The following is a 72,089-nucleotide window of genomic DNA, read 5'->3' on the forward strand; positions in this document are numbered from 1 at the left end:
TGGGTGAAAGATGATAGCCACTGCTGCTTTTCACTATTTGCTGCAAGTCACCTGCTGCGCTTCACTGAATAATTAAAAGCTTTATTAATTACGATGAAACGGTTAGGACCATTAGCTGTAAGGGAAATATATCACCTTTTTGATTTTATTTAGGGTGATCATCAAGCATTTAATATTGTGTTCTTGAACAAGTAAGCGGGTCAGACTTCAACAGAATAACAACTAGGAGCAGAATTTAAAGGTGGTAATGATCAAATACTGGATAATGGGGCCTCTGCAAAGCAAGCTTAATGATTTTGAGAGGATTTACTCTTAATACATAATAATGTGGGCAGTGTTACAATTACACATTTAGATTTTTTTTAAACATTTAACAGATCAGTTATAACTTGTATTTGTTGCGCTTTAAAGGTCCTGGAAGGCAGGTATTGCTCTCATTGTGTTTTTTTTCCCTCCATCTGAGGTTCCCTATTTTTAGCCTGTGTCTTTGCAACCTCACTTTATCATGATACTCAGCAGGGATTCTCTCCGAGCCAGTATTCCTCAATACTTCTCTTCTCCTCCTGCTGTTCTACCCTCCGGATATCTATTTTTTTTACCTGGCACACCCTGTATTCCTCACACCATCCTCTCACCTTCACGCCTTCAACAGAATGACTTCTCATGCTCATCATTTACGGCTGGAACTCAAACTGCACACTGAAAGCCAACCATCATGTGTTACTCACAATTTTCTAAACCATTGGGCTGGGTTTGACCAGTGTCATGATTCCAACATGACATGGGGGGCAAAAAAAGCCAAGTGTAAGCATCAAATAAACCTTAGTGATAGTTTGCTGGGTGTTGCTTGTTCAGCAGCACATGGCTGCACATATGTTCTTACTGTTACATTAAGGATGTTACAAAGACCTTGGCATGTTTCCTCAGTCACAAGCATGGCAGTTTTTCATGACAATAACATATGTTTAAGGGTTCTGAGCCCTTTTGAACACACTTATTTATAGCGAAATGCATCAGTAAAAGTTGCAAGAAGTATGTAGACCAATGTAACTTGGTATAATTATATATAATATATCCAGAACTGGTAGAAACTATTTTGCTAAACAAACTCAAATACGTGTAACAAAGTAAATGTTATTCAGAAATGTGTAGACTACAGCAGCTTTTAATTTAGTTTCATCTTAATCCTTGAATAGCTGAGACATCTTGTGTGAAGAATTAGAATACAGGTTAAAAAGAAGCACTACTAAAATATATTCTGTTTTGCTTCAGTTGAAGCAGCATCTGTTATAGTTGCATCAAAATCAAAGACTGTTCTGCCTTTTTTCTCGATGTCAGATGAGAATGTCAAAACTTCAATGAAATGCGCTACAAAGGTTAGAGTCACAGAAAGCACCTAGCCACACATGAACACACACTCACATGCATGGAAAACTTTTTTCTCTGCTATATTTAATTCATGCTGACTGAACAGACTGTCCAAATGATGCTGCACTTAGTTTATTTATGCGTACTTTGACAGAAAAATAACAACACTGGATGGGACACAGTTGCAGCCCTTTCATCTACAATCAAATGATACCAGATGTTGCTGAATGTGGTTTATGTGCCATATGTCCCATCTGCAAGTTTCTACCTTGTCCAGGATGAACTAACTCGAAATCCAACCTCAAAACAGGTTCAAGTTCAAGTCCTGACCAAAACTTCAGCATTAAAAAAAGTAAATGTCATTACGACCTCTATACGTAAACAAATTCTGAAAATATGGACGAGCTTTTTCTAACGGGCCACTCGGAGTGTTACTCATATAATGTGTTTAGGCTGTTCATTGACAACTTAGCTGATGGATGAGGTGATTATATCGCTCTTTTGCTTCACTCGAGGACAGCCCCCAGTTCCTAATTGGTAAGAGAGCAGATGACAAAGGGAGAGACGTCTCCCTGACTCTCTCTCCACTCCCCTCCGTCCTTCCCTTACCACTTCCCCATTCCCAGTCATTTAACTAATCTTGTTTTATCCCCTTGTCGACAGGCGCAGGACTCAGGCGGTAAAATGGAGTGCCGGAGAGATAACTTGCATGCAGGACCGCAGTAATTTAATGGGAACAGATGTTTCCCCTGTTAGAGTGACAGCAGATCCTTCTCCAGCTCCCTGAAGGGAAGAGTGGACACTTTACAGATGGTTGTTCTGCCTGTGGTCATCATTACTTAGGCCCAGGTTTGGACTGGCTTCCAATCCTGTTTGAAGTTTCGAAAGCAGTGATGGACAAGAAGAGCCTCTGGATAGAAAACGAGCTAAACGGCCTTTGGCTCAAACCTTGAAAAAGAAGCTGTGACGCAAAGGAGAGTGAGTAAACACAGTGTGTATATGTTTTTAAGAGTTTCCTTTTCAGTGTCCATGAACTATTTGTTGTGTGTGTGTGTGTGGGAATTCTGGTGCTCGAATGTTTGGGCACTTGAGACACAGTCTGTACGATCTCATCACTAGAGATGGCCTCCGCAGACAATAAGAGCGGCAGACACTGATCGACCCCGACACTGCGCAACAAACAGAGGTAACAACAAAAAACATAAACACTCCCACGGAGAGAGGAAGAGAGAGAGAGAAGTGCTGGAATGTATTTCTCTGCCTTTTCTCTTCATGTGTCTTCACACTCAAAAGATGAATACCTCTTTAACACGCTCAAATTGAATTCTTCCCTTTTATGTCATGCAGCAATGAGAGAACATTTCATCACTTCTTTGCTTTTTCATCATGCTTGTAATTCGAGCTGTCAGCTGTGCTCCGTAGGTCGCCGCATTCTCCTGTCTGGACTGAATTTATAGTTTTTTTCCTATACACCTAATAACCATTTTTTTATATGGAAGTATTTGAACCTTTTTTTTCTTTTCAGTTTAATTTGCTGTTCTCCACGAATGCCCAATTATTTGAATACTTGAACTACACAATGCCTTGTCAACTAAAACTGTAAGAATGAACAAATGAAAGGTGAATTGTATAGGAACTAAAATAAATGGAAATAAATGAATTAAAAGTAGTAGTGGTTTATTTGATAAACAAGTGGACTTGAACTGTAAAGCCACACGTAAAAATACACAGAAAACTCGTTAAGTGAATATCCTGTGGATCCTAGTGAAGATAACAGTTCTAAACCAAACATCCGCTCGTTATTTGAGCTTTTTGTTTTGATATTCCTGCTAGTTCATTCTGCTCTGATATTTCCTGCTGATTGCACATCCTAACAGTTCCACCGTGAGGTAATCCATTCAAGTAAACAATGATTTTGGCAATCATTCCCTGTGCTTTTATCGCAAACCCCTCAGCAGAAATCCATTTTATGATACAATCTAACCACATTGTACAAAGGGAGACTGGGGATTTTATTGGTATGTACTGTACAAGCCTCTGTTCTGCTCCGTATTTCCCATGTGTGTAGTTTGCCTTGACTTAACGGTCCAGCAACCAAGTCGTACAGGCCAATAGTTCTCGCTGGGTCTCAAAGTGTTAAGAGAGCCCTGGAGGAATGCTTCTGTCTTTCTGCCTCTTGTTGAATTGGCAAACTATATAATAATGCCCAAAAAAGGCTTATTTGCTGGTCATCCATAATAATACAGCTGTTAATTGCTGTGCATGGCTGCAAATGATCACACTGGAGCCACAATCTCATGTGAATATTACATGACTTTTGCCGTTGTTTATTCATCACAGTGGACAGTAAATGAGGCCATATTTCAGCATATGCCAGGCATGTAAATGTGCTGCTAGAGGGAGCATTTTATTCCGGAGAGCCATGAGAATGGAGAAAGAAGAGCGGAATGAAACTAGCATTAACTTCCAAGGACAACTGACGCATACAATGCCAAAAAGCAACGGCGTACTGATTGTACAGTACATTCTCGCTCCGAGCTCCCCAATAAACGAATATGCAATTTATATGCATATTAAATGCAAGATCACTCCTGGTTTTAGGAAAGAAAAGCTGTCATATTCGTAAGAGGATGTGCCAATTGGAAAGGTCACAACTGTCTATAGAGAACAAATGAGGCCGGTAATCGTTTTTCCTGCCAGGCTTCTACAGGCGCATAAAGGACCAGGTGCTTGTCTGAATCTTGACGAACCCCTCTAAGTAAAATCATTGACGCGCACCCAGCTCAATTAAGCAGCTACTATGGTGAGCAAGGAACGATCACAATCCTGTAGCAGACAGTGAAAACAGTCACACTGCGATGCCAGCGTGATCAGGATGAGTTAAACTGCTGGTTATGATTAGCAGTAATGTGACTGATGACTCTGTAAGAGTTAAGTTACCTCTTTAAATCCTGTTTCTAAACCGTCATGTCACTCCGAAAAAGCAGCAGAGAAAGCACCTCTGACTATACCCCTTTGAGAACTGTTAAAACGATTTGTACTGTATCACCTCAAGGTCGTGTGTGGCACCGGGTGAAGAGGATTACAGGCTCTAATGGACAGCGCTCGACTTTAATAAAGAGCCCTGATGAGGAGGCAGATTGGTCCCCATCGACAGATCAGCCGCTGCCATTTCCATTTCCATGGGTACCCAGATGCATCACGGTTTGAATTTCACGGCTGATTGTTGATCCCTGTGGACTGAATCTGCCTTTGATACAGTACAGGGTATGTACTGTGTGTGTGTGTGTTTCCAAAGCTGGTGTTAGAGTATGTCATTGTCAACTCACGATGATCCATTTCAGATACAGAGGTGAGTCCAGCCTGATTTGTGCCATTGAGATCATTGGATCTAGATTCACACTGCTCTGTGTCATTCAGGATCACAATGTACTGTAAATGGATTTCCGGATGTAATTCAGGCAGTCTTTCACACACATGGTTTATATGAAGAGTAATCCAAAAAGCTATTATAACTTCCTGATTAGAAAACAAATCTTCTTACACAGCTTTTTTAAGTGTAGTCTGCAGAGCTACCAGAGACTTGAATTGGACTGTGGTCGAGTCCATGATACTTAATCATTTTCTTATCAGGGCTTGCTGCCGGAGCCCAGCTAAAGAATGACTCCAAAAGAAGAAGAAGGAGGAGAAATGAAGGACGGAGGGCGCCTCGTGCTAGCATGTGTCGTCTCCTTTGAGCTCGGTGACACACCTGCTTATTGACAACGGTGCTTTATTCCACCTGAAATCCCCTCCTGATACCCACTCTGAAGGTTAATGGGGGATAAAGCATTTTGTCATAAAGCTCACAGCAGCACCTTTTCTCTCGGTCCGGCATCAGAGCCAAAAGACAGGAGAGAAAGCGACATTTATATCACAGGAGGCGGTCACTAGTGAACACTTATCATCATGGCCTATTTCGGAACAATATACCCGCTAGAGCTTTAGATGCTTCAAGTACAAGGGCACAGCTTAAGATGTGTAGTTAAAGTTTTTCATTGGTCCTGGACAGTACGCTTCTGCTGCGTGGTAAGCATTCATAAATCAAATCAGTGTAAGTATGCTGTATGAAGAACATAGAAATGTATAAGATGGTGAAATCCACTTGAAGAAATCTCTCACACAGATCTAATAAAATGAAGTGATGAAGGTCAGAGTGTTTTTGACATGCAGGTATAGGAAAACATTTCCTCACTAAAGGTCTTTGGGGCCTTGGGGAAGAGAATGTACTAACACATAGTGCCTGCCTCATTGTCCATCCATGAAATGCCCTTCACTCAAATTCACAGTGTTCTTTTTGTGTTATCTGGAGGAAAAGAAAAATATCCGGCACCAAAGAATTCAGGTGTAGTGTTTACACACCGATGCTTCTTGTGAATTTAAATTTGTATTTTGCATGGTTTGAACTGATGATTTGAACCTCAAACAATGACAACACAATAATCTTTCTTTACTGATGTGAACAGAGATGCTCTATGATGGTGGTCTATTTCAGAAATTATTATTTAGTTTTTTTCCAGCAGATTTAAGTGTTTCTTTTATGGCAGTTAACTTCAGATGGGCGAGCAATCTGATTCACTCACGATGCATTTCGGTTAATTAGAGCCGAGCATGGCGGTCTTTTTGACTTCAATATTGAAACTAAAACAATTCAATAATATAATGAGGTAAATTAGGTTGGCGATTGAGTTGTTGTTGCATGCACGCACCCACGCACCCACACACACACACACACACACACACACACACACACACACACACACACACACACACACACACACACACACACACACACACACACAACTTTATGAACCACCAAGCAATGTAAGCATTGGTAGATGTTTATGTAATTTATAGAGCAACACTGCCCCCAGCTGAAATATGGCTGAGCTGCTGGTGCTACATGGAATAAATGCTGCAAATATACAAACATGTGCATGTGTTACAGACCCAAACACCCTAGAATTATTCGCTCTGAAAATGTGAGTTTTAGCTTATAATTCACCAATAATGATTAAATGATGCAATAAATGGACTGAAAAATATGCTATGAATATTGTGTTGTTGAGCAATTATAATATATTTGTATGTAATTTCAAAATGTTAACTATTTCGTTTTCAAATTGCTCAGCCCTAACTCCTAGTTTGTAGAAGTATTATTCAGTCACACTGGAAATACTTGCTAAAGGAATATCATTTAAATCATTTGTCAATTTTGCTCTTTTTCAGGACTAGGGAGTTGTCAGTGACTGTCGAAATTTGAACAGATGATTGGTCAAAAGTAAAAATTGCTCCTAAATAGCAAAGAATTTTCCTTATGACAAGACATCAAACATGGATTGATTTGCAGAAATGTTCATATAGCTTCAATTCCCTGAATGTATATAGACAACTTTGACAACTTTCCATTATCTCCATAGCTTCCACAAGAGGTCAGCAAAAGCCTCCCAATTATACTTGATTAGTTGTTTTCATGTCTCTGTAAAGTCAATAAAAACCCCAAAGGATTATCTCATACACTGTACATGTTCTAATTATAATAAACAATACACAAAAAAAATGTTTTTCCTTGTGATACTTTACAGCCCCTGTAGACATAACATTTGCTTTGCCTGTATGGCTGCACATCCTGGGAACAGAGGAGCTTTTGCCCTTTAACAAAACTGCCCTCAAGTTCTTTTTCTTCAGAGCTCATTTGTCTTCTGAAACATTAGTCACACATGTAAATGCCACTTGCTGTGCACGAGTAAAGGTAACACAATGTGACTGTTCTCATCCGCTGTGATGCAGCAGCTGAATAAAGACATGCATGTAATTTGTGTATAATCTGTATAATTTACTAAAGAAAAAGATGGACACAAATGCATTGTATACCAAACTTACAAACAAGGCAAGCACATTTTCCCTTGAACTGTTAACATTACATTTCATGTTCTTAATATCTAAAAGTATAACCATTTTTTACTTTTTGCTCAATACAACTTTTTGCCAGAACATTGAGGAAGCATGTATATCATAACCATTAGGCTGTAGTACTTTGTGTCCATAGCCTATGCTCTAAAAGTAGTAAAACCATTAGCCATACATTATTATTTTACTCCAAAGGTAATCAATTTCATTGTGTGATGTATTCTACTGACCTAAGGAACTAACAAGATGATTTATAGAGCTCATGACAACTTAAATAAAAAATACAAAAACAAAAGCCTGTTTGTCAACAAATAAGTTTGTAACATCATGAACAAATACCATAAAGTTTGATAAGGTCAATGTGAAGTTGTAATGCAAACCCCAGAGGGACAGTCCAGGAATGTAAAGCCTATTGAACAAACGTCACATGCTAAAATGTCACCATGTATCATCAGGAAGGAGAACAAACTGAGCTTTTTTTATGCACAGGCCTGCCCTATATCGTGGAGTGATGCAGGAATGTGAGGGATGCTGAGTGTCCACCTGATCCACTCTCTGCCCAGGGGAGGGTCTCCATGCTCCGCTCCTCTCGCCGGCTGCCATAACAAGCTCCGCACAGACAGGAGGGGGAAGCGCATCCTCGGAGAGATCTGCTGGAAATATGACCATCAGGGGAACCTAAACGCGTTATTCGTCTCCGGTCACATGATTCGACAACTTGATGTTTTTGTGCTGTCATCCTAAGGACATAGCAGGAGAGGCAAGCAGGGAAGACACCAGCCGACATCAGGAGCCGCTGCGCCGTGTGAGGCGAGGTCACCGCAGAGTACTACGGTAAGAGGGGGAAAAAAACAGCTCTTTAAACCAGCCGGGCTACTTTCCATTTGCGTGTTTTTGCGCAAACACCGACTGTTTTCTGTGTGTCTTTTATCTCGTTTTCTTAAACCTCTCCCCGGTGCTCAGTGTAGCTGCGGTGTATTAGCCTCCGTGCATTTATCTTAATTAGTCCACACTGCATTACGCTACAAGCAGAAAATGCTGTGGCTGCTATAGCATTCCTCAACACACAACATGCACTACAGTAAATATGGGTTAGTGGAGCAAATCCACACGCCCTGTGACCACAGGATGCCCCATGAGAACATTTTCGCCTGTACAAATGTTTTTTTTTACATTAATTGTGGTGTCATCTGAAAAATGTGTTATTTTGGATCGAAATTGCGAGCAGATTTTATAGGGAAGGGGCGCACTCGATATGCAGCATCTTCACTGGTCTAGACAGAAAACGCTAGGGGGCGAGTACACGTAGTACACATGTAGACAGGCCTACGCTGCATACTAAACATTCACACTGGACACTGTATTTTACATACTATAGTTTGTTTTCTTGTATAGATATGATAATGTGCCAGTTTATTTTATTTTGAAGCAAGGGCATATCCAGGTCAAATGTCTGATTTCAAAATAAAATACACATCCTTATCTCAGACAAGCTCAGTCTCTCTCAATTCTACATTTCTTTGTGGCACTATGACAATGACTGGCCAATACATCTGGAACACAACATTAATGGGACAATAAGATGTCATAATTGTTGCAGTATAGGAAACTGGTGGAAATGCCATGTGTTCACATGATATGAATTATAAATGTCCCTCACTCACCATAACCTCATTCACAACAACTTCCATTCCATCCCTAATTAAATGGCCTCAAAACGCTGATGTTAATTTGAGAATTTCTTCAGTTTTCTCATCTGTGGTCTGAATATTGGGACACATGGCCCACATCTCTTTCTCCTTGGGAATACATGAGCTATAGTTAGACACATGCTAATTTGAGGTTTCATTTCTTGATGCTGCCTTTTTAAATATCCTAAAATGAGAATAACCCTGTGTTGAAATCATCCACAATGGTGTCATTGAGCATAGCCGTGAACATGAATGAAAACAGGACATTGATATAACAACATCCTGTGTAGACAGACATGAGTCATTGCCGAGTCAACATGATGCATTTCTTTTACATAATATGTGGTTCATCTGCTTGAGGGTAATTCAGTGGTTGCCATAGATGCTCTATCAGATGACAGTCATAAAACCGTATTCAATGCTTCACTGGTGTCCTCTTGTATGAGGTGAGTGTTGAACACCTGGTCCAAAAGAAGAATGGTTAAAGATTTATGTGTGATTTAAATGATGCCCTCTCAACTGCAGTATCTTGATTTTCAGTCCTGGAAAGTCCTTTTTCCATCCTTGTTTTTCTGTACTCATAGGTTTTATTACGCATCTCCACATTCATAATCAGTTTAGTATGCAATGGAAATGTGATTGGTTTGTTGTATACAGTAGATTATTTCACAGATTAAGTAGTTTTTGTAAATGTTTTGCTTATTGCTGAACTATTTTAACTGGAGATGACTTGTAAAATGTGGGAAGTCAAGTAACTTTATACAGACTGATTCATGTTTTAACCCTTCTTAATCATGCCTGGCATATTCAGCCATGTGGGCTAATAAAAGGTTAATTAACCATATAAATGTTCCATTAGGTGTCGTGTTAATTATCCTTCATAATCTGCTAAACTGAACTGTCTGACTTTTGTCTAAGTGGCCTTCTTTCTCTGCTGTTGACACCCTTGTAACAGTTTGTCATTGAAACAAGTGGAATGGCCTTGTAGATGCTGATTATTATTAACTGTATGGACTCTCTGCATATGTAGAGTAGAGTGCTTCACATAACCTTGTGAAGCACCTCAGTACATTTTTTGATTAGACTGCACTCTTGATTATGATGAAGTGTGTTCTGCTGTGTTATGTTTGCAACTTGATGTAAACCAGGGATACTCTTCAAATGTACATCCATACATTTTATGAGAAACAACACGCTCCACTGCATCATCACAACCCTATTTAAAAAGGTGCATTATGCCCCCCACTCAAGACTTGATTATCATCTTATTAATACAGCATCTGTTTAGAGGCTAGTGTTTTATAAATTAACCTTGACTTGTGGTGTGACTTGCTGTGGGAAGAGGAAGTACTCATGTTGTCACTCCGTCTGATCATGAGGTGTGAAAGAGTCAGAGAATAAAGCTGCTGGGTCCAATTTAAGCCTTAAAAATAGTTTAAAATATCACAAATAACATTGTATTTATACCATATAGTCAAGTAAAACATAATCATCAGACTGGACTGCTGTAACACAGTTTGATTAACAGTTCTTGCATCTTCTATTCACTTATGCTGGACTCTAGTGAAAGGAGCACACGTGTCCCTCTTGGCTGAGCTGCAGCAGAACGAATGGTGGAGCTGTAATTGTGATAATCATTATCTCGTGTCCCTGGATTCACCTACGCTGTGTCCCAGAAGTGTCATTTTCAGATTCCTCAAACTTGAGGCTGGAGATTACTCTACTCATCATCTAATATGAATGCATCAAAATAATATTCTTTAGCTATTTCCCCCGGTGATAGCCACTTATTTCTAAGCGTGGGGGTTCGATGCTCAGGCTCTGATGTGCTCATTCATTTTAGGGGAACATTTCATCTCAAACAAATCTCCATAAACATCTCCAGGTGATTACTAACAGACCATTCTTTTGTTTTGATTTGATGAAATCCTTTGATTAAATATTCAAATAAGGCATTATCTAGTGTTAACTGTTGGTGAATTAAAGAGATAGCTATACACCCAAATGGCCACCTAAATGTTTATTTTGGATCTTTTTCTCTAGTGTTGTGAAATTGGCAGATTTCATGAACATTAAGACATGTCTTTTAATGGTTTATTTCCGAAAAGACACGATTGTTTCATAGTTTTGTATTGTATGTCTTTATTGTCTACTGTAAAAAGCAGCATTAGTTCTTGTTCTCCAGGCACGTTTTCAGTAGGCAACCTCAAAAATTGAATTTACTAATGATACTCAGTCGCCACAATCTGAATTTGTGTACATGTGTGAAATCAAATTTAGCAGCCTGACTGACAAACCGCAGTCTCTGCTTGCTCTCCATGTTGAGCATCATACAATGAAGGTTCCTGCATGCATCTGAGCTCTCTGCAAACCCTCAGTAGTTTCCCTCATTTTATATAAAACTGTGGATTCATCATCTCAGGAAAATCATGTGCGCCTCCGGGCAGAAGCCATCAATATTGAATTATGTGTCAGGAAGGCAGTATTTGAATAGCATGAATAGCTATTCATTACACTCATTCATTATTAAAGTTGTTTGAATAGCGTCATCAGATATAGGATTTTTAAATATTTTGACCAAGCAAATAACGATTTAAAATAATAATCTCAAAAGAGTACAATAGTTATATCTAATCCATTATTAGATATTATATAGAGACAACTTTACCCTGCAGCAGCGCTTAGCTACAGTACTTAGTGTTGTCTGTTTTGGTATTAATTAATGATTGAACCACAGAGTGCTGGGTGATGACTGCACTCCCATAAAACTTTAATGGCCTGCATGTTTCCCCTCTTAGTCAATGGGCAGAGTGGCACAGAAAGGAAGCTCTTGTGCTTGCAGTAATCGTAAGCCGCGAGAATGTCTCCTTATTCTTTTGACTGCATGTGTGATGCAGAAAGGGAACAATAATCCGTCTGAAAAGATGAAGATGGCTTTATAAAGTCTCCCAAATGACTTGTGCAAGTGAAATGCAGTATGAATAACTTAGCATATTATATACATTTTTTATACCCATTATCATTTAGCCGAGGCTTCTTAACATTAATGATTCTATATTACCATAGCAAAAGGCCTAGCCTAATTATTTTAAGCATGATGTAACTTGAGTGTAGCACATAACCTACAGTATTGTATCTATTATTAAAATTGTCTTACCGCTGCTCGATAACTAAACTTTTCTAAAAACCATCTGAATATAAACTAGGGAGTTCAACTTGGGAGCGGAAATGTGTTCAAATTCAGAGGACAGACCCATTTCTGCCTGGTTACTCTGTGATTCATTTTTGATTGACAGATTTAGTGATGAGATTTATGTTTTTAGGTCAGGTCAAAGGTCGCATTAGCTGTTTCCTGACAGTTTTTCCTTCGTATATGTTTTAAGCATGACCTTGTTGTATCCTATGTACATGTATTCACTAGATCCACATATAGAATCAATTCACTGGAGATTTCTCTGCTGGATGAATCAGAGAAATTGGTGCCATACCATCCCTGTTTTGAGACATGTTACCTTGAAGAAAACCTTCATTAATTTCATGTCAGTGTGAATTACTAACACAGGGAGAGCTACATGGCCTCTGAAAACCGTTATATAACATCTTCTGTGGTTAAGGAGGAGCCAGGAAAAAGTACTGATGGACTTTCTATAATAGATTAATAACATTATGGAAGATGAACAAACAAAAAAGTCAGTGTTACTTTACTGGATTAGTTTGGATCTTTCTGTTCTGTATCTTAAAGGTCACCTATTATGCAATGTCTTTATACATAAATATGTGTCCCCTCAGTGTAAAGAGATTCTGAAAGTTTCAGGAAAAAAGATTCGCTCACTTTTTGTAATAAACATTTTTTATATAAAAACCTGTCTGAAAATGAGCTGATCAGATTTTGGCCACTTTCTGATGTCATAACGGTTTTTTGGCTTGTGTAACCATTAGCCAATCACCAACCAAGGTAACACCCCCCACCTTATCTCCTGAATCTCCTCCTAGAGCACCATTGTGTGTTTTTTAACCAAATATCTCTCAGAGGGGCGTGGGGAGTGGCTCCTTATTTTCATCTAAAGTAACAGACAGAGAATCTGCACTTTTGAAACAGAGGGGTTTATGGGATGCTACAATGCATGATCTGTTTGGTATTTTGAGCCAAACACTTCAGAGACATGTTTTGTATATATCTGAGACCTATAATATATTGATGAAAAACAGTATGATAGGGGACCTTTAAGTCGTTGTAAAGCAGTGAAACCAAAATGTGCTTCTTTTGGTTTTTAGTGTTTACCATTGAATGACTTGATGGTTGAATTGTCCATTCAAATGTAAAGATAACATAGAGATGTAACATTTCTCCAAAAGGTTTCTTATTACACACACACACACACACACACACACACACACACACACACACACACACACACACACACACACACACACACACACACACACACACACACACACACACACACACACACACAAACAAGAAAATTATAAGAAAATCGTCCATCCATTAAGTGTAATGATTATCAGTGTTCAGGTTTCTTTTTCCACACTGCTAAAACACCATTATTCAGACACATTTTTTTTGAAAATATATGTTATTAATACAATCAATCTCATGCCAGATACAATGACAACTGAACTTTGATAAAAGCTGAGAATTTCCCATTTCAAAGGATACCAAACAAAGTTTATGAAAACATTGATGTAGGTCCATAAATCAAGCCTTAATGAAGATGCACCAGTGTTTGTGAGAGCTTATTTTTGGAAATGGGGGACTAAATTCCTGAGCTCATCAGTAACAGCTGTCACTCACACTATCGACATATGATAAAAAGATTTTGCTAGATTTTGCACACACCTTGATTGTATTTGTCACCTATTCTCACAATCTGGCTGTGTTTCTAACAATGACGTTTAAGAGCTTCTAAAGTCTCATTTATAAGAGATCTATTGACCAGGTTTAGTCCTCAGGATAAAGTTGGTGCTTTTAATGTCGAACAGGTTTACGTTCAAATGCCAAACACTTTGCAACATTTGGAAAAGTTGAGCAGAGCTACTACAGCACTTGTAAAACATTGTTCATTCATTCTCCTCACCCAGACTGAGACTGAGTGGGCCGTCTTGCTGGGTTTAGTGACTAATTCACCTCTTCTCCTCTGCTTTCAGCCTCTCTGCGTCACAGCGGCCAAGTGTTAACAATATGGCTTTGTGTCTCACACCTGTGGGCAGAGGGACTCGGAGAGTAGGAGTGAGGGGCAAGAGGGGCACGCTTTTTTTCTCAGACTCGAGCACTGCAATAGAATAACATCACTGTACAGTCAAATTCATGTAGAGATTTGCCACTGCGTGTAGCTTTAATTGGACTAAATTGTCTGTGAACATCACTCTCTTAATCAATGTGATTATATTTGAAGGTTATATTGTTAGAAGCAAGTTGTATATGTGTGAAAACTCCTCATGTGTACCACGGACACTGTTTGGGAAGACTAATTTGGGGATCATTAGATTTGCATGGTTGGAGATAAATAGCTTGTTGTTATTTTTGCTTTGCGACAGTGGTTTCAGGGAATTGCAACAAAGGGTGCTGAAGTAAACAGTACACTAACATTAGCCATTTACATCCTCACCCATTTGATTAAATGCAGTACCTAGTCATTCTCTCAGACATACTGTGCACAGATGCAAACTCCCACTCATTTCCCATCTGTTTGTTGTGTAATCATGCGTCTTAGGGGTATTTTTTCCCTGGCCTCAAATAGTGTTTCAAAGAAGGCCTGCCTCTTTTATTTCTTGAGAATATAAAATAAAGAAGACATTTGGGTTAGGTTAACATTTCTAACTATTGTCTTTTGCTTTTATTTCCCAGGTTCCCCTGTGATTTGATCCCAATCTAAAGCTCTCACAAGGGCCCCAGGCTCCACCACTGACCTCACTGAGTCATCTTTCATCCGGTACTATCATCAATATCTCGGAGAGGATGTGAGTAGGAGAAGGACTGAGGGTAGGAGACCTCAATAAGTCCGACCAAGACAGGAAGTGGGATCACATGGCTGCTATGGACTGACGGGTCAACTGATACCAGATCACACTGGCTTTGCTTGGAAGTGTAAGTCTTTTATTAATCCATCTGACCGACGAACAGGTCAATTACGCTTCAGGGAATCAATTGTAATTCTATCCATTAATGGGAAATAATCTAATAATTACAGTGTCTCCTTTCTAGATTGATTCTTTTGACCTTAACAATGCAGCAGAAGGTGATCGGAGACATGTAAACAAGATTGAGATAACGATACAGTAGCAGTCCTAGTATAGGGTATAAGGTTTTGTGAGGATTTGTAGCGAAATTAGGTTTTTTTTATGTGTATTTTGAAAGGAAATCATGTTGCGAAGCCTCAGAGTGAACTGCATTTAAAGATATATCAGCGATGTACCGCTTCATCCTTTTTACTGCCTCTGTGTACCAAGTATGTCTTCCATTGTGGCTGTTATCTCCCAACCCAGAATCCATCTCCTCTCCCCTCTCCTCTCCCCTCTCCTCTCGTCTCATCTCCTCTCTCATCTTTCCACTCCTTCATGCTGCCACACTACCCTGACATGTGTTTGTGCTCTCGTCCCATCGTTTCCTTGGCACTTGACAATGGCTGTTTCTGGTTTTCCTTTCTTTGTTGCCCTGCCTTTGTTTCCACTCTCCCTGGAAACTAAAAAAAAATCTTATTGTGTACAAGACATGCCATCTATTCTTCGCTAAGCACACAATATGGGTCTGTCTTTGGGCCTGTATTGATTTGTGAAGAAACTAAAACATTAGATGTCATCATAAGATATCAATTGTATATATTTGTGTATTAGTTCCCCTGTGAACAGAACATTATTAACCTTTTTATAATGCAAAATACCTTCCTGCAATACTAATGACACCTATATTTTTTTAGCAGGGTTTTTATGCCTCATTACACATTTGTAGTCAAGCAAACCTCAAAATATCGCTCTGATAGTTCCAGATTAGAAACCATAGTTCAATAGCCATCACATCTGGCAAATATCCATGAATGTCCTTTCTACAATGTGGAACACATTGAATTATTTAGAAATCATATATTTTTCAAGGGAATGGAGGTTTCAATTGCTGTAAGCTTTTAGCAGGGTCAGATCAGTGAAGCTCCTTTTTGTTTACATATCGTGCAGCGTTTTCCATAGCCTACAGTACTGTGGTGCATTCCAATTAATATAAATGTAATGTTAGAGTGTCGTGTGGTGATGCAGTAGTGCATCATTTAGTAAAGTGGATAAACAATGTTGGTCTGTCTGTCGGTCGATTCACCACTTTAATCCAGACTGAAACATTGAACTATGTTATGCATTACCATGACCTATTTTACTGACATGAATGTAGACCGAGGGATTCATTATAATACATTTGGTGTCTATCATCAAGTCAATATTTTAATGTATCCAAAATCTGATTATGATCAGATATTTGCTAAATAAAAGCCTTATTTTTAACTTGCTATTTCAAGCAGTCTATAATGCTAAGCCAATAGGAAATACTGTTAACTGTACATTTTACCAGCTACAAATGATTGTCATTGTGACAATATTAGCATGCTGGCTGAAGTTAGCATTTAGCTGTGCCTGAATTTAGCCTCTGGAGGAGGCACCAGTCTTGCTTTATTGCACTTTGCTGAGCATCCTGTTAAACTGTGTATAAAAGTTATTGCACGTAAAACTATTTTCCAAACGTTCACAACAAACTGTATTCATATATTTTAGATGACATTAAGCGGTTGACTTTGCTTATTGCTCGATCTGGTTTTATAGACCTTTTGCATACTCATAACTGTTCAATATAAAACCCATTTTGATTTCACTAGATAGCTTTCCAGGGTGTACCCAGCCTCCCAGTGCATGATGGGATAAACTACATGCATTATGACCCTAAGGTATGGATAATGGATAGATTGTAAATGTAAAAGCAGATTAAAGCAGGTAGGGATTATCTGTAGGGTTGAGTTAGATTTAAATGTAATGATATGTCAACAGAGCAAATGCATTTATATGTGTAACATAAACTAAATTGAAATTCTTAGTGAGATTAATAAAGTTTACATCATTATTATAATTAAAAGTAACCAACTGATTTAGTGCTGGTGTCTTTTAATGGTGCCCAGTAGTAATGTAAAACATGCATGATTGGTAGTGTTTGCAATTTTTTATGATTTGTAGATTGTAAGACTGCCATTAAAAATATCCATAATAATTTACAGCTGTTTCCCATTGGTACCTCATTGCAGCGCCACAGTAAACTTGTAAACATTGCATTTTACATGTTTAATCCAAATGCTTTTAGCAAAACAATCGTAAAGGATAATTGCAGGGAAAACTTTCATTTCAATTCCTGGCTGCAAAGCTCAAATAGATTCCCCACAAACACATGGCTGGAGGTCAGCATAAAATCATATTGTTATGCTTTAGGTATTTATAATCTGCTTAAGTGTTCTCAGAAACATATTTCTGAATTCAACTGATTTTCATGGAATTGGAAAATAAAACTCTGTTTATATCGGTAAGGTTACATTTCTAAATACAGTCATTTTAAAACTGAATGGGGAAAAACTGTTGAAACTGGTTGGAAATATATAACGCATCGCCTTCCCCAGCAGTTTGCTTTGAATTAATGATAAACTTGAGTGAACCCGCTGCAGGCAAAAGGAGAATTCATATTTCTGTGGTTGGTGTTTTTTATTTTTGATGGTTTGGGAGCCAAGGTGAGGACGATGTGGAAGTGAAGCAGAACAGATTCACTAGGGCACATTTTAGGGTGCCTCGAAATGTGAGAGACGTATAGTATATATTAACTATTTATCATTTTTCACTTGGGTTTTTTTAAGTTTATCTAGCTGTCTCACATTTAATGCACTGTCATGCTTATCTTCATGTTATCTCTGTTCACAAAATCAAAGCGGATCAATGTTGAATGATTCATATTAAGTTTCAGCCGCCCTGTGATGCATTTTAAATGTTAGCATTGCATCATGCATGGATTCCTTCTGCTCTCCCAACTCAACTGAAGCAGTATAATTTAATAGCCTGCAAACATGTATGTCAAGCAGGTGCAGGAGGTTGAAGGTATCACCTTGCTGTTAGTCTTTCATTAAACAGACAGAGGCAGGGATCTGGAATAAATGATGAAATAGCTGGTGGGGATGGCGAGGCCAATTATACCAAAGCGTGTTTTTCCTCGTTTAAAATGGGTCTCTTCAGCAAATCCCCTTTTCAAATGAGGGTCACATGATGTCATATGCTAATTAAGATATATAAATAGTGCATTGTAAATGGCATTAGTCAATGTCATAATGAGTCATGACAAGTTCTTTAAAGATAAATGCAGATTGAAACAGGAATATGAAGAAATGTACATCATTAATTCTCAGAGAAAGTTTAAGTAATGTCCTGTCAGTCGCCATGACTTTATTGAATTCTCATTAAAGTCTTGTTTACATGATAAATATCAGGCCCTTTAAGGCTAAACTGAAGATATAAAAATTGTGTTTGTAATCAAGGACTACATTTTCGAAGCCTTGAATGAAGGAGAACGATGAGCATCTTTGTAGGACCTATAATCACCATGTTTTACTAAATGCTTTAATGAGCAACACAAAAACCCTTGTTCCTTTTGGTCTGAAAAAGAGTGAGATATGTATGTTATCATTTGGCCAAATCTTTTTTATAAAGTGACTCACACAGTGCATCCTATAGATAAACTAATAAATGACCGCTCATAAGACACCTTATATTTCTTCCTCTTCTTAGTGTTCTCTCAATGTGTGTCATCAATCCCCTCTGTTGGCCAGAGGGCCACACTGCAACACATAATGATTCATCACATAGGACTCAATTCTATTCAATTTTTCTTTTAACTGGAAAATATTTGATCTAGATTTGACTCATAATTTCTTCATTTAATGGAGTCATTTAAAGTGACAGTGCATTTAACATGTCTTTATATGCCCCTTCTGTTCTTTCATTTCCTGGCTTGGCTTTTTGCTGTATATACTGAAGCTGCCAGGAGATGACAGATATGCTGCGACCTGCGCACTGACCCGTACACCCAGCATGCCTTGCTGCATAGAGCTGTAGGATGGCTCTGTGTGAGTGAATGTGACTTGCCCAGTGGGGTAGAGTGGGGAACAGGTGCCAACACTGTCAGCTTGTTAACACTGGCTTCTCCAGCAGAGTGCGGCACATATGCAACACATAGCCTTTGGCTGTGGGACGTATGTGCAGGCATGCACACATCTCTGAAGTGAGAAATGGCGGTGTGTGTGTCTGTTATTTGCATGCAGCGATGATTCTGGGACATTAAATGGGTGTTAGGGGAATTTGATATGTTTGTCCAGTGATTATTATTAAAGAAATACAGATCTGACTGCACTGAGAAGATTAAATACGTGAAATATAGCAGTTTTGTGCAGATGGTACATGTGTAATCTTGTCAGCATCCTGTGTGCTGTACTGTTTATAACAGCAGAGAGACTGTATAATGTGCAAAACACAAAGCCCCTAATTTGTTGTCCAATTATACTTTTATAAGTTTTGGCATACATTTGTTTTTGAGCACATTGTTAGAGCGTTATCATGTGGCTCCGTTTTCTACATAAGCCTGGGAAGATACAGTTATGTGAAGCCCCCCTAGGGTTATGTGGAAGAAATTCTCTCAAACATCACAAATTAGGCCCCTAGATGACCCATTTCTAGAATAACTAAATTGACACAATGAATTATTCCATGCTGTCTTGTGGCCTCTATAACGAGAAGGGGACTTGGTACAGAGGATAAATTAGGACACTGAGTTCTTGCTTCTCTCCTTTATTCCATCAAAGCCATTTAGGCAGATTTGCCCCGTTTGCCCAATTTATTCTATGATTTCTTACCCTCTCATTATAACAATGGGGGAGAAAAGAGGAAAATGGATGTGAGTTTGAAGAAATTGGCTTCTACAACTTGGAGATAATAAGACGCAAGGATAACGTGTCAAAATCTATTTAATTCCGGTGTAGTTGTGAGTAACTTGATATATACTTTTCATTTTGGAAAGACACTCGCAGAGCTCTTCCCAAAATAAATCTCAAATAGCTCCCAGCCATGAAGCAAAAAGGGAAAAGTGAGAATGTGGTTTAGAATATAATGATGGTTCAGGGACAAAGAGGGAGAGTGACTGAGGTATAAAAAGAGAAGCTGCAGTAGAAGAGGAAACAAGGAAGATCACACCTAAATGGTGTCCTCCACATTTCAAATCATTGATGAACAGTGTCTTATTGTGACCATGCAGGATGCTTTCCCAGGCTGAACGGTGCTGTACATCAAAGACAACGCTGCAAAATGAGATGGCTTCTAACAAATACTACATTGAGCTCAACTCAAGTGTCAAATCCACAGTCTACAGGGGATATGGTTACTGTCACCTGAGGGTTAAAGCCTCCTCTCCGGTTTGATGTCTGAATATTAGGCTATTTGATATGCTGCAGCTCTTTCAAGTCAGCCTGGCAGGACCAGACTGCCAGCAGATTTCCCACAAGGACTGTAACTGCTCAGCAGAGAGACAGACATCACTCTCCAGCCGCATCAAAGCCAGCAGCTCTCCTCTCTGCCCTCTGCATCTTACTCACAGCTGCAGAGGCTTTTCGTAGAGATGTGGCGCCTTCTAGTGGGAGGTGGAAAGAATTACAATGTTGAATCTGATTTTATGTTTCAAGTGACTGTGGTTCTTTTCCATCCACAGTGACAATGGTGTTGTTTCTGATTGGGATCTCTATTGCTGTGAATAATTCATCTCATGAGAATCAAACTGCAGGTAACTGTAGAAATGCGTTTGTCTTTTTCTTTGCATTCATACAACACATGGAAAGGATCAGATATTAAAGAGAGACTTCAGTATTTACTTTAAGAAGAATACATAACATTTTTATTCTGCATACATATACAAAGCTAATTTATTAGCATTAATATGGCTAATTTAAATACACATGAAAACTGCTGATGCCGCCTTACTTGGTCTAGTATGACCAGTTCCTTATGGTACGGTAATACATTTTGGCAAACTTTACACGATTATTGGAGTGCAATTCAAATTAAAAAGTCAGTTTGCTGACTCTTTGCTACTCATTCTGCTGTGACACTACATTTTACTTTATAACATTATCCTTTCACATGTGGTTACAGTGGTCACCATTCAGTACAATTACAAAATTGTACAAAGTAATAGTTTCCATTCTGGGAAATCCACTGATTTGCTTTCTTGCAAAGACTGAGATGAATTTTTTTTATAAATAGATAACCGCAAGTTACAGTAGCTTAGCACGGAGATTGGAAACAGGGGACACGGTTAGCCTTACTGCGTAGGGAGAACATCTACTTCTCAGCACCTCTAGATCTCACAAAAATAAAAATGCTTCAAATTGAATGTACAGATAGCAAGAAAAAAACAGTATATGCACTTCCCATCATACTTATCCTTTGCATATCAACAAGTTTACATTGTCTTTCATTAAAAGTATACTGACGACTTAGTGTTCTATCCAGAAAACCCCACCCACCAGGGGGCTCATGTGCTGCCCTCGACACTCATCATATCCCTGCTTCTTATCATCGTTGTCCTGCTGACTATCTACTGTCTCAGGTGAGTAAAGAAACATTCAGAACTGGCTATTTTAGTTTGGAGTTAGTCTGTGCCTTCTCTCCTCTCTCTCTCTGTCTCTGTCCCTTTAAGCGTGTGTATGTGTGTGAGAGTGTGTCGGGTTAAAACTTCAGGACGGGGGTGGTTGGGGAACATGCGGTGAGCATTGGCTTATGGGTAAACAGCTGCTTCTCAAGTAAGCCAGCAAACAACAACAGCTAGGTCAGGTCGGGTCAGACTCATTCACTGATCAGCCGGCTCAGAGCTCTTTTCCTGACGGAGACATGAGGAGGAACAGCTTTGCCTCTCTCACGTGGTTGATATTGGTTTTAGTATTTGTTGTTTGCTTATTTTATGTCCTCACCAGCTATGTTCTAGTAATTGGGGTTCACTTGTTTTTGCTTTCCTAATAGAGATGTCTGCCCTTTATCTTCTCTGAGGCTTTTTCTTTCCCTGCTTCTCTCTGTGTGATTACTACAGGTTCAAAAACCACAGGAAAGCTCTCGTTACCTCGGTGGACAAAAAAATACCAAATGGCTTCTTGGAGGAACAAGGTAACATTGTGTTGTACTCAATATAACCACCAAGTGCTTTAAAATATAATACAGCCTTTTACTTTTTATTTCTTTTTAGTTTTAAGTGTAGCTTTACATTCTTTATGGACTCGGAAAGTTTTACGATCTGAAGTCCAAGGAAGCTGGAAAGGTCTTGGAAGGCCCTTGGCTTTCCCAGCACGTAGGGAGTCATATAAACTTTCACTTCAAGTAGAAAGTTCATAAATTAGGGGAAAGGCCAAATTCTGAGTTAAGACAGTTCCTTGCAGCAGCAGCAGCGGCACCATGTTTATGACCGGAGAAATCATTTCTGTCATGTACCCACAAAAGTAGGAAATCTTAATGGCCATCAGGCTTGTTTTTGCAGGTGCTATGAGAGCTTGTAATGTTCTCTGTTGGGAAACATTAGCTGTATGACTGCCATATATTCCCTAAAACACAGGAGAGCAGACAGTGGTCCTCCTTCCCAGATCCCCCTCGCCCTCCAAGAGGTACTTCCCCATCCCTCTGGACTCGCTGGAGGAGGAGTACCGGATACGCTCGGCAGACGACGGCAAGCTCTTCAGAGAGGAGTTCAATGTGAGTTTGTGTGGTCTGACTAAGATCTTTGTCCTGCAAGCACAGAACAAATACAGAAAAATAGTAATAAAATGTTATGTTGGTAGGCTGTCGACCCCCGGCTTTATTTTGATCTCATGAGTATTGGGGGGGGGTTCTTTCTTTATAGTCGCTGCCATGTTACTACCACCACGGGTCTTTTGAGGAGGCGAGCCGAGAGCACAACAGAGAGAAAAACAGATACCCAAACATTTTACCATGTGAGTGTCAGGATGTATTCTGCAGCACAAAATATTAATGTAACCTTTAGACTGCAGTTTTATTGATCTCTAAATCGTAGGGTGATGTGGGCTGAATGAAAAATAAGCCCATTATTTACAGGATCTTTTTTCTTCTCTCTTCCACAGATGATCATTCAAGAGTGCTGTTGAGTCATCTTGATGGACATCTGTGTTCAGACTACATAAATGCATCCTACATAGATGTGAGTCTTAGTAGCAATTAAGCGTGTAATATGGAAGATTCTTGACACATTTTCATTAATACCATGTCCATTCACACAGGGTTTTAAAGAGAAGAACAGATTCATTGCAGCTCAAGGTACATTTTTCAGTTTGCTTGAGTTTTTAATGAATGTTGAGCATGCAAGCATTCGAGTTGTAACCATTTGCACCTTATTTGAATACTTTTCTTGACGTTGCTTCAGGCCCAAAGCTTGAGACGCTGGCCGACTTCTGGCGGATGATATGGGAGCAGAAAACAGCAACTATAGTAATGCTGACGAATCTGAAAGAAAGGAAAGAGGTCTGTCTAAAAGTATTCTTCCTCGGCAATGCACTTTTCTAATTTTAAATAGGGTGTGTATAGATTTAACCTATACAATCGATATGGCTTCAATTCACCATTAATGAAACCCTTTTGTATTCACATGACCCAAAGTCATGGGCATCATTTATTTGACCCCTTTTCCAACTGAGGATCCATACAAAGTGTCACCCAGCAGATTACTTAGCATCGCATTAAATTTAGCCTCAAAGGGATGATCAATTGAGAGCTCAACTGCGGGTTTGATAGGGCAGAATGGAGGCAATGGGGATCAATGACGGAATAATTGTTGATAAGATCCTAAGAGGCTCCATGATAATTAGTCTGAGATTGTAGTTAATGAGTTGAAACGTCAGTGTGAAGATCGTATTGACTGACAGAGTCGCACAAAGTCCTTGTGATTGCCTTTGGATTGGATTGGGAAAAATACGTCAAATACACATTTCTGTACGCACACCAATAAGATACACAACATACGCTGATCTCCAACCATTTGAGTTAAGTAAGTTACAATGAAAATACCGTTTTTTTTTCTTTTTTATGGTGTGTATTTTTCTTATAGTTATTAAAGACTAACCTCTTTCTTGTTCTTATTATGTTACCAGGACAAATGTTATCAGTATTGGCCAGAGAAAGGCTGCTGGATGTACGGGAACATCAGAGTGGCGATGGAGGACGTCACTGTACTGGTGGACTACACCATTAGAAAGTTCTGTGTTCAATATGTAAGTCAAATGTGTGGATCTACATATCAGTATGTATATCATTTTGAAAAAGCTAATTTTTAACATGAAATCCCCTTTTTGTATTATTGTTAAACAGAACACTGTGTCTCAGTTAGCAGTATGGACTCCAGCTGATTTCACAGCACGTCAGCAAAAAAGTGATTATACTGTGCAGCAGAAATAATGACACAATAACACAATAAAAACAACCAAAGGTTAAGCTAAATTATGCCTTTATTTAGACATACACATGCTATTAAAATAATAGTGTGCTTTTTCAATATTGTTCTTAATATACTCCTTAATTGCTATAAAAAAACCTATCATCATAATAGCTAGATTCTTATTAAAAATTAAACATGAAACAAAGCTACATTGAGATGGTGTAGTTCCCCATGGAGACATTTTAGTAAACTATTATGAGATGCAAAATATAATAAATACATGGAAAATGGAAACAAATTAAAGGATATTAAAGGATGTATGTTATGGGCCCAGCATGAAAGTGTAGGTGTATTTAACATACAGTAAACACTACAAATGTCTCATCTTTAGAGGTTCATACAGCACTCTCAGTGTCTGTAGTTGTCTCCGTGTGTTTTTGATGCTGCCATCTCAGCCAAGCCTTCAGATTGCAAAATTCACTTTGTTCCCTTTCCATTTGAAGCCGGAGAAGTGCAGATATCCTCTCTGACTCTGTGAAAACTGTGACTGTGGTATCGCGCTGCAGCACGAGCTGGCACACTGAGAGCTTTTACATCCTCTGAACACAGAGCATGAATTTGTGTTCTCTTGAGAGACCATTCATGAGTAGGAGAGCGAGGCAGAAGCACACCAGTACACATGTTTAATAATTGTATTCCGTCACAAGTAGCGAAATGACAAAAAGAGACGAATGATTCAGTACATTTGAGGGTAATTTTCCAGTAGGTAGCATAGTATATTTGACTGATGTGTGTCTGCACAGTGAACATGCTTCATGCTCAGGTTTGTTTCTGCGCTTCGCAGCAGGGCAGCGACGGCCCCCGAGCTCCGCGCCTCGTCACCCAGCTCCACTTCACCAGCTGGCCAGACTTCGGGGTGCCGTTCTCGCCCATCGGCATGCTGAAATTCCTCAAGAAGGTCAAGACTGTCAATCCAACGTATGCTGGACCCATTGTTGTGCACTGCAGGTAAAATGTGTTGTAAAACAAAAGCCAGAAAACAATATATGACAATAATCAATCAGCTAAGGTTTTTATCGAGCACATTTTATACAGCAGGCGTGGACCCCATGTGCTTAAAAGAAAAAATAGAAATAGGTGCAGATCATCTCTGACAAAAACATATATAATATAAAGAAATATGAGTCAACAAGGTATTACAATAAAAACATAGACAAAGTTAAGAAGGAATTTTCACATTATTATAATCGGAATGAATACTGACTCTAAAATAAGGATCTTACCAATAGCCCTACACTTTAAACTTAACTAAAACTTGATGAAATAAAAGTTTCTTAATCCGCTTTTAAGTTTAAGTTGACAGCAGAACTTTTTTCCTGTAATAGAAAGTTCAAGTTGTACCATAAGGAGTGAATTTAGATGATTTATTCTCTCTATAGGAAAGAGACCTTTGCTTCAAATGTTCTAAGCGACGAACAACAATGTAATTAAATAAAGTAAGAGAAGTTAATAAAAAGAGCTGCTTCGTTTCATTATAAGAGACAAGAAAATACTTTGCGAATTATGAATTTCTCTATTTGCAAGAAAATCTATTCGTAAAACTGAAATTTGGTATGTGAAAAAATCAAGTTCTTAAAACCTTCAACACAGACCTGTTGGGATATTTCTTGTCTTTTTAGGTACAGTATAAAACACTAAAGATATACTTCTTTTTTATTTGTATCATGTTAGGTTTGGTAATGTTAGAGCTGAATTTAACTGTAGATCGAGGTTATAAAAACTGAATAGAAGCATAAATAAATATATACTGAAGAGTGCATATGTTATGTTTGCCCGGCCAATCAGTGCAAAGCCTCACAAAAGAAATCAGCAGCTCAGAGAGCAACTGCAGCAACAGGTGCTGGGGGAGAGGGCCTGTTGTTCTTGAATGGGGCCCATTGAGGAGCCCCTCGCCCGCTGTGGACGGCAGCTCTGCTCCCCGCGGAGCCGTCTGCTCAAACGACCTCAGTAAATCTATTAGGAGTGTGCTTCAGAGGTGAAGCACTTTTACACATGCTCATGCTCCAGGCTGTCCACAATTGACGTCTATGTTAAGAGAACAGGGATAGCTTGGCAATATATTAGAAGAAAGCAGAAGCATTTTTATATTTCTATATAGTTATGTTGTGTTGTCAGTAGTTATATACAGAATAGTTTGATCATAATGTTGATATCGAAGTTCTAAATTCACCGTCAAATTTTTCTATTTAGTTTTTTCCATTGTTTTATTTCTTTTCGAACCAGTTATTTATTTATAGTTAATCTTTTTCAAAATACATGTCGTTATCTTAATTTGTTGTTTAGTTTGTTATTCCTGGTGTTAAGCCTTTTCCAAAAGTTTGCTTTCCTACTTCCTAACACTCACAGCAAAGTTAGTTTTATTAAAGAAAAGATGACTTGACAAAAAAAAGATCAACTTGATTTGTTCAATTAATCACTTTATATAAATTGAGGATTTTAGTTTCAGGAATTTACATTTTAAGTACGGTTATAATGTCATACAATTTGATTTTTGCCTTCATTCAAAAACCCTAATAGAAGCTTAAAATAAAAGTAGAAATACATTTGTTTCAACCATTTGGCACATGTAATGTTCCTCTGTTGCTAAGGTTCTATGTGTGCTACACAGAAACAATATTGTTTCAAGTTCTTATCCGACACATTTTCCTTCATAGCTTCACTTTTGTCTGACCTTGTGCCTTCCCCTTGTTTGTGTTTCCTCAGTGCCGGGGTGGGGAGGACTGGGACGTTCATTGTCATTGACAGTATGATCGACATGATGCACATGGAACAGAGGCTGGATGTCTTCGGCTCTGTGAGCAGAATACGAGAGCAGCGCTGTCAGCTCATCCAGACAGATGTAAGTGTTGACCCTCTCCGGCCTGTGGTACCCGGACTGACAGCTCCACGCTCTCTCTAGTGTTGGAGGCACAAACAAGAGAGGACACAGAAAAGCAACCTCCTCTATGATACATGAAAATAGTAAAAAATAGTTTGGCAAACTGAAGCTACTTCTTCCACCTTTTTCCTTGACTTCCTCTGTGTTCCCCCTCAGATGCAGTACTCCTTTATCTACCAGGCTCTGCTGGAGTACTACCTGTATGGAGACACGGAGCTGGATGTGTGCTCTCTGGAGGGCCATCTGCAGAGGCTTCACAACACCAGGGCTCCCCACGACAGGCTGGGCCTGGAGGAGGAGTTCAGGGTAGGATGACAGAGGCTCACTCTCAGACATTTCAGTCAGTAATGAATCGTCCCCATCACCCTGCGCCCTGCATGTGAAAACTTGCCCAGGGTGCCCCCCTTAGCGGTACTAACATAGATAACAATGCTTTGTATCAACTAATACTTTATAAGAATCCCCATATCTGCCACACAGGATTTAATATAACGTGGTGAAATATTCAAATTTTTGTTCTCACAGTTCCGTACACTCTTACTGAAATGATTTTCTTCTTCTTCTTCTTCTTCTTCTTCTTCTTCTTCTTCTTCTTCTTCTTCTTCTTCTTCTTCTTCTTCTTCTTCTTTTTTCTTCATCTCTAAAAATACAAAATGTTTTTGTCCAGCTTCTGTGTTTTTAAAACTGTCCGAGTCATCATATTCATAAGCGTTGAGCTGCCCTGCACTGATGAAGAACAAACCTTTCATCATGTCAATCTGCTCCTGCTTTCTCCTGACAGAAACTGACCAACGTCCGCATAATGAAGGAGAACATGAGAACTGGAAACCTTCCCGCCAACATGAAGAAGAACCGTGTGCTTCAGATCATTCCTTGTAAGGACTGCTCTGATAATAATCCATAATACATCACATCCCAGTAACATCAAAGTGCCACACTGCTGGTTATTTTTATAGATATACACAGATATCCGGCTAATCAGGATGACTATGATCAATGGCATTTAACTACAGCTTGTATCTTGACTGAAAAATGAGAGTAGAGTGGGAAAGGGAAATTGTGGTTACAACTTCTTTTACAGTGAAATCTGATATCAGCTCTGGCACATTTGGCTTTAATAACACAGCAACATTTGAACTTAGCTCTGTTATTTTTTCCATCAGCCTTTTCAAACTTTTATTTTATTAAGAATCACTTGTGGAAAGTTTTTATTTTTCCTTTTTTTCTTGTGCAGATGATTTCAACCGAGTAATGCTGTCAGTGAAGAGAGGACAGGAGTTCACCGACTACATCAATGCCTCCTTTATTGATGTAAGCACTCCCTCTCAACCTCCTGTATAGATTTCCCATAGAAGTATATATAAAGCTCATTGTTGCCTTTAAAAACAATGCAAAATATTATGTTTGCTGCACTCTCAAGTGTTGTTTACCGGATGATCTGCCCTCCAGGGCTACAGGCAGAAGGACTATTTTATCGCAACCCAGGGCCCACTGTCTCACACAGTGGAGGACTTCTGGAGGATGGTGTGGGAGTGGAGGTGTCATTCAATCGTTATGCTCACCGAACTCAAAGAGAGGGAGCAGGTACAGTACGCTGCTCCTGCAAAAGTACAGGCTGGAAAGTGGAGTTGCACATTTAGAAAATCTCTTATTTCATTGCATTATTCTACCTATTTCTTATTCCTGACAGCCTGTGTATGTATTTAATAGTTTTATATTGCTCTTGTGGTGCACACTGAAAACACAGAAAAAAAGAATAGGACATTAATCAGTCAAATGAAGCCTGATTGTATTTCCATCTGACCTTCTCCACCAGGAAAAGTGTTTCCAGTATTGGCCATCAGAGGGCAGTGTAACATTTGGAGATTATACTGTGGAGCTGACTGCAGACACACAATGTGAAACCTTCACTCTCAAAGACATGGTGCTCACCTACAGACCAGTGCGTAACGTTTTATTCTAACATTTAAAAGCTGAATTTCAATTCCCCTATATGCCTCCCCGTCTACTTTATTCTATCAGTTTAAAATGCATGAAATGTCATTATATCTAGCATCTTTAGCTGCATTAAAATAACAGAGAAAGCACTCTATCTCACCAGGAAAAGAAGTCGCAACACGTCCGACACTTCCACTTCCATGGATGGCCTGAGATCGGAATACCGGCTGAAGGAAGAGGGATGATTGACATTATTGCCGCTGTACAGAGGCAGCAGCAGCAGTCTGGAAACCGTCCCATAATTGTGCACTGCAGGTGCGGAAATTCAGTTCTGATCATTTTGCAGCATGTGTATCTGTAGATGAACATTTTTACAGACATGGTATAAATGTTTCTGTCCGCCCGTGCTTTTTATTTCAACCCTTTTTCTTTTATCACCTGAATCTTTTAGAGGGATATTGGAAGGAATTACATTTGTACAGATACATTTTTCTCTCAAACGCCTGTTACGATAAATTGTACAGTTTGCCTCAGTAGACCTGGTGTTCTATGCCTAAACCACTTATGTGATCCCTTATAAAGACTTAGCTGTGAAAGCTTTGATCAGAACCTAGCTTCAGGTGAAGTGATTCTAAAGCAGCACACCCCTGTGGGATTGATCCAATCCACTGATTCACAGTCAATTAAAACCTCTCAAAGTGAAATCTCCTCTGACTCCCACTATGATTAATCTGATAAGATGAGCTAACGACAGGAAATGGTGTCATCACTCTCTTCTATTCCTTCATCACCACTTGTCTAAGAAGGGCTTTTTAAAGCTTTTTCTCTGCCCCTGGGAAACGGGGCTAACCCGATGCAATCCCCAAAGTCTCTCTACACTTCGCTTCCGAATCACACATCACTCTCACACTCGCTCCCCGTCTCTCTGTGTCTTCCTCTCTCCATCCCACCATCCTTGTAAACATTGACTCAGTCAAACACTGAGCTTTCAAACTGATTAGTGTTAGCGTTTGGATTAGCCTTTCTTTAAGTGGGGATGATTATTAGGACTATAACACAAAGGTCACCTTTTCTCTTGCAAACTTTTTAATTCAAATGGGAAAAAAAGCTTCTGCTGCAAGGATTACAAGAGATTCATTGCAGCAGTCTTTTTAAGAAATGTAGAAGTAGTGAGAATGTAAAATATTCTTCTTCTGAGCTTTATTTTTCTAAATTATCTGTAGTTCTTCTGCAGCAAGGCAACCCATTTTCAAGGCCGTCCAGTGTTTGCAGAATGTGATGTGGTTGCTAATGTTTTTGTCCTTCATGTTTCAGCGCTGGAGCGGGTCGGACCGGTACCTTCATTGCCCTCAGTAACATTCTGGAGAGGGTGAAGGCTGAGGGCCTGCTGGACGTTTTCCAGACCGTCAAGAGTTTACGCATGAAGAGACCACACATGGTCCAGACTGTGGTGAGTAAAAGAGATCCTATCAAACCCACTGTGCAGAATCCGTCAGCTTATTCACATTTGTGTTGTTTGGAACTATTTCTGCATGTTTACGCAAAGTGACACTATTTTATTCTGCTTTTTCTTCCAGGAGCAATATGACTACTGCTACAGAGTGGTTCAGGATTTTGTTGACATTTTCTCAGACTACGCCAATTTTAAATAATACCTGTGAAATTAATGTAGGCATTTCCCCTCCCTGAATGTTGTTTTCTAAAGCAAGCTCTTTTTACACTTTGCACTTGATTACAGATCTAAACAATAATTGTAACATACTGTAATATAATGGAAAACATCTGTACTCCAGGAGAGTATGCCTCTGTCAGGAATGCTTGATCGTCAGGCTTCCAGTGTAAAATATGGTAATTATGGTGGTTTATGGTACGGTTGGGTTCTTCGATATGTATGTTCTGCTTCAGTTTTATGTTGCATATGTTGCAACAGTGTGAGGGTCAATAAAGGAAACATTCAAAGATTGTATTTCACTTAATCTGAAGATATTGTATACTGTATATATTGTATGTATTGCTAACTACCTAATTGCATCTCATCTGTTGTGGAAAACATGCATTTTATTTTATTTCTGCTTAATTTGTCGCTGGCCACAATGCCTATTTTTAACATTAGTGTTGTTTGATTGCTATGAGGGGAATACATTGTGTGTTTGATAAGTATGGTAAATATAATTACTGCTTTTGCTAAAATAATGTCTTGTGTGACATGTGTGAATAATATTTATAATCTACTTTGAGCTCAAACAAAAACACAAGACTCAAGATACATTTCATTCTGTTAGACGCTGCACATTTTCTCACTTCTGTCTATGAATAACTAAACAGCTGCTGCCTGTTGCAATTTTATTCAACTTCACCAACTTTCTTGGGTTGCCCGTGGCAATATTACTTAGTGGATCGGTGCCTGACGCTGCAAAATGCAATTAGCCCACATTGGAACAGGCAGAAAAAAATGGATTACAACATCCCAACGTATCTTTCTACGTACGTAATGTTTTACAGCCAATCATGACATCCTTTTTATACACATTTACATTTCCACTTTACATTAAGCCATATTGATTAGAGAGACATTTCTAATCATGCAAAACTTGTCACCAAGTGACGCAATTTTAATACAAACAAGCCAGATGCTTTTTGTTTTATTAGACACACTTTTAAAAATGCATTGTTTTCAAATAATGGTTTACTGTATGAATCATGACTTTCTTTATTTGTACAAACACTTCTCAGAATATTATAAGGAAAATCAAATGTACCATAGCTTAAGTTAAAGTGTGAAAGATATGAAGAAAAACAGTACATTTGAGTTGTATTGAATTAAGAGATGTAGTTGAACCTTGTCTGGACAAGTATAATGAAAGAGCCAGTGTAGAGCTATAATAGGAAGTATGCATGCACAGGCATTATGAAATGTTTTGAGTGGTAGTACGTTTGGTATTTAAGGAAACCCCAACATTGCTGCTAAATCAGAAGCATATATTTTTGCAAGGCTTCTGCTTACTTCTTTATAAAACAGTAAGCTTGGTTTGGGTGAACAACTTTCTACTGTTTATACATGAAACACTAATCATTTTTGTTTATTTACTGTACATAATGTATCGTTGTGATTATTATTCATCACCAATGTTAACTGCATTGTTAACTTCATTGTATTAAATGTCCATGCTGAAAGAACAAGAAATAGGGGCAATGACAGTGAGGCCTTGCAGCTGATGAAACATAAATGCATGGGCATCTTGTTTCAGTGATGTTTCTGCCTTTTTGAATCTGTATGGATACTATTTGTTTGATAAAAGCTGATTCCAATAAATTATAGATGGAGAGAAATGCCAGATTTCATCCTAATGTTGTCTTTTCATCTGCCCCATACACAGATGCGTTCGATACAAACACAATGATGTTTCTGATATATATTTCATGCTTTCTGAACCATCATGGTGACGCCAGCATATTGGAGCACTTAGCCAGGTCCATTAGCAGTATTTTGTGTTCCATTAGTCGGTAAATGTGTCACACCTGCGGAGAGGGGGATTATAATCCTGACGGCGTCTCCTACAACACCTATAAAAATCCCCCTCTGGCTAATGCGCCACATGCAAACAAAGCCAATACAGAGGTGAGTCAATCCACAATGAAGTGTGTTCAATGTTTATCAAGTTAGACTCGCTCCTCTTGGTAATTACTGTCTGAAGTACTCTTTGCTAATGTTGGTCATTGCTTTGTAACCCCCGGTCTGAGAGAAGCGGCTGTGACATTATTGTTTTTATTACTAATGTGTGTCCCTCTGCAGCTGTAATGGAAGCGAGCAGCAGAGTGATGGTGCAGGTGTTGATGTTGGCGTTGGTGGTGCAGGTCACCCTGTCCCAGCACTGGTCCTATGGGTGGCTACCAGGTGGAAAGAGGAGTGTGGGAGAGCTGGAGGCGACCATCAGGGTGAGTGGTTTTTAATGTGGATGAGTCTAACAGTTTTAGCAAATGTGGTGTCTTGAAGGGAAAATCTCTAAAATGTTTCAGTTTAGCTTCTTTTTTGTAAATGTTCTTTTGGATTCAGATTTCTAACCCACCTTGGTTTCATTGTGTTCAGATGATGGGTACAGGAGGAGTGGTGTCTCTTCCCGATGAGGCGAGTGCCCAGACCCAAGAGAGGCTTCGACCATACAATGTAGTAAGTGCTTATTATACATAATTTATTACCAATGTCTACTTCAATTGTACAATATTAATGTACAGTACACCACTGTGGGCCATTGTGTTCCCAAGCAGCAATGACAATATACAAACTGCTCCAAAGACTGTTTTTATTTCCCCCTTTTTGCTTGAGTGAAAATGTGAATGCCTAATTTTATGTTATTGAATGATGGCAGATGTGATACGTATTTCCTTGTTTGCTATCCTGTGTACAAATGAAGATTGAAGCATTTGTTGGATTAAATATTTAAGCAGCAGATGAAACCGTTAACTGTGATTTAATTTCAACCTCTTCAGATGAATGACGATTACAGTCATTTTGACCGAAAGAGAAAGTTCCCTAATAATTGAAGAGCTACAAAAAAAAAGAGAGAAGAGAAACACGGACTGTATTTGCATCTTCATCAACACCGGTGAAGGATCGCAGGAGACTGACTTTAAAAAAAACATATTGCACAGATCAATTGAAATCTATGTCTGTAAGATTTACATTTAAAATTGTAATAAAGATTTTGGACTCTGGATGAAATGATCAAATCTTTTTTATTTAGTTACATTGTAATCTAACCCTGTATATCTGGTCATAAGAACTGAAATGATGCTATTGAAATATAAAATGCAATTAAAAAAAGAGCTTTTTAATAGATTAAATTGCCTTTGTAAAGCAGGCACGACCGACAAGCATGACAAACTTGTGACACAACAATCTTAGCATGACAACAGCTGGTGATTAAGGCCAATTTATTAGAAATCAATGACTTAATTGAATTTGTTACAGTTTTGCTAATTCCATTTTCTGCCACACCAGTCATGTGCATATGTGATGTGGAAAATTACACCAGATGATTTTTTGTGTTGTTACCTGAATGTTGATTAGCCCCCCCTACATGAAAGACAAAACATGTTCGGCTTGTGATGTCCACAACAGCTTTCTGTAATTTAGGAAAACTGCAGCCATCCAAAACAGAAAGGGAATAAAACTTTTTTTCCCCCTCCCTCCACTCCGTAAAAGAAATTGGTGTTCATTATAAAAATTGGAATTTCATATCAGGAAAGGAAAGGAATCAGCAGGGGGCATATGTTTTAAAGAGAACTCATTTTCTGGCAAAGCCCCACAGACAGAGCACCATACTAATCGCCTGGTGCATAAGGGGCCAGGATTCATGAACTGTGCTGACACCGTGGAGGCCCCGCATTGTTCGAGCGTGGTTGTAATGCACGCCAATGAACCCAAACCCGCTGGCACAACTGGGAAAAGGTGAACATTATAAAAGCACATAGAATTAAAAAGAAATTAAACCACATTCCATTGCACTTCCAGAACAATGCTTGTTCATTTGTGATACTTCACATCGTTGACTTAATATTCATGGTTGTAATTTGCATAACACAATCATTTCCTTTGATGAGGAAAGACTTTTTTTTTAAAAGTACTATATTTCTACTTGACAAAGTTACAGAAGAACATCTTGTCTTGGTTATTTTCTTCTGAAAGTGAAAAGGAATAGATGTACTGTATTCCTTATCTTAGTGGGGTTTTCAATAATATTGCATCATCCTCATAAAGGATAATTGTGCTTTTATAACATTTCCTAAAATATGGTTTTAATTCAATTTGGTATACTAGAGTGTGAGAATAATTAATGTTTACAGATAGAGCATTACAGTCCATGAATTCCCTTTAAATAATCCCTAAGTGTTTGCTATGAAAGCCAACTTTCTCCCTCCCAGTGTCCTCATCAAGGACCTTCCTAATTGCACGTATATCAGGACAACAAAACCTGCTGGTATCTATGTTTCCAAATTTGATTTAACCTCACTTTCTCCTTCCCGGACCCCCTGGTGGATATTCACTTTGTTTACCTCAAATTAAACTTCATATTGTTTACAGCCTCCAGGTCCCTGAACATTTTATAGCATTTTAGAATTATTTCTTTATTTATTTTCTGTAATGATTGTAGAGTTGGGATTCATTTGAATGTTTCCCTCATCTGCATGAAAATTATATAATTAACTTTTGATTAACCAGCTCAGTTGAGTTGGTTCCCCCATGCACACTGGTGAATAGTACCCACCGCATTTTAATGACTGTTTTCCAATTGAGTGGCGACCTTTTCATCAAAGAGCCACAACTGGGGCTAAACAACGGTAGAAAATAATCACGGTGAAGACAATGGTAGAGGCCGACTAGGCTAGGATGTCATCCTTAAATATAACAAAATAGATGAAAGCAACCTTAGTGCACGTAGTGGCTGTGGCGAGAAGCCAAGTGCTCGTGCTGCTGGATGCCCCATTGTTAAATCTGTGGAGGTCACGTCCACTGGCATATAGAGAGGGAAAGCACAGGAAGCTGAGAATGGCCCATTGTTACGTGTCCTTGCTCAGAGGGAATTCCATTATGAAGGGCAATACATATTTGATACTTTGATTTTTATGCTATTCATTTGTTTGAAAAACAGAACATATTTGGATAATGACTTCAGGAAAAAGGGGGTCTCAGAGCACCTCCATCCAAGGCCACAGCGCTGCGTTAACACACCTGCCAATCAAACGAAGCGAGCAGATGTGCATCCTCGCACAGCCCACCATCAAATAAGCATTCTATCATATGCATAATATAGTTTTCATTTCATCACGATTATGCTCCGTGAGCCATGTGTGTGTTTCTGATGGGTCATAGGAAACTTTTATTGAAGCAGAGTGTATAATAAAGTCATTTTCCAGGTGCTTGTTGTGGCTCTTATTATGAACAGAATGATAATTTCCCCTGGAGGAATCTGGCCCTGCATATCAATTGAAGTTTAGTGTGGGTCTTACTATGTTCCCGCAGGCTAGAGTAGAAGGCAAAGTCATCTTCAGAGAGAGTCTAAATGTCAGGGAGGTCTTCAAACACTTTTTCTCGCAGAGCCTTACTGAAAAGACTCTTTGGAAGCGCTATGTCTTGGAATTGATATGGTGGAGGTGAGCTAAAGAGGGACGCAGAAGGCTTAATGTAAAGCGGTTGACATGAAATTTAATTGGAACAAATATGTAAAACAAACTAAGTAGAGGGTCAGGGAAGAAATCAAAATAGGACTGCGCTTCTGCTTTCTGATGTAAAGTGTTTTCTCTCAGCGCTGCTCAGTAACTGCTGTGTCGTATCCTCTCGTCTCCACATGGTGACACTCTTGAGCTGCGTGGTTTGAATCTGCTTCTGGCTGTCGAGTCTATCAGCAATTCCTTCACTTAAGTTTGCAAAAACTGTTATTCCTCTAAATCTAACAAAGACTTAAATCAATCATCTTTAACTCTGGGAAACAAAATGTTAATTTTCCTGCACGCTGACTGATGGAGTTTGTGTTTATAACAAAAAGTATTTTGTACAATTTTGCAGCAGAACTGCACAGGCCTGAAACCAAGCTCATTGTGAAATGTGAAACAATTCTGATTAAAACATTTGATGTGTAGAAATTCATGAATTTCTTAAGTGTTTTTAGTTTTGTATTTGCAAGGCATTGATTTGTATTATTCCATTATTTTTGGTGAGTGAAGTTAAAGTCAGCTATACAGTAGCATGTACAGTCTTGGCTGGCAGGGAACCTTCCTGTTGTGATCCGACTTCTCTCCTTTGATCAAAGAACAGTGTTAAAGCACTGGGAGAAGGAGGAGGTATGAAATATGAATGAATACAGCTGTGTTTTGATGGATATGTCTCAAAGTATCCCAGTAAGAGACTGCTAAAGGCCAGGAAATCTGTTTGTGTTGTGGAAATAGGCTCTTCCTCGCCTTTTCTTTACCAGCTTCATCTTGGGTAGCTTTTCACTTCATATTTTAGAGATCCTTTGTTAGGAGAGAGATCAACCCCTTATCCATGCATTTGTAGGAAACTGTTCTAAGAGGCCCTAGTTCATAATATATATCATTAATGACACCATTTCCTTTGTTTGGTCTTGAAACCACCTTTTGATCGAAAGCGCCAGCCATGAGAGGAGGATATTTATTATTTTTCTGGGGTAGACCCAAAGTTCTCACAGATGGAGCGAGATCTTCTATGAGGTGATGGAGGCTTTGTCACTAGTTATGTCTGTGATTCCATTTCCTTTTCTAAAACCCCATCGGGGAGCTGTGACTCATTTTGAAGTTGGAAGTTGATACTGTGGTGTAAAACTAACGTTCCCATCTGAATTAAGAAACTATCAGAGCTCGCACAAATCTCAGATTTTCAGAGTTAGATGAACTCATCTCTCACATTACACTCCTTTAATAAACAAAGATAATAAAAAGATACGCTCATAAAAACACAATTATTATGAGAGATTGTAAAATGGAAATTGGTGCCTATATATGTCTTTTACACCCCATCACAGCTCCTCTGTCTTATTAACTATCATTTAAAGACCCTCTGCAGTCATATATTAACTAAGATTCAGCGTTTGGACCTGTGGCAGGACAATGTCTCTTGACTACGGAAGGTTCAAAACTTCCTGCCCAGGCTTTATTAGCCTCACTAATAGCTGGGTTTCCCAAATGCCACGGTCCACCTCTGCTGGGAGTAAGGGCTCAGATCCTGTCAGAGAGGGGTCGCACTAACCAACTGTAATCTTTAGGGTACTCCACTCCCGCTGACCCACATCTAACACCGGTTCCATCCCCCCCGCTTACCCCCAACCGCTATCCTTTCCCTCCCCAATCTGGCCTACCCATCCCACTTCAGTTATGCCACCCTTGGCTCTCCCTCCCACGTCTTACCACCCTTGTGTGATAGTTTCCCCCCACCCAACCCGCCCCGTGCCTGTTCCAGCCTCGTCCGGCTGGCCACAGCGAGGAGCATGCCTTATCCTGTGGTAACGGCAATTAGCAGTGTAAAGCAAGCTGTGGAGAAGACTGGATCCCTGTCCACGTTTCAACCCCAGATCACGAGTCTCCTGCACAACTTCAAGGCAAACCATGCAATTAGCTACAATAATGATAATGTGTTGTAGGGGAACAAAGAGAGGGTAAAACAGACTACTGGTGTGAGGGAGAGTGGGGTGCTAATAGTAGGGGGGTTATTTGAATGCTCTGGTGCAGATAGACCAAATCAGTCTGATTATCAAACGTATGATGAATTACATTTTTCCTCTAATTATCCTTGCCTTTTATGTGTAAACCAACTGAGTGAATTTTGCATTCTAGACATCTACGTTCACTGGTCTTTGGGCATCACACTGGGGTTGCACCTTTCATTTCCGCTAAGAAACATACAAGGAGTTACTCATGTGGCTAAGCCGATGGGAAGAGGGGGAGAAATGTACTGACAATATTCTCAGTTGACTTAATTAGATACTTTTAAAAATATTTGGCAGCGGTACAGGAATGGAAAAAATGAGGGGAAATATGCGGTTTGATGTTTGACTATCGCAGATGTGTTGACACAGAGTCCAAACATGCTGGAAACAAACCACAACACCCAGACCACAAATAGGAGCATTTCAAGTCAAGGCTGTGAGTAGATACAGTCGAGCAGCAGACTCACTGCCTTGGTCTGAACACAGAGTGCAGCGCCTATTCTCTCCGCTGTGAGCAGAGACCATTCCTACAGTCTCACATACAGAGGTTTATAGAGGATATTTTGCTGGGTGTTGTGCAAAACGAACCGTGTCCCCTGAGCAGCAGCAACTTCACCTTGGCGGAGTAATGCTGTGATATTCTGTTTATTCTTCACTCACTTCATTTTACTCAGAGGAAATCCTCTGGAGATGGCTTATCTTGGAGCTGGAACAGGTGCACTCTAATTTACTCCTATTGCTTGGGGAGCCCAGGGGCCCCTGTAGAGAAGAAAGTAGCGATGTAGCACACTCCACTGTAAAGCACAAACAGCCAGAGAAAGAGCATTTAATCGAAAGAGAAGAAAACTGTGAGCTTTGAGTGCAGCCGTATCATTTGGATGCAGAAAATTCTTCTCTCCTTTTTGTTTTTTTAGTTTTCCTGAGGAAAAAGGACCCGTCATTTCATTTAACTTTCATTTGTTCAACACTGTTAACTTTGCCTGAAACTGTCATGCTACACTTGGCAAAGCAGCAGATGACGTGGGGGACCTGTTGTATTACCTCCTGCATAATAAAACGTTTCCTCACAGTCACTCCTGAAATATCTACAGCATTTACGGCTAAAAAATGTTTTATGGTATCTCTGATATGTGCCACTTAAGTTAAAGTGTACGTAAGTGCGTATGCTATTGCCTATTTGTTTTAGTAATGCTGCACATTTCCAGCCAGGAAAAAGTTTGTTTCATCTTTCACCCGCATCCCTGCATTCACTGAGAAACAGCTAAGCTTTCAACTTTGAATTTACTCTCCAATTCCTTTTCTTTAGAGAACTATGGTTTTGAAGAGTGGAGCTGGTATGTTATTTGTTCGGTATATTATAAGTCTGAATTCAGTCAGTATTTTTGTTTTGTGTTGTTCGTCTCTTGGGAATTATGCAATCAAAGCAGATGCCTCAAGCAGTCTAGAAAGCGCCCCATGTGAATAAGAGAAAATCTTGTACACAGCATTTTTTGTATGTGTGTATGAGGAAGGGGGGCATGACAACAAAGCAAATATATGGCATTGTTCTCCGTATACTATAGCCCTATGCTGCACCTTTTTTAAAGAGAATATAACCATCACACCTGTATTCATTTTTCAAAAATGTCAGACCATTTGACTCTATTCAAATGGCAATCCTACACCCCTGATGAAGTGCATAACTACACCATGTGCACCACTTTAAGTGATGCAATGGAGGTCCAACAGTCAATGCGCCACATCTTTATTATGGAAGATAAGGTTTGAAGGCTGTGTTGCTGGTAGAATTTCACAATGTATAAACAAACAGACATTTCTCACTCAGAAAAAACTGAAAAAACAAACAACCACCAGAGAGACAAAGGCTTTGGCAGGAAGAGGAGTAAACACAAAGAGGAGTGAGCAATACAAGGACAACAAGAGAAATATCATATACACTTTTAATGAGTGTGCCTGCCCCAAGCTTCTGTTTTTAATCACCTTTCCGTGTGACATAATTTGCTGCAAGATTGTATATGCTTGAGGGACTTTCAGTTCTTGTCAACTCAAGAGCATTTGAACCAATCAATACCTGTCTATCCTGTGGCACACTCATAGTTGGCCATTAGGAAAGAGCTGCTTAAAGTAAGCTCAGCCAATACCATTAGCCCTAGCCTAAGGGCAGTTCCATGCCTTAGTCAGGGTAGGCACCTGCCCCCGTCACCCCCACCNCCTCCACCCCTCCCCCTACCATTAAGAACCTCCCCTGAGACATCATTTGGACACATCGGCCAAAGAGCACTTCTTTATTCCCTCTCTTTTCTTTCCCCGGCTCCACCAAAAATCAATACATCTCCCCTTTTTCTTATTTTCACAATTTTGCCTCAATATTATTCTCTTCTCTGCCAGAAACCAATGGACTTTCCTTTTTTTTTGTCTTTTCATCTACAATTTCCTATGACTTATGTTTCCACACCTCATGTTTTGGAGGGGAAAAATTGGAAAATAATTAAATTATCTTGTCATGGTGATATCAAGCAGAGGTCCCACAGAGCGCTGGGCGTTTTAAAAACAGTGTGGTCATTCTGCATTTAGTTGCTCCCATTTTAACCTCATAGATTTCTACATTATTTTTCCATTACACAATTTTGTTGTGCACAGAGTAGCTTTGCAAACTCAGCAAATGTTGTAGTTGTACTTAAACCTACTTATTTGTTTTTGACACTCAATAAGGGAGACATCAGCGCTCAAATATCTCCACAGTAATGAGTAAGCTTCCTCTGTGTCAGGGTTTTCTGCTCCGACCATGTCATAATACCAAACCCTAGAGAACAGAGCCGCATACACAGTAATGCTTCCTGACTGTGTCTAACGTTATTGCAATGCAATGACTCCACGCTGCACAAAGTTTCAGAACAAGTGATACAATATAACGTCCTTTGAAGTCAGTCATTCAGTTATTGCCCTCCCACCCCTCAATTTCCAGTTGAAACAGCAAAAGTGTGGTACTGCCCTAAACCTAGGCCTTTGCTGTTTACGATAATAACTCTGAAGGGTGATAGCTGGTTCCGCAGCACTGGCGATTTCTGTGGCCGCCTATATCGATTGGGGGGCCCTAATGAGCAGCAGCGGAGCTGTGGCTAATGGTGTTGTGTCTGGTGTCCATAGTAAACGCCCACGTTGAGATTATCATTCCCAGGGGGGACTGAGAAAGGTTTTGCCAGCCCAAGCCCTCAGGGTGCGAGCGACACACTTCAGGGGTCAAGGTAAACCATCAAATGAACAGCCAGGCCTTTATTTCCCTTGCGTTAAGGACTATACCGTCCTACAGTAAAGATTAAATATCCATACCATCCTGTGTGATGCAAAGACAGAACGCCAGACATATTTTGATATTTAAATTATTTAAGTGCATATACCCGAGGGTGCTTTATGAGAGAAACTCAACACCCTGTTGCAACCTTACTTTATCACTTCAGTTCTTTGTCTAATTTCTCTACAGTAGTTCTAAAAAGCTATTACCGGGGCATTGATGGAGTCTTCACCAAACTGCCTAACTGTTATTAAGAGACCTCAAATGAGACCTGGCGTGACAGACTGATAATGGCTTATATGACTTCAGAGATCACCCTGGCACAAACACTGCAGCCCCTTCACATACCCCTGGCAGTCATTGTCCTTTGCTATGCACGGCCATTCTGGCAGACTTGAGTGACATCCAACAAGTTCAGCAGATTCAGAATGTAAGTGCACACCAGACAGTAGTGTCTTCAAATAAGGAACTGCAAAAGTCTCATTGTAATGAAGGGAGTTGTTGCTCCCTTCATAAACCCGACTAGGAAATGCAACCTGCTGTCAGCTCACACGTGGGACGGGAAACTCTTTAAACTACGTGGATAATTAAGTTTCGATAAAACCGCAGCAAAAAAGCATCTTTATTACCGCAACCACCGCTCTGTTTCAACAGGCGATTCCTCCATGGATTATGCTTGATGGTATTCAGCTCAGAGTGTGCACGGAGCATTAGTAGGGCACAATAATGAAGTCAACCCAACGCACAGCACCTCTCGGAGTCATGCCCTGTTTGGAGTCACACTTCCATGTCCTGGCAAATGCTGAGCATGTAAAACAGAACTGTCAATTATTCAACATGAACGGGAGGATGTATGGAGTGACATGGGGGGTGGACAGGGGCCGACTAAGCCTCGGGCAGATAGGGGGTACTACTTTGATGTGAGTGTGTGGGCCTGCAGAGTTGAGCAAGGTGCACTGGGTAATCTGCTAAAACACCCCCACCACTCCTTCGTTTTTCTTACCCCTCCCTCCCAATGCAGAGTCTCTCTGCACCTTTTATGTCCTGCTTCGTGTTCCCCTCTGACCCACAATCCCTCCCTCGCTTCATCTCTGCTTCACACATACATAAACAAACCCACACACAAACACACACACACACTAACACGCATAAATGCACATGTGTGTGCATACAATGACATGAAAGCAGGCTTCCTTTGTCTGTTAACCAAACAAGAGAAGGCAGCACTTGTTACAGATAATAAAGTTGTGAATAGCTGATTTTAGAGAAGTAGTGTTGTCACAGGAATGGCATTACTCATTTATACAATGAATACTAAAAGTTCCTCTCTCTTGAGTCTGCTCTCGTAGTCATACAATAGCACGCTTAATTACATTAAGTTCTGAGAAGAGGGAAGTTAATGGATGACATTTTGCTACACCATGAGTGCTCCTTCCAATAACAATAGAAACCCAAATAAGACCTAATTAATATGCATAGCAGAGCCAATGAACTTAATTGTCAAGTTGCTTTTATCAACCTGTCAAAGGATTGACAATTAAAACAGCCTCTGTTAAAACTTTAATGAGAAGCAAGTAGGAGAGAGGGATGATGAGGGAACAAAAAGACACAGCCTTCATCCGTCATGAAAGACGATACAAGACAACTACCCATTATTATTTCCTATCAGGATAAAACTATGCAAATCATATTATGCATTTTTAAATAATAAGTCAATGAGTAATATTTAATTTAGTACCTATACTCTTAGAATGAATATTTAACGCTGTTTTTAAGTTGATGAATTCATTAGATAATTTAGCGTGTAGCTACAACAGCAGGTTTTTTTTTTTCACTCAGAGTGCCCTTTACTTTCTGTGTTGAAATCCAGAACAAGTGTGTGTCGGTTTTCAAGTTCAACAAGTAAACTTCCTCAAGTCTTCCCTCCATGAGCGCAGAGCGCCTCATCATTTTCCGTGTAGCCTGAGCAGAGGCGAGGTCCAGAGCTGGACCTGAACCGGGGGAAAGGCAGCATATTGACTTGAGTTTTTATCCCAACATTGACACCAGCATGTCTATGTTCCAGAGGGGAGTTAAAACTGCTGACTCAATCCCAGTGCGCTGGTTGTTGTTCTCCCTTACAGATGTGACCGTTAATAGGCCTGCATCCATAATCATTAGTGTGTCTCAGTGCACAGGTACCCGATGGGCCCCGTGCGTCTGCCATTTGGTCTCGGTTCACTGTGCTTGCCTGCAGATGTGAGCGAGACACACACCTGCTCAGGGGCTCTCAAACAGACCGGCGCCATCCGTCACAGCTCACGCTACACTCGCTCTGTCGGAACAAGGCCTTGGTTCCGGTCCAATGGCCCTCAGACTGTAGGTCAGCGGCCGTCTCTCGTGATGAACCCACCTTACCATGAATCATATTCTCTCGTCCCTTTATACCCACTCCACTCCAACCAACCCCGACCCTCATTGCCCCTGTTCATGGTTCGCTCTTTCTTCACACAAGCACTCGAGCGCACTGAAGTAGCTCAGGTGAGCCAGGTAAAGACAGCACCTTAAAGAGAGACATAAACTAATGATCATGTTTTCCCACATCATACACTCCCTCTGCCCATAAGCCACAGTGCACTCAATAGAAAAAGAAAAAAAATGAAGAAAAAAAAACTTTCGTGTGGGTCTTTCACGGGCATCAGGCCACGCTTCACACTACATTTGTTGATGTGTGCATGCATGTGCACGTCTCATGCCAGCCCGCCTCCCATCAAGTCCTAATGAGGCCAGCTGGCTCTGTGCTCGGACCAAACCAAACTGGAGAGACGGCACAGTCCTGGCTCTCTCCGCCTTGTACACCCCAACCTCCCCAAAGCCTCCCACCCACCCTCCCTCTCCTCCAGATATCTTGGAGAACCATGGACGGCTGAGCACACGGCAGATTTGGAAATGGCCAGTTTGTTTGTTAAAGTCTACTATGTCTCCCCGATCCCTTGGCCAGGCCCAGAATTAGACAGTCCACGACCGCAGCCCCCAACCTGCCTCCTTGCTTACCACTACAGTGTTTCCTGAATCTACAAGAGCGGTGGTGATGTTGAGGTCTGCTGTTGAACAGCGGAAAGGAGGAGATATACCCCGAGGCGCAGTCAAGGGAATATTGTTCCTGACTATGGAAACAGGAACACAGCCGATGTTACATATACCTACAGTAACTACAATAAAAACTCAGACAGATAAAACAGATTCTAGACAACATGTCATAATGTAATTTTTTCAAAAAAGCCAGAAAAGCCGACAACACACATCCGTTGCCTTATTTCAACTTGAGTGTTCCTTATCTCTGGGCTGCTGTCTTTTGAATGTTTCATTATCAGGAAGATAATTTTTATTAGGCTACAGCAGTTAATTTCACTGCAGACTAATTAGAGGGATTTCACATTATTAACAAGCATTATTGTTGATAAGGGCCAGAGAGGTCTGCAGAGAGACTCGTATTGTCCAGGCTGTTACTTGGCATGTGATTATGTCCATGTGGGTGAGTAATTCCAGATCCCTAGCAATATCTCCTTGACAACTAACAATAATATACCTCCTCTTAGTAAGACGTGAAATAATGAACAACATTTGTACACACATATTGCTCACACATGCATAATGTGCCCACACGTGCTTAAGCATGTGTGCATCAACATCAATTTGTATACAAATTCACATAAACAAAATGCAAACATACTCCTTGTCACCTCCATCCAATCAACACCCAAATCTTGTTCACTGCAGTGTGTAGACGGCAGACTGCATGTAAGTTTTTTGCCCAGGAAGAGAGACTGGACCGGGGGGAGCACCTTAACAGGTAGCCCTGGGGTGCTTGCCAGAGTTCGGGCAGCCAGGGGGAGAGAGTGGCTCTGGGAAGCCGTACCACCACTATCCTCTCTGTCCACTGATTATGAAGCAGGTCCCAGACGGGTGCCTTTAGGAACCCCCCAGGCTACTCACAGCCTCCCTCTCCTCTGTTACAGGATCTGTCGCTGGGGGATTCGACTGAAGTGTGAAGAGGGTGTATGTGGGAGACGTGCGGAGAATTCTCAATATGTACGTGCTTATTTCATTTGTTGTCTCTCTGTTAAGTTTAGTTCTTGTTACAGGTTTGAGGAAAGAAATATTGCAGTGTTCATTGTCGTTTTGGGATTGATTTCAGATCATTCCGATTTGACTTGTGTATCCCCTTGATAACTCTGCACGTCTCAGTTGTTGAAATAGTCAAACAAGAAACCAAATATGTCCAGTTTTGTGTGAGCTACAAGAGCTGAGAGGAAAAGGTCTCAACACTTGGGCTCCTCTATAACCCTGTCTTGAGTTATGATGCCGTCCCAAGTTTGCAAAAGCCCTCTGGCTTCAACTATCTCTGACATGTTGTTCGTGTGTGTGTGTTTATGTGTGTAAAACTCCTCGCAAAGTCCAAAAAAGGAATGAAAAAATCATAACTAATGAGCCCATTTAGCGCCCAGCACCTGACTTTGGCCCGTGATCTCCGGGAGACATTAGAGGCAATTTGCCATCGACTTCAGGGCTCGTGTCCCAAACGTTATCAATGAGCTTGTCAGGTAGAGACCTAACCTCCCTTTGTTTCCTCCTCCACCCCCCTCTCTGCTCCAGTCCCCCAGCCTGCTCCCCGGGCCCCTGAAGAGGAACCAGCGGCATGATGTCACACACCTGTTTGGCTGGAGGCTGCGGCCCGGCGATGCTCGCAGCCGTGGGTGTCGCGTTGGCACCCCTCGCTCCCCCCTTGTCGCTGCCTGCTACGCCCCGTGGATGTGTCAAAATGGCAGATGATGGTTGGGGTGTGTGCAGCTGCTTGGGAAGAGGAGTGCCAAGGGCGCTCATTTCCTGCGGTGAGTTTTAATTTGCTCTACCCGCGTCTTCTGAAGAACCCTAACCCCCCCCAACACACACACACACACACACACACAAATTCATCTACTCCTATAAACACAGATTTACCTACCAAACCCACACCTACAATAAACACACTCATACTGTATACAAATCTGCCACCACACCACCCAAGGGGGAAGAAACCCAACATGCCCAAATAGAGGTGAGTGCAGGGGAGGGGGGATCTGGATAGTGCCAGACTTTAGTTTTGGAAGCACACTTTTCTTCAAACTTGAAAAAAACTCCAAACTAACTCACATGTTCTAACTGGTGCATGTACAAATCACTTCTCAGAGGCGTTCAGCTGGGTAAAAAGAGACAAGTCTTAAAACCTGCTGATAGAATATGGGGCTAGCAGTGCTACGTTGTGTGAGGGGTCTATGTCTCTTGACATCTGCTATGCAGTTGTCACTGGTAACTTAAATCCCCATTGATCAGACAGCTAGAGTGAATTTGTGTTGCTGTTTTTTTTCTAAATCCCACTTTGCGAACAAACCCATTTTCACACGGGGCACACGCATATACCTGACAGTTACACCCAAACAAGCCTTGCTGTTTACTCGAGAACAAACACATAGACGCCAACCAGCAAATCTATTCTCAATACACACATCACCCCAGACGTAAAGAGATTCAATTTTCGCCTACCGGGAGTGTTTCCATTTTTTTACGCAACAATTTTTTTTTCTTTCTCTCCTGTGTCAAGACAGCTGCCTTTGATGTTAGCATCTAATATACAGGGCTAAAAAACTATAGTTTGCTGTGAGCTGACAGATAAAACAGCGCAAGACGCCATTACCCTGCAAAGCGGAATAATGAGGAGACCTGAACACACAGAAGACAGGAGCCCAGTTGAATTACCGTGGTCTCTCATCCAAGGTGGGAGCTTTTTGACAGCTTTCCAGGCAGCACAACACATTACCATACTGACGCTGCTCTGTAGTGCCAAAGAAAAGCTTTGATGAAAACATAACTGGGAAACTGGGAAATCTTTATATGTGTGTGAGAGCGTTTGTGTGTGTGAATGCGTGTGTGTACCTCTGTATGTGTTTGCGTGCGCACGTGCATGGTGCGTACGTGCGCGTTTGTGCAGGCACGCGTGTGTCGGTGTCTTCACTGAGTGTGTCTGTACATGTCTGTGAGTGCTTGTGTGTGTGTAACAACAAAGACAGGACAACAATAGGAAACCAAGCAGTGTCAAGCTGCAACTTTATGTTCTCTAATTACTAAGTGGATACTGTATTCTTGAGTGTGCTCCTATTGGCTGAGATACAAGGGTTTATTTTTTGATATAAATTCATGTTGATGATTCAGTCGAATTATCAAAGTATCAAACCCAACTGACAATATGTCTAAAAGAAATTCTTCAAGTGGAGAGCAATGTTGCCAAATGTATTCCGCCATTTCATTAATGTGGTTAGCTAGTTAGTTATCCATATTCTAACAGAGTAGGCTTGATGTTAGATCTTTGGCAAGGACACCCTGTACTGAGTTTTGGCACGGTACTGTGCCGCAGTATGCTGCTGACTCTGGGTCTTAACGACAGGCTAAACGAAGCGGGCGTTACGGCCCCCTGGATAGGTCATTACTCGTCCGTGGCCAAGAGCTAAACTGGAGCAGGGCTTTTTAAAGAGGGGAGCAGGTGTGTTTCACCATAGGGGCTGGAGCCGGCCCAAGACCAAACAGCCTTAACGGTCTTTATCTCCTTCATAATGAGGCCACGCTCTCCACACACCCGAACTCTGCCCACATGGCTGATGCTGGAGGTATGGAGACCCAACCCTCCCCCCGGTTAAATGGTGACACTTTCAAAATGACCCATGCCCCAAGCAATGGAGGAACAGAGGCATGTCATGAATGTCTATAGACAGAATTTATAAGGGCAGTATGTCATTAAATGTCTGTTTCTTAAGAATTCCACCCAATTAATTATCAAAAAAGTTGGTTTTTAAATTGAATAAAATACCTTAGAGTATACAAACAAAGTCTTCACCTACTCTCATTTAAAGGTAAAATGTTTAAATAACTCTGTGGACTTGATCAGGGTTCCTGGGCGAGTGTGTATGTGTGTGATTTAGTGTGTGTTCATATGTGTGACTGGCTGCCTACGTGAGTGTGTCTGAGTGGTATTGTCCCTCTCCTCTTTCACCTGTCTGAGTAGGTTCTCTAGTACGGTCCCTGTGCTCCCTACAGTCTTCTCAGCCCTGTCAACCGAGTTGAACTTGATCAACATCAAACAGCATTGCATTCAAAAGTATTAGTGTTCTCTGTTGATGGGCCCTCTTGCTATCACAAATCAGTCCCTGAGCTACTTCATTATTTATCTCTAATTCATCAGTGTTGTCTCCTCGCACACGGGCAGTAATGCACACACATTCCCTGATTGTGAACACACACACAGGACACACATTGCACATCAGCACATTAATCTCTGCTTACCTTGAACAGAGCTTTTGTTTTTCTGATACTCCATGTCATCACCGTTTAGCTAACAAAATCAAATGTTCTTTTTATTTTTTCCTCCTACCTTTTCCCTAGGTCAGTGTAAAGCGAAAATATTCCCGGGGAGTGATTAGGCTCATGCTTGTACTTTCAAAATGCTGATTATTGTGCGGACCCCGACAGGCCTGTGTTTTTCTCTGAGCATTCTGGGGATGTGAGTCCGAAAGTGGCCCCATGGTGCCGTGACCCCTGACCTAGCGTGGGCGATCCCACCAGATGTGGAGTGTGTGCTGGGACAGTGGCGAGGGGCAGCTCGGTCTCACGCGGGGAGGCCCTGTCTCCCCAAACTGCCACAGAGAGCATGGCCAGAGGGGTTCTGTCAGCACCGTTATCAATCATACTCCCTCCCTGTCTCTCTCTCTCTTTTTCTCCCACTTTTTCTTTCTCTCACTCTCTCTTTCACACTGTTTCCTTTTTGTCTCTCACTTTATGGCATTCTCTGCTTTTGTTTTCTCTACACTTTTTATTTTTCTCTCCCTCAGATATCCTCTTTTTCACTTCCAGCTCTTTCATTTTCAGTGGCACACTCTACTCACCTTCAGCTTATACGTATATACACACTTTAACCTTCCTAATGTGACTGTTTTTCTTTCCTCAAATCTCTAACTTGTTTCACACACTTCAGTGAAAGAGCATACTTTGAGTATAAAATGTTGTTTTTACTTGTCCTTTAGATTGACAGAGCAGATGCTGCTAGAAGGATGCGATACCTGGGTCCAACTCCAAAAGGAATACATAGACCGTGATTTATCATACCCAGGGAATCTGATTAAAGTGCAAAGGAAATAGAGACATGGAGAAGAGAGCAAATAAAAAGGACAAAAACCAGCCTCAGCAAAAAGAAATAGAGAGGACACCCAGAGGAAACATCCTCAAAGATCAAGTTTGAAAATAACTTGTTTTATTTATTTTTGTGTGAGTGATGCAGTGTAATGAGAGCTGGAATCAGGGGTCATAGTTTGAGAAATATATGCCAGTTGTCCCTGCCATCCGGTGTGAGGTGTTTTCTGACACATGGCGCTTTGAAGGCCCCAGTCCCTCCTATCCCTGAGATCCTTTACATCTGCAATCAGGGCAAATGGGTTACAGCCAGCACAACAGACAACAACTAAATAAACAACATACCTGGGGTGGATCCCCTCCAATTCCGGACTGCCAGTCTGGCTTTGGTGCATTTTTAAAACATCACTAGGTAATTGAACTCGAACGTTCACACTGAGACATTTGCATGGAGTAAAGGGGGGTTGGTGTAAGCAATGGAGCAGCTGGTACGCACCAGTACGACTCCGGCTCAACCAGTCCTTCTGACTTCATATGTAGCACTTAATTGGTTCCCAAGGCAAGAATGAAATATTTAGCTCGCACGTCCTTTAAAATGCGATTGATTTTGATCTGACAGCTGTGCCTGTCCCGCGCGAGGGAGTGAGAGAGAGAGAGTGAGAGAGAGAGAGAGGAGAGGGTGAGGGCTGTCTGGGCTCGTTGCCTGAGAATTGTGCGACAACACCCACTCAACCGCACACAAACACCAGTATATGGCCACCGAATGTAAAGGATCACTCATGGATGCCATATGCTTTCAACTAAAGCCTCCTTTTAAACCCCCCTATTTAACCTCTAAGATAGAACGAGCTTCGAGCTTTGGACGATCATGAGTCAAAGCTGTTTTATCTGTACCAGTTCAAAGCACAAATGCAAAGTGGTGTGCAAGTCTCCACCGCACATTAGACACAAATGTAATTTCATTTCATGTGAAAGTTTAAATTATCAGGTAATTATATAGCATGAAAAAAAAGAAATGGAAATGTACATTTTAAATAACACTTATTAACTCCAGTGGAGTTGATCACACTAACAGTAGCACATACCGTGTCTATGTAGGTGCAGATTTTACTCAAAAGTATTGCTTGAACCAAAGTGAGGCAGATATCCAATCAAATTGGATTAATGTCACTAATTATATGACAGAAATGAGCAGTGAAGGCAATGGTGTGGTCACGGCATAACATGATAGAAATGCATTAAATGGAAACCTGCACGGGATCCATGGCTGGGAACCTCCCCCCTGTCAAATTGACTAAGCTGCAAATTACGTACAAACGGATATATCCTTTATATAACAGCAGTGATTTTCTCCACTTTATCCTACCTGTCAAGCTCAGAACATCACAGGCTAATTCTTTATTAAGTGAAAGGGCATCGGGGACCAGATGATCCAATTTAAGTACATTGGGCAGAATAGAAGACTAATTAAAACCCATATTTTTACATTATTAATTTTGGAACTTCACTTTTAATGAATGTGAAAAGACAGGCCTTCCATTTATACACACATACTCTTTGGGCTGCTCAACAAGGGAATAAGAGTTACGGGTACTGCAGAGGCTAGGAAGAATTTGTAAGCATCCATGACAGACTTAATATCAAAGTTTAGACAAAGGTGCGTATATATAACTTCTGCATCGTAAACACAGCGGTTAATTGAGTGAATAGCTTGAGAGCATTTAGTTTATTTGAGGCTTCTGTGAGGCTTGAGACAAAAAGTAATCAGGACGTCTGTTGCCAGGGGTGCAACCTTGTCATTTAGCGCTCATTCTTCCTTTAGTACCTGGAGAAAGAAAGAAAGAAAGAAAGGAAGAAATAGAGAGGCACCTACATGCCGTTTAATGATGTGCCCCATTTCCAGTCACCTCGCCTCAAAAGCAGTCCGTTTTATAAGCAACGTCACCGGTTAATTGTCCAACATGTCCTCTAATCAGACCATTAAGAACATGACCCAGTTTTAATTATCTTTGTGAAGAGCAATAAAAGCTGCCTTGGACTTAGAGTTTCTGTATTGCCTTTATTAGGAAACTATATTAAATGTCAAAAGCATCTTGTCTGGAAAACAAAAGGGATGGCAAATAATTTATTTGCAATGCATAATGCTTAGTTGAAGCATAACTGAAGGAGTTGCTACTGTGTGGAAAGAAATTGATGGAAAATGGGGAAGGTGGGTCTTGTATTTACCCTTCGTAAAAACGATTCTCTCTATGCACTTTTCATTCCCCACAGGCTGACGCTTCCTCACATCCACAAATAGGCACGAGTCAAAGGGCAGCGAGTTTGTAAAATTGAGTCAAATATACAAAACAGCAATATTTAATGGCTTTCTTTTTCACACTAAGTGACCCCTGCATGGAAACCGATCCTTTTTTTTTTCCTCCGGTTTCAGGAAACTCTTGGAAGGCAAAAGCAACATCCTGAGTTGGTGAGGAGACAGGAGAGGTGCTGACATGCCGACAGGCAGGGGATCCTGGGAAAAGCCACAGACAGGAAGAGCCTGACTGACTTTGACCCCCGAGGTCAAGGCTGGGGGCTCGGCAACTGAAAGATGTTTCCAAGCCACACTCAGACCATCATAGAGTTTTACAGGAAATGCTCAGAAATACTGTATGCTGTGAAATGTGGGAGATCTTTTTATTGCTTGCTCTTTTGTTTTACTCTCTGTGACATAAAATGCATTTTCGCCCTGAGCTATATTTGACTTATTTGTTTGAGGGTTACTGTATGTAATTGAGTTGAGCTCAAGTCCATTTCTCATCTCTATAATGTGAAAAACAGTATTTGTTCAGTCCATGGATGTGCCGTGACTAATAGAATTATAGATGATGGGAAATGTGGAGGTTTGTGCAACAGAGTTTTGACTGGGACAAAAGCACAGTGTTACACCGCTGCTCCAGTTTCTGACATGTGTTTTGAATAGAGTGAAGTTTCTTCACTTTTTTAGGCTTTGTGCGGTTGGTCTCCAAAGGCCCTTTACAGATAAACCAAATTAGGTGAGAGATTGTCCTTTCCCCGGTCTCACAGAAGGACCCATAAATCAAGGCATCCATCGTTTGTCACACCTCTGTCTCTCAGCTCGTGGCTCTGGCCCACCGCGTTACAACTCTGAGTTTTTTACAGCACAAATGTATCCATCAACCCCACCGAGTGGCCGCCATCCGCCAAGCCTCCTCAGCGATCGATGGGTGCGATGTACCCTCCCTCCCAGGCCTGTGTGCAGCTCTCTCTGCGTGGGAAGGGGTAAGAGGAACCTCATTTTAGCTGGTTTTAGCCTCGGGCCACTACTGTGATTTTACCCCATGCTCCTGGCCTGACGTCATTAAAGATGCATGATGATGGATACCATGAAGTCAACCTCTCCGAGGGGGTTTTTAAGGTGGAAAAAAAACCTTGCTTGTTTTTCAGATCACACTAAGAATAAATCAAGACTGTTTAAATGTAGAGGTTGCAACTGGATGCATGTGACTAATCTTTCAATGCACATCAGAGGAGAGAGTAGGCAGGTATTTAGTGTTGAGGAGGCATGTTTTGACCAGTTGGTGGTGCTCCTGTCACAGTGAATTCACGAGCCTGGCTCTCTGTGATTCAGATAAATACACTCATGGCTGTTTCCAAACTGGGCTGGAGAAACAGAAGACAATGATGCAAATTTAGATTTCATATCAAGACATGCATGAGAAATTGTTTATTTTTCTCCTCTTTTGCAACAAAAACTTGTATTTGCTGTTACTAATTTTAGATTCTTTCACTCCCGCTTTTCATAATGTGATCCCCATTTTCTCCTCCCATTACATGTATATGTTTATAAGATGATAGAGGATATTCATGAGGACTTTCTACTCCATAGTCTGAAGAGTTAGTAAAAAAACGAATCCATATTCATATGTATGTTCAGTTATTTAAATCCTGGAATTTCAGTGTGGTGTTAAAAAGTTATTATTATATCTCCTTTTTTCCATAGATAGCAGGAATTTCCACCTTGAATTTGCTACTTGAGGTGTGTGAGTGTCTAAGTTAAATGCATCCAATGTGGTGAAAGTGTGTGTGTCACTGAGTGTGTAGTGTCTTGTGAAGAATCAGTGCGTCTCCAAAGGGAATGACAGGGGAGACATTTGACAGCTGCGCTCCTCAGGTTCAAAGGTCGTGTCAAGTCCTGGATGAGCCCAAGGTAAAATGCTTCTCAGGGCCCGTACCGGTCAATGGGTATCGTTTGCCTCAATGGCAAACAGGGCTGGCGGTAATGGGACCTCAGTCATATGTCAGCGCCTGGAAGAAAAGTCAAATACCATGAGGCCACATTTATAGCCTCCCAAAACAAAAGGGAAAGTGAAAAGATTGAACTTTTAAACTCCCCAATTTAAAGCTTAAAGGTGTCATATGCATGGTAAACTCTCTAGGTAGCATCCATTATAAGTCAACACCTCTCTCTTTTTCACTCACCCTTTTTCTCTCAATCTCTTCTCCCACTTTCTCCTTCACTTTCCCCATCCCACCCTCCCCTCTCAGTGTTTCAGCTCTGACTGCAGTTTCTAGCATCTGCCTTAACCGGCGCGGTCCGTGCCGTCCCGGCTGGGGAGTAGAATCCAGCCCCTTACTGGAAGACCCTGAAATAAGGCCTTTATCAGCCAACCCCACACAGTATCAGGGGGCCCCCTGCTCCTCCAGCAGCCTCTGATGTGAAGGAGAGATGGACAGAGCTCTGTGGTCCTCTGGTCGAGCACCAGAACAGGATTCAGCCCATTGTACCATTCAAATTAAGCAGGCATCAAAAGGGAAGAGGAAGCTGTTGTTGATGTATTGTCTCGTGTTATTTTAACCGGCTTAACTCAAGCCTCTTCATGGTGGAGTGTTGTGGTGCTGGATGCCGATGATGATAAGTGGTGGATTCCCTGTTAAGACTGCTAAGCTGCTGTGCTGGCTGAACGGGGGGCTCTGGCTCCATCGGCTGTCGTGGATGATTTTGGCTGTGGTTGAAATATTTCAATAGGTTACCATGGATTTATCCACTCAAAACCGCTGACTTGGCTGTCCATGTACAGCCTCTTCATGGCACCAGAGGGACCTCTGTTTATTTCATAATGCTGACATTTTTTGAGGAGATTTGATGAAAAATTAAAGTTCAACACAACAACACACAACAAGAAACTTTTTAGTTAATACACTGTTTACAAACTGGAAACTTTAATTCATGCTCCATAATCTTCTTCTTCCCCTCTTTCTTTTTACTGAATTAAATCAAAAACTATTTATGCTTTAAAGTGTCTGTATCATTTACAGTGTTATAAAACAAACAACCAGTTTTCTGGGCCTTCAAATTCGAGACAAACACAGGCCTCTTTTTAATAATGATTCCAATAACATGCAAATAGGTTCCATAAACATACATGTGAGAGGAAATATGTTTTCTATAGAGCTAAATTGCAGCATTTTATTTACTGGCCTAGTAAATAATCACCCTGTAAAGACAGTTCAGTCAGCTCTGAGTACTTGTGAATAGCGCTCTCCATTCTCCGCTGAAAGCTGTCTATTTAATTTCTCTACTCTGTCCTCAGAGCAGTAGCTATTAAGTGCCTTCATATGTCAAGCCAGTGACACCTCCTCCATTCTCTTCAGCTTGTTTAAGCGTGCCCCTGTATTGTTGCCCGCCGTGCTTGACGTGTTAATAGCTTAATAACGTAATCTGGCAAATAATGACACCTCATCACAAAGACCGAGGCCAAATGTTTACAAGAGAAGCCGTAATGTATGATGACAGTAATCTGAATAAAAATGAATTTACTGGCATCGTCTCATTTGCAGTAAATTTTCACTTCTTCCTTGCACAACTGATGCTCCGCGGACACCTTCCTTTGCTCTCTAGCTGTCTCATTACCCTGCCTTTCAAGTGGTGGGAGAAAGGGAAAGACGGAGAGAAAAGAGATGGAAAAGGGGTGAGAGTGTTAGATGGAGAGAAAGAGGGGGGAGAGAAAGCAGTAAAGGAAGAGGGACAGAGAGGGCAAGGAGGAGATAGGCACTGATAGAGCTTGTTATTTTCAAAGCCATTTTCCCTCTCTATTGTTTGCTGTGGAACAGGAATAAGGAAGAAAGAAAGAAGTTCACACCGATTTCAAAAAGTCTCACTTCCTTTTTGACAGATGTGGTGTCAGCTTTGCTGTTTAATTAAAAGGAAATGGAGGTGATGATTGCAACACAGACGTGATCTGATATGATAATGTATTTACAATCATCAAGATGATCGTCATTAAGGATGTGTCAAGGACGAATTCATTGTGGGATTTGGGGTCCTGAGCTGTCAAGTGTATTTTTCTGAGGCAGTTGTGAGATTGTCAGGAGGATGCTGTGAATATGACAGTCACAATTAATAATTTGCTAAAAGAATGTGATTGAGTTTTATACACTGTTTTGTCATGGCCATTTGCAAAGCCCAGAACATCCAGCAGCGTGAGCTAGATAGAAAAAAAAAAAGGCGAAGGCAACTCTGGAACAAGAGACAAAAATACCCTTGATACACATGCTATATGGGATTCTATTATTAAATGACTTTGAATTATTTTATGCATGCTAACTTAATTTTTTTATAAGAGGTACATATGGAAGGTTCATCAAAACAAATTGTTCGATTTTGACAATTACTACAACAATCACACCCTTCTTTCGCTGCACCTGTTTGAAAATGAATAATTTGAAGTCATTTTAATTGCTTATGTGACGGCTAATCATCAAGGCATTAATTTATTTATCGAGCTTCATTTGAACTTCCTCCTTAGTGATAACATATCCAGCCTTACTCTCTAGAGTAACAAGATACTGATTAAACTGTAGCAACCTCCTTCAGTATTATGCAGATGCAGAGGAGTGAGCCCTGGAGTGGCTGCAATAATAACATGCATGATCCGCACTAAGTCGAGATGAACCACGTATTGGTCATAGGAATGAAAATAGGAAAAAATTACTTGTTGATCTGAATCATGTTATTTGAATGTAGAACTCTTACTGCCAAGAGACTGCTCTCTTGTTTAATTGTGAGCATCTTCAGAATAAAGAGTTGAAATGCTCATTCATCATGGTGCTGTTTCCATTAGGTGATCCAGAACACAACATTTCTAAACACTGGAGAATACCCTAAATCAAAAGACAAACTTGACAGTGTTGAGTTATGTGACGAAACACAGAAAGTGAGGAACATCTGCCCCGAACTCTCAGAGAAGCGGAGCATTAGCCTGAATGTTTCTAGCTGCTGGTGGCTCATCTGCAGTTGGTGGTGTGCCGGGATTGGTGCGATGGCTATAGGGAAATCAGCCACTGTTCTCTCTCTCTGGGTCCCAAGCATGGCCATTAACTGACTGCCAGCAGCTCTGGGAAGAGGAACAACAGATGCCAGCAACTGAAAAGCCTCCAGCTCTTCAGCTAAACCAATCCCAACTGAGTCGGGACGGGCCTCTGTAGATTTTTGGACATACAGCGAACAAATGTGGACATGAAAGGGGGAAGAGGAGGGCTGTTCTGGAGGTAAAGATTTGTTAACCCTCTTGAACTTGACAAGAGACGGGACCGAGGCACAGATTAGCCTCCTCAAAGCTGGCTTTTGCAAAAGGTTGCTGTGTGAATATGTGAATGGGGGGGTGTAGTGTGTGAGTGTGTGTGTGTGTGTGTGTGTGTGTGTGTGTGTGTGTGTGTGTGTGTGTGTGTGTGTGTGTGTGTGTGTGTGTGTGTGTGCGTGTGTGTGTGTGCACATATGTTTGTGTTTGTATGCGCCTGTGCATTTGTGTTTAAACAAGTTTGCCTGTTTGCACATTCTATATGCAGACACGTGCAGTCGTAATGATACATTAAATGGTCTGTAATTACAGCGATGAAACCATTTAATTATGTTGTAATTACATTTTACTTCTCTGCCATTGTCATATCTGTTCTACAGCTAAAGATTTATTTTCATCTGATGTCAGTAGATATCACGGTATCCATTTGGCAGAGTATAGAAAAGCTACACCAACCATTCACTTTCATTTCGTCTCAAAAGAAGGAAAAGACATTAAGCCTAAAAAAAAGTCCCCACATGTTTAAATGATTCAAATACTTGTCTTCTGACTGGAAATTCGTAATGAGGCTAAACTTTTAAGGTGCTAATGCTACCTCCGGGTGCAGAGGTCATGTGCTTGAGCATTACATTATACTTAAGCAAAGACACATGAGAGAAGTCAAATGATTTTGACCGCATCAAGCTGTGGAGCAACTAGGAAATGACGGGACGTTGAAGTAGGAAGTGGAGGTGGAGAAAGGGGTGGGGGAGCAAGAAAGCACAAAGCCTGGGTAAACACAGCTAGGTCTGCATCTGGAACCAACTAAAAAGATGCTTAATAATGCAGAGCCGTGCAGGCGGGCCCTGTGCAGCTGTTGTGTGCGCAGGACCATGAAAGACTCTCCATCTGACAGCTGGCTCCATCTAGCTGGCTCCATCACCCTCTCCCTCTCTTTCTCTCGCGCTCGTGCTTCCCTCTCTCCTCTGTGGTCCAGAGTGGCAAGGAGACAGCAGATTAGGGATTAGCCAATCTCTGCCATCCTCATCTGTCCCATCTGCCTGCCAGCCAGCCAGGCCCCTGATCCCAGGGAGAGATGAGACATTACTGGGAACAGGGGGAGACAACAGAGGAGACAAAACACGACTGACTAGGGTAAGCGGGAAGAACTGGGACAAGGCAAACTACAGAGGATGAACCCGGAGCGGGAGCCGGGCCGAGGGGAACGACGGGTTGGTGTCAGGAACATTTAGGCAAAGACAGGACAGCAGGACTTGACTGGGAGAGACAGAGACACACTACTGTACAGTATAGGGAATTAAAGATTAGAGACCTCACCATTTCTATGAACTTCAGGCTACTTTAAGAATTCCAGTCAATGCCATGATACATGCCATGATTCTGTAATCTCATGAAACATTCAAAGAGCCTGCCACTCTGAATATTCAACAACTTTCCAATGTTCCGCTGTATCTTAATCCCTGACTTTCTTGCTACAGGCAGCACATGAATGTACATTATTTTCTGTGCAGAAATTTCACCTGAACAAAGCTGGCATCCCTTTAAAGTTGCTAAAAATAAAACCCTTGTATTTTGTCTTGCTATCAAAGAGACCACTTGTCTTTTTAATAATCTGCCAGCTCACATTTGGCAGAGACCAGAAAGCACACTCAGAGAAATAATTGCTGTTATCTGTTAGAGTCAATAAAACCTCGACAATTGCACTATTTGAGATAAGAGTGTGCGCCTTGCCATGTGTTCCCCTAAATGAAGTCCCGCTAAATGATTTAGATGTACACTCACTAAGTATCTGCTTATACATTATGAGTGTAATAAGCTTCAGGCAATTGCAGGCTATTGGAAGCATCCGTCATTGAAGTAAATCACAAGGAAACAAACTCTACACACATGAGGAATCTGGTCCTGTGCCAAATTAATTCAGAAATCAACGCTCATTTCCGCAGTCTTCCACATATCTGTCTTTTCCAACAAGATCGTGCATTGTGAGTGTATTCACTATAAATGTTCAAATGTTAAGTGAACAATAACAGGTAGCAGCAGCATTATAGCTCTGTTTCATATTATAATAACGGTTCAAACTTAAGGGACCAAGTTCTGCTCAGTAACAGGGGAATACCAAAAAAAGTTTTTCCTTTTCCTCTCGTAAGGCACCCGGTAGCTTAACAGGCCCTCAGCTGCAGTACCTGGCTCCCTCTGTGCACACCTTTAAATCACACCCAGGATAGTTGCCTTGTCAAAGCTCTCTCAGTGAGCCAGGCATCTGAGAAACATTAAAACACTTCCTCATGCAAGCCCGAGCCTCCCACAGGGCAGCGAACGGGAGCCTTTCTCTCAGGCCCAGTATCCGGGGAGGATACTGCTCAGTACCGCTTGGAAAGTCCCAGCTCGGACAGCGGTGGTTAATATTTTAATAGCCTACGGCTGAGGCAGTTATCATCCAAGTATATTCTTGTTGGTGGATTTAAAAAACCCACTCTCACTCCCTCTCTCTCCTTTTCTCACAGTTAAGAACCCGATTTGAGTTTTTAATTATTCTTTTTTGAATTCCCCAACCAGCTCTCCTCTGTTCTTTTTCATTTGTGCTGTGCAGTTTTTCCAAGAGTCGTACCCAGGGAATCCCTGACAGTGTCCTACTTAACTTTTCACTTTCTTTCCTGTGATTTGTTCTTTTTTTTTCAGGGTTGAGGGACTATTACTGATCAATCCAAGGCTTCTCTCCAAACACCTGCGTTTATATTGATCAGTCATTCGCTTTCCCTTCTTTTGAACAGAACAGAGGAATTGTCAGCACAGGTAACAGTGATCAAATCCCCCTATGAAGCCACTGCTCTGTAGTGAGAAATCCTTTACTCGGGAACAATGTTTGCCCGCAAGTGCTTCACTGTGGAGTTAAATGGACACCAAAACATTTTCACCATTGAACTTGGTAGAAATGTTGCAACAACTTTTGTTGTTTCCACTTATCAGCATTTTAAGTTCCAAAAGTGTACCATGGTGCACCTTTTTAATTTCAAACAACTTAAAAACAGAGGGGGGCAATCGCGTAAAATTTGATTAGAGTGCAATAAAAGACACAACAGAGACATGTTTGTGCGTTACTGCTTACTGTACATGTGTGTATTTCCATATGTATGCAGATGAACATTTGTGTCCATGCAAATGCGGGTCTACAGGTCCTTTCTCTCTCTCTCTCTCTGTGTGCGTGTGCGTGTGTGTGTGTGGGTGTGTGTGTGTGTGTGTGTGTGTGTGTGTGTGTGTGTGTGTGTGTGTGTGTGTGTGTGTGTGTGTGTGTGTGTGTGTGTGTGTGTGTGTGAGAGTGAGAGTGAGAGTGAGAGTGAGAGTGTGTGTGTGTGTGTGTGTGTGTGTGTGTGTGTGTGTGTGTGTGTGTGTGTGTGTGTGTGTGTGTGTGTGTGTGTGTGTGTGTGTGTGTGTGTGTGTGTGTGTGTGTGTGTGTGTGTGTGTGTGCGTGTGCGTGTGTGTGTGTGGGTGTGTGTGTGTGTGGCTGCTCTGAGCCCGCCGTGAGCACAGCCTGCAGGGAAGGGGCCGGGGTTACGGCATCAGCTGCAAGCAGGAATGAGAATGGCTGAGAGTCAGACAGACACTGCCGTGGGTTATTATGTTTGAGTCAGACCAAGCACTCCTGGGAGCACCGAAAATATTGCTGTTACAGTTGTAACATTATCACAACAGAATAAATAAGAGCGGACCCGGGACACCCAAGGAAAGATTTAAAAACGAATATATGCAGGAGCAAAAACAGAGCTGGAATAATTAATTAAATAAATCTCATCACAGCACTCCTCTGCACACTTAATTGAAGTGCGCTAAACGTGGCGAGTGCTTTCAAAATTGAGAGGATGGGTCAATCCGAACCTCTGCACCTCTATAATGAAAGAGAAAAAGGAAGATAATAGCACACATAACCTCAAGCAATTAAAGGGCTCCAGTATGTGGTGAACAAGCTTTGCCCTCTTGGACACTGTTGACCCACGGTGCCCAACAAGGCCCCATGGGAAATAAGCACTTATTAAAAATGGAAGAACAGCCACAATCCCACTGAGGCTGTAATATGCTATGGAGTAATTTAATTCTACTTACATGTATCACTTCAGCTGCCGTGCCGAGTACGAAGCAATTCAGCATTTCATTTGACAAAATATGACCTGTCAAGAGACTGAATAATAACACAGCTATATCAGATGTGAGGACATGCGATTCGGTTCCAGAAAAAGGTCCTGCCATTCACAAAGATAGTATCTCAACATAATTGTCATTTCCTCGCTATCTTGAAACACGCTGCATCTTACAAAGAAAAGCAATACATAAAGAAGCCTCATCTACTTAAGGGATTATTTTGAAAGTCTCTCTTTACCCTCCAACAGACTGATGAAACACACTTCCATGCTTGATTTGATCATCCTTCATAAAGGAGAAAAAAAAAAAAACATACAGCAGAAATCACAAGTCCTGGCATGGGTTTGGGAATATTGGTTGTACCCTTCTCAAGAGTGAGGAAAATCCCTTGGTATGGTTGCTCTTTCTTTGTGCTGTGTAGCTTCATCGCAAATAAACATACTGTCTGTTATTGTTTTCCCACAAGAACCTCAGAGTTAAAAAAGTATGTTTTTTTTCTTTTACTCTTCAAAAATGAAATACAGGTCAGTGTCCTATATAAGTTTGCTGCAGTTTGGAAAACATTTCTGCAGCTTATTTAAAGTGTGAGTTGTTGCTACATTTTGAAATTATCCACAAAAGTGTTCCTTTGATTCTCCTTATACAAATCCTGGTATTGAAAAAATTCTAATTGCCCGATGTAAATAATGTTCATTGTTATGGATATAGGTTTAAGTATGAATTGTGGTGGGGGAAAAAATCTCTAATGCGACCATGAATAAAACAACTGCTGTAGGGGAACAATTTGGGACGTCTGATTTTCTCTGTGGGTGTTGAGATGAATAAAAAAGGCCCTTCTTGAGCATGCATGTGTGGTTGTCTTTGGGAGAGCGGCCATGCCTTGTGGACAGATAAAGGAGTGATAGGACACCGGGGGATAGGGCAAGGACACGTGGCAGCCCGCCCCTGGTCATTGGTGACAAGAGCAGGGGGACGTTAAACACACACACTGGGCTGACTCCACACTTTGATTTAGCGCTTTTGCCTAATGTTACAAAGGGGGGTTACAGAGGCCCACTGGAGATGGGATCAGCAGATCTCACCGACTGTCGTCATAAAGAAGCCTGCGGAGGGCTCAAACCTCGGCTCACATCTGATGCGCGAGCCAAGCCAGTGTGTGTAGGTGTGTGTGTGTGTGTGTGTGTGTGTGTGTGTGTGTGTGTGTGTGTGTGTGTGTGTGTGTGTGTGAGAGAGAGAGAGAAAAAAAGAGCAAGTGAAAGAGGGGTGGTCCGTAGACCATAGAGAACAATACACAAAGGGCATTTAATGATTCCATATTGATGCTCTGTAAATGGCTTAATTTGTCTGAAGACACACAGCAAAGGCAGTGCTGTGGTGAAAACTGTATTGACTCAAAACACATGATTTAATACATATTAATATTAGATGGAAAACTCATTAATGGATGCATCACACAAATCATAATATTGTGTCACAAATAGATTCAGGGCTTTTAAGAATTTATGGAATATTGGATTATTTTTCCTAAACAGAACATTGCTACAGATCCAACTTCCCTCTATAAAAGTCTCATTCTGTAGATGCAGGTAAATAATCTCCCCTTTTTTCCAGCTAGTTACTCTCACTGTGGGCTGGGAGCTGATCTCTGCTCCAGACACTTTCAAGTCTACTTAATGTAGCCTACACGGGCTTCACAGGCTGTTTCATGCTCTTATGGAAAACAGGCCTTTGAAATCCCTCAGCAGCCCAATCTTAATCTCATTTGTGAATATGAGCCGAGCCACGACAGGACCAGGAACATCCTCGTCTTCCTAAAGCAGCGTTTCATTTGTCAGGAGATTTGGGGCGGTTGACACTAGAGGAGTGATTTAATTGATTTTAATCACACACCTGAGATAGGGAGAGCGAGGGGGCTGCCCTTAACGATTATTCAGAGAGCCCATCCCGTGCTCTATCTCTGCTCTCAGCCCTCTGTTTGTTTTGATACATCAGCATTTTGATGGATAGGACTTAGATTATGAACTTACAAAGCAGTCGGGGAATTTTAATGTGACCTTGGACCTGACATGCAAATAGGACTAATAAAACCATTGTTAGTCAGAGAAAAGGGCATTGCAATCCTGCACACTTTAGTGAAAAAGCTTTTCTCAAGAAGCAGCATGCAATATGGATTTCCTATTTCCAAATGTTGCTGTCATCCTCCTGACAACGTTGACTTATTATACGCAGTTGACTGTCTACTCAATGTTTAACGGACACACGCTGTGAAAAACGTTCCACAGGCACTGTTCAACTTTGTACCGCTTAAAGATGAATTTTTCCCCGTTGCCTCTTCAGGAAGTTGGAGGCTTCTCCCTTCCCTCCCTTTCCACAGTAATTTGTTATGAAAATCTAGACCAAAAGCAGAGGGGATAAGCAGGACCACGTTGTTGCAAGCCATTAGTTGGGGAAACTGTTTGGTGAACATTATAATGCAAACCAACCCAGGAAAAAAAGAGGGAAGACAGCCTGGGGAGAGAGATTTAAATATGTAATAAACTAATATTTCATTTATTTCCCTCACATGGGAACCTGACCATTTAGCTGCAGCATTCTCAGATTAGAACCCCTCTCCTTTAATGAGTGGAGCCGGCAATTATACACATCTCGGAAAATATTTCAAAATAGATTCTGAAGTAGCCGTGCAAAACATTTCAGTATGCAAGTCACTGTTGGTATTTTATTTGGTTTATTCTTTTAATTTTGTCCATGTCAATTATCAAGATGTATGTCAGATTCATAATCATGCTTTAACTTCAAAAATGCAGTTGGAATAAAAAGTGAACTAGAAGTTATAAAGCGGCATTTTGCTCTGTATTTTATGATTTATTTTGCCCCCATTCCTTCATTCACAGCATTTCTCCTTTGCTTTTCCCTGTTACAGATGCACTGTGGATGCCTGTGTGTTATTATCAGATTTTCTCCTGTCTTTCCAGCCCCGTGTAGAATACAATGGCATTCATTCTTGATGAGGTTGCTGTCACTTTTAATTTCTGTTAGTTTGGGTAAAATGAATGACAGTCGGCCTTGTAATAAATATAACATGCGCCGCATTAATTTTTCAGAGAACGAGAATGGGGGCCTCCCGTTACTATATCCTTTTCAAATGTTTAGATTCATGGCTTTCTCAATGATTGCATCTTTTTCAAACTTTGTGGCAGAAATATATTTCCATCTCATTAATGAGCAATTAAGGAAAAAAGGGGAGTACACAGTCAGAATCTCCATACTAAAGGACACGTCTTTGATGGGTGCTGTGTGTGTGTGTGTGTGTGTGTGTGTGTGTGTGTGTGTGTGTGTGTGTGTGTGTGTGTGTGTGTGTGTGTATCCACTCGTTTTTTTGCATACGTGAAATATTTAGTTATTTGAATGTAAATATATTTAGCCTCTTGAGCTTCTGTGATATGAGCAATGTTTGTACACATGAGTCCATCATAATATGCAGTGTGTGTGTGTGTGTGTGTGTGTGTGTGTGTGTGTGTGTGTGTGTGTGTGTGTGTGTGTGTGTGTGTTTTTGTGTGTGTTCCCGCCTCCCCAGATAGATTCTAATTACTGTTGACTCTTATCCCTGAGTTTGCACTGTTCCTGCTGTCTGGATATCATCATTGACAGGTCCGCTCAAATAACCCTCAGACAGTCGGGGAAAGCCTCAGCATCACCTCAGCTTGAAGCCACATCAGCGAAAAATTCAGGAAATAATTGTGCTTCTCAGTCAACGTTTTCAGCCCAAAGTGAGAGTAATGATGGTTCTCTAATAAGCCCTTTATCAGCCATCTTTGTACTTTGTTAGGCAGGAAATTCACTCTAGCAGTTTTATCACCCTGAATTAGTTTGTGTTGAGTCCCTACTTTGTGGCAAAAATAGATTTTAAAAAATGAGAGAGATGAAAACGTTTGGATATGCTCAAAAGAAGTCCTCTGTCAAAGGCAGTACATCCTCAAAGAAGTTGGGGGAATCTGATATTCTTTTTAATGTCTGGAAAGCTGTTGAAGACATGAGATACTGTATGTCCTTGTAGTGGCTCCACCGTGATGATACATAACACGGGGCCAGGTTATCCACCGGGCATCCCCAAATATCACATAAAAGTGACATATTGGACTGGATCAGGCTCATTGTCATTGTTTAAGAGGGCAATACATGCATTATGGAATTAACAGATGTCTCTCTATCTTTCTGTACCATACAGAAATGCAAGAAAAAACGAGCAAAAAATATAATATAATAAAATAGAAGGTGGCCTTGAATGTACAGTACGCTAAATTATAATAAACATGCTACCCTACAGTGTGTAGCATATAACAGATATACTGCTGTATTAATGCCATGTTCACACCGTAGCAATGACTTGGCCATGCAATATGTATAATTTCTACACATTTTAGTTATAAGTTGGCCATAACCACAATCATTTCAAGAGTTTGACATACATTTTGGTCATAATGGTTATAAAAAAACTCATTAGGCAAAATCTAGAGACAGGATGAACTAATAAGAGGGACTAAATCACTGGCAAAGGCAATTTTCATCCAGCTTCATGGAGCAAATGTCATTCATATTTTAACCCTTATTAGGAATGTCTGCTTCCGAGTCCCTGAATTACATTTTCAGGACTTCCACTCATCTTGAAAGACACAATCATTTGAATTTTAAATATGGCAGACATTGACAGAGAGACAGGGGGAAAATATATATAAATCCAGAGTTACTTTTTCTTCTGGGATTTTTTAATGAGCTAAAATCCCCACTTCTTGCCATTTCCCTGCCTTAATTGATGATTATGTTGTTACACAGTAGAAGCACTTCCATCTCTCCTCCCAGTCATTATGATATGGACAGGCGGCTCTTGAAGCTTCAAAGGCAGGATGGAGTGATTTAAGCTCAATTCAGCCATCCCCTGGCCCACAGGTAAAAACCTTTGTAAACAGTGAATGCTAATTGCTAATTAGCCCTGTGGCTGAATCACACAATTTCTGTTTGAGCTGACCGCTGTTACGGTGCTGCTTAAGGGCATGTTGTATCTCTTTTGACGGCCCAATTAGAAATTCAGCTGCAGAACCATAAGGCAACCTCGTCATGAATATTTAAAAAGACTGCCACAGATGAGCACGAAGGGGGCACTGAACCGCATGTCATGGAGGGAATATTCGGCAAGTAACCACAATCAATAGTCTCTTGATGTTCCCCGCATTAACGCAATGATTGCTGTTTTTCTTGGGCCTGTAATAGAGCAAGACTATAGGTCATGTGATGAGGGGGATAGAGTAATAAGGGTCAGGTTCACACCACTGAATGTCCAAATTAAATCTCTGGTGGACAAGATCCTATCTGACTCCAAACATAGCAGGCACTCAGGAATCAAACTCCAGCCTCTGTGGTTCAACTCAATCTGAAGGGACTGGCAGGTCTGTGCCATTGCCAAGGAATAATTAGGCTACTGTCCTTCACAATATGTCAGGCTAACTGAGTGAGGAAATGCTGCATGCTCTCACTGCACTTTCACTATGTCGCTGTACGCCGAGGTCTGGATATAGTGTGCTGACTCAGTATAGTATCAGGATATTGTAGAACATATACCGTGTCAAATGCAGACACGTCGCAAAGGGCAATAAGGCTATACCATTATCATTGCTGCACAGATTGAGAGCGCCATGCTCCATATTGCCTGGCGCCATGCCAGTCTGCTGCTTTTGTGTTTTTTTTTGTATCAACTTCCATTTTTCTTCGCTGAATTTTTAGTTGTAATTTGTTTTGCATACATCAGGCATTTTCTTTTCAAGACAGAAGAGGTAAATTAGGGAATAACATGCTCCCACTTCCTGTTTCCACAATCATTATGCTGCAAGTGTCGGATGTAGGTTGGGTGTTATGTGCTTAATTGGTGCTTTAATGCACTACCTGCGACACCTAAAATTGATTCTTCGTTTTCAATAACACTGTAAAACAGCGTGCCACCTTCCATAATTATTTCTGTGAATATGAAAAACGCCTGTTTAAACTTAATTCACCGTCACCTATTCTTCTGCACACAGAGCTGTGAAATAGCTTGAAGAATAAAACAGAGGAATTCTCGTAATGCATCAACAGGATTGTGTTGCCTGTCACTGAATTACAGAGGTTTCAAACACCTTTCTCAAGTAACCAAGGTAAACATGTTTTTTAAGCCTGGGGGCAATTGAATGAATTACCATTCCTCATCATTTCATTATACGGGTATACTGTATGTTAAACAGCTGTGCATAGAGAACATTTATGTAAAATATAGACTCCTTTCTCTCGCAGATATTTTACTCTAGAGGGTGATATTTTCAGATTACCTCAATAATTGCATCCTCTCCATATAAGAGTATTTTCTCTTCTTTTGAACACAAGAGCATAATTTGGATGAGCGGAAAAAAAGTGTAAACCTCTCACCCTGCACTTACTTATCCCGTATCACTCCAGGCAAATTGTTTTTACTCTGGACCCCACGACAGCAACTAAAGACCCACCTGCTCATCCAATAACAGCAAATCAAATCACATAGACTTCCCTTTCTTGGTTTCAAAGGGACATTCTCTAAGTTGATTCTTTTCATTTAATTCCTGCAAAGGGATAGAGCACCCCACCACCCCGCCACCCCCACGCTCGCCCTTTATCTGCTCGTGAGAGTGGGGGAAGAAACAGAGGATTATCGATTTGCACTCAAACAGTGGGCCAACCTAAAAAGCCCCAATGAATTGTCACTCATTATTGAAATTATCAGGCACTAATTAAACTGGCAACCCTAAGCCCCCTGGGCTGTGCTCATCTCCAACTGAATTTCAGCTCCTCAGACAGTAATAGGGAGGCAGCATTAGCCGCTACTGGATGCTAATGAGACCTGGAAGCTGTCTCTGCCTCTTAGGGTTTCACAGAAGCAACTGCTGAATGTGAACCACAACTACAGTGCAGCACTGTTTGTGAGCATTTGACTGGCAGAAGGAGAGAGAGAGAAAGAGAGATTTAAGCTGGCGACTGTATGATACTGGAAGGTCCTCAGAGTACAGCATCAACAGTTACATTCAGCAATAATTTTAGTACATGGATTTAAAAGATTTGAGGCTTTTTGCACATAATACCTCCCCCTCAGTCGTTGCTCTGCATATCTCCAGCTCGCTCTGTTTCTCTCGTAGCTGTATTGAAGTTGTTGATTTACTCTTCATGCGCTCTCCACTTCTCCTCTATGCGAGTCAACAGACATGGTACCAGTGAGAGTCTGACTGACTTTATCACATGGTACACAGCTTGTTAATAACTTCCTCTGACAATTCCTCCTCATCTTTGCTGATGACCAGAGGGACACCCGTGATTGTCATGTTTGTAGGGGAAGAAAGACTCTAAACAATGATGTCACGTCAGCCTCTCTATTAAAAGACTTCATATTTTGAGCGGCATAATTAATACTCTTGGGCACGTCGCTTCCAAGTTGGCACTCCAGGCAAAGGGCTGCCACTCACCTGATAATTATTTTTGGAAATGGAGCCCAAATTACAGTGATTGACAAATGCAACAAAGCAGAGACAGCCTCAAGCATTCAAGAAGAAAGAAATGAGAAAATAGTTAAGTGTTTAATGCACTTTCACAGTGGATTTAAAGTTTAAATCGCTTGTCCTTTCACGTCTCAAATGTAACTCCGGCTAGGGTCAGACTATTTAGCCCCTGAATCCTCTTGAATGAGCACACTAAATTGCCTCTGCAGTAATAATTAACACTTTTATAATTTCTGTGGTTAAAATACAAAGGGATTTTTTTTTTTACTATTTTGATAGCAGCCTTAATGGTGAGATAAATTCTGGGAAACATACTGCAGTTAGCCAACTGTAATAGTGTCAAAAAGCGCTTCACAAATCACAGTCAGCAATTCAAATGAATCCAAGTGTGTCCTCACTTCACAGTTGTCTGAAAAAAAGGCAAACAGTTGTTAGCCCGTCGGGTTGCATCCATTAGATGGCGGATAGAGGAAAGCGGCATGCCTCCATGCTTTTTACACCTCTCGCCATGCGTAAATCAGCCACTCTGTCATTCTACTCGGAAGAGAGGGGGAGGAATTATGTCAAGTTATTTGTTTTGTACCAAAATGAAATATTTATCGGGAGTGAACACCTACCAGGAACAGACGATAGGCCAGGGTGCTTCATCTTCTCAGACTCATATTTGGCTTCCACCTCCGCAAAGGCCAAACCATGTCCTGAGGGTTTTCAGTGATTCAGGGAAGTCCGCTAGCTTTGAATCCACATTTCAAAGCCTGTGTTGAACTGCAGGACTGTGCTGGAACTGGAGGGAGACATGTGTACACACACTCTAACCAATTATATGGTGATCTCCTCCATTTCTCTCCGTGTTTGATGGGCACAAGATACATAACTTCATGCCTCCTTATTTTTCTCTCCATGTTTTCGTACAGGCTCTGAAATATGATTTAACATTTATGTAATGAAACATACAGGAGAGTGAAGGCTGATTTATGCTTTTGCGTTCGGGAAGTTTTCCACTTAAACATTAGACCGTGAGGGAGATGTTAAGTTACAGTACAGTCATGAGGGGTTATTTTTGTTTTACTTCACCACACCCCAAACACACATCATTTGCCATCATTTAAACTTGAAATACTGTTTTAAGGGAGGAAAAAAGAAATATGGATGGAAAGCAGTGAAGAAAAAACATGAAGGTGGAAACCCTAAATCCTCTAAGTAAAATCACATTTTACTTGTTTTAACAGAAACTACCTCTGACAGTAAAACTGGGACACAGTAGTGTGGTTTGCTGAATGAATTCCTTCACATCGGACCTCATTGGAGAAAATACTTCTCACAGTGAGAGGCAGCAGGGTGGTAGAAAGGGAAGTATTATTTTCCTATATTCCAAGTGGACTACTTAAACAGTTGTATTATTGATAGTGGCAATAATGTGGGCCCCTGCTCTACGTCCTTCAGTACGTCATTAAACGTGTTTCAACAACAGCTTCCACTCTCCCTCTTCACTGGGAAATCCATTACGGACGTAGAATGCTAAATGGATTAACAGAAAAAGGTCGGAAAGCAAAAAGAGAGAATCATTGTACCTTTGTCTAAACCCATTACAACACTGACCCCTCTGACTTCAAAGTAACAATGATTGAGTTGGTGTCATCACAGCCCCAGACTTCCCTGCCAGTAGGCCTACCTGGAAAACTCCTTTTCGGAGAGGGCTCTCGTTTGATCATGCATACGGGCGACGCATGTCAAGCCGGGTTATTCCCACAGTTAATATTCTTTCATAACCCGCCATGCGAGCTGAACTTGATTATTTTGGCACCTGGGCAAACAGCTATGGCTTTCAGGTGGTGCATACAGTATCAGAGACCTTGGTCACAAGGGTGATCTATTCGCTGAAAAGGCAGCGTTCTGGCAAAAGACTCAGCACCTTGGAGTAATGAAGCCAGGCCTACTCTGTGAGCATGGGCAAAACAGGTTACATTAGAAATGCATGAAGGCCAATAGGTGGTTACCTTAGGTCTGCTCCAACCCATTTATATTCCATCAACTGATATCAAAGCAGGAAAATGTTTTTGGAGAGGGGGAAAAGAGGTGCGCGGAAAGGTATATTGAAATGTCTGTGCATCAACAAAACATGTAAAAATGGCTGTCAAATCACACCGGGCATGCGAACAACCTGCAGCCGTGTCCAACTTGATGGTTAACACAGAAGGCAAGAGGCGTTTCTTTGGAAGCCGCAACTATGGCTTGGATAAAGCCTGGCTTGGATAATGAATCTTTCCTTTAACAACACTTAAAAAAGCACCGTGATTTGTACTTTGCTGTCTCATTACCAGTGTCCACTTGGCAGAAGCAGAAGACTGTTCTGCCCAGAATTAAGGCTTGAACCTGGGCAACTTTCCTGCTGTCCACCCACCCTCTCTGCCTGTGCTTTCTCTCTCAGAGACTTGGTGCTTACTTAATCATGATTAATCGCTGCCTGGATAATCAGATACAACATCAAAAGGTTGGAGATGACAGTCCAAGGACGCTTGGGAGGAAACAAGGTATACCAGGCATTCATTAGCTTTGGCATGGCAGTCATACATTAGCCCATAACCCTTTATTGTCCTAATTAGGCTGGAGAGGAGCTGCTAGCATTAACATTACCAATACTATACATATATACTGTATAGTGTATACTATAAAGCAATAGAGTTTACATCAACTTTTGGCCACACAGTGTAACACTCACATGAAAGACCCTTT

At 40.9% G+C, this 72,089-nt stretch overlaps 2 protein-coding genes across 3 annotated transcripts; both read left to right on the forward strand.

The window, feature by feature from the left end:
* The first annotated feature begins 7,937 nt into the window (after nucleotides 1-7,937).
* On the forward strand, nucleotides 7,938-32,728 carry LOC104956638 (protein tyrosine phosphatase receptor type E). Of its 2 annotated transcripts, XM_010784152.1 has the most exons (21): nucleotides 7,938-8,151; nucleotides 14,875-15,114; nucleotides 20,791-20,862; nucleotides 21,591-21,687; nucleotides 22,165-22,238; nucleotides 22,681-22,817; nucleotides 22,966-23,056; nucleotides 23,204-23,280; nucleotides 23,360-23,396; nucleotides 23,503-23,600; nucleotides 24,227-24,346; nucleotides 25,355-25,518; nucleotides 27,274-27,409; nucleotides 27,605-27,754; nucleotides 28,230-28,323; nucleotides 28,683-28,759; nucleotides 28,898-29,032; nucleotides 29,265-29,390; nucleotides 29,550-29,701; nucleotides 30,701-30,836; nucleotides 30,964-32,728. In XM_010784152.1, exons 3-21 carry the CDS (start codon nucleotides 20,796-20,798, stop codon nucleotides 31,036-31,038), a joined length of 2,043 nt encoding a protein of 680 aa, XP_010782454.1. In that variant the 5' UTR covers nucleotides 7,938-8,151; nucleotides 14,875-15,114; nucleotides 20,791-20,795; the 3' UTR covers nucleotides 31,039-32,728. The 2 variants fall into 2 exon arrangements, with proteins under 2 accessions (XP_010782454.1, XP_010782455.1); XM_010784153.1 differs by lacking the exons at nucleotides 7,938-8,151; nucleotides 14,875-15,114; nucleotides 20,791-20,862; nucleotides 21,591-21,687 and adding an exon at nucleotides 21,937-22,000.
* Nucleotides 32,729-32,997: 269 nt separating this feature from the next.
* Nucleotides 32,998-34,044, forward strand: gnrh3 (gonadotropin-releasing hormone 3). The gene is made up of 4 exons (XM_010784154.1): nucleotides 32,998-33,005; nucleotides 33,180-33,322; nucleotides 33,474-33,554; nucleotides 33,875-34,044. Exons 2-4 carry the CDS (start codon nucleotides 33,185-33,187, stop codon nucleotides 33,926-33,928), a joined length of 273 nt encoding a protein of 90 aa, XP_010782456.1. The 5' UTR covers nucleotides 32,998-33,005; nucleotides 33,180-33,184; the 3' UTR covers nucleotides 33,929-34,044.
* The last annotated feature ends 38,045 nt before the right edge of the window (nucleotides 34,045-72,089 follow it).

Source organism: Notothenia coriiceps, unplaced genomic scaffold (assembly GCF_000735185.1).
Source record: "Notothenia coriiceps isolate Sejong01 unplaced genomic scaffold, NC01 NC01_scaffold00026225, whole genome shotgun sequence".
NCBI lineage: Eukaryota > Metazoa > Chordata > Actinopteri > Perciformes > Nototheniidae > Notothenia > Notothenia coriiceps.

Bases quoted from the DNA above. Each gene is read 5' to 3' on its own strand.
- gnrh3 (XM_010784154.1), top strand. From the start codon at position 33,185: ATGGAAGCGAGCAGCAGAGTGATGGTGCAGGTGTTGATGTTGGCGTTG. The intron at 33,323-33,473 runs GTGAGTGGTTTT...CATTGTGTTCAG, and splicing joins AGCTGGAGGCGACCATCAGG to ATGATGGGTACAGGAGGAGT. The intron at 33,555-33,874 runs GTAAGTGCTTAT...CAACCTCTTCAG, and splicing joins GGCTTCGACCATACAATGTA to ATGAATGACGATTACAGTCA.
- LOC104956638 (XM_010784152.1), top strand. From the start codon at position 20,796: ATGGTGTTGTTTCTGATTGGGATCTCTATTGCTGTGAATAATTCATCT. The intron at 23,057-23,203 runs GTGAGTGTCAGG...TCTCTTCCACAG, and splicing joins ATACCCAAACATTTTACCAT to ATGATCATTCAAGAGTGCTG. The intron at 29,702-30,700 runs GTGCGGAAATTC...TTCATGTTTCAG, and splicing joins CCCATAATTGTGCACTGCAG to CGCTGGAGCGGGTCGGACCG.